We start from the raw sequence: 59,341 nt of genomic DNA, 5'->3' as shown, positions 1-59,341 counted from the left end.
CTTTTGTATTTTTGAGGTGTCGTAATTTCTCCTCTTTCATTTCTGATTTTAGTGATTTGAGCCTTCTCTCCTTTTTTCTTGCTGAGTCTAGCTAAAGGTTTGCCAATTTTGTTTATCTTTTCAAAGAACAAGCTCTTGGTTTCATAGATTTTTTTCTATTGACAATTTAGCCTCTATTTCATTTATTTCTGCTCTCATTTTTATTATTTCCTTCTTTCTACTGATTTTGGGCTTTGTTTGTTCTTCTTTTTCCAGTTCCTTTAGATGCACTGTTAGATTGTTTGAGATTTTTCTTGTTTGTTGAGGTAGGCCAGTGTTGCTATAAACTTCCCTCTTAGAACTCCTTTTGCTGTATCTCATAAATTTTGGCATGTCTTATTTTCATTTTCATTTTTCTCCAGGTGTTTTTTTATTTCTCCTTTGATTTCTTCATTGACCCAATCGTTGTTCAGTAGCATTTTGTTTAATCTCCACATATTTGTGGCTTTTCTGATTTTCTTCCTATAGTTGATTTCTAGTTTCATACCTTTGTGGTCAGAAAAGATGCTTGGGTATTATTTCAATTTTCTTAAATTTTATTGAGACTTCTTTTGTGGCCTATTATGTGATCTATCCTGGAGAATGTTCCATGTGCATTTGAAAAGAATGTGTATTCTATGTTTTTTGGATGGAGTGTTCTGTATATATCTACTAAGTCCATCTGGTCTAAGGTGTCATTTAAGGCCAATGTTTCCTTATTGATCTTCTGTTTGGATGATCTATCTATTGGTGTAATTGGAGTGTTAAAGTCCCCTACTGCTATTGTGTTACTGTCTATTTCTCCTTTTATGTCTGTTAATAATTACTTTATATATTTAGGTGCTCCCATATTGGCTGCATAGATATTTACAAGTGTTATATCCTCTTGTTGGAGTGTTCCCTTTATCATTATGTAGTGCCCTTCTTTGTCTCTTGTTACAGTTTTTGTTTTAAAGTCTATTTTGTCTGATATAAGTATTGCTACTCCAGCTTTCTTTTCATTGCCATTTGCACATAGTTTGTGAGTGTCTTTAGGTCTGAAGTGTGTCTCTTGTATGTAGCATATATATGGGTCTTGTTTTTTATCCATTTGGCCACCCTATGCCTTTTGATTAGAGCATTTAGTCCATTGACATTCAAAGTAGCTATTGATAAGTATGGACTTAGTGCTATTTTGTTATTTTTTTCTGGATGTTTTAGTAGTTCTTCTCTGTTCCTTTCTTCTTCTCTTGCTCTGGTTTGATGGCTTTCTTTAGTATTATGTTGGGTTCCTTTCTCTTAATTTTTTGTGTATTTATTACAAGTTTCTGGTTTGTGATTACCATGCGGTTCATATATAATAACCTATGTATATAGCAAACCTTATTAATTTGACAGTCTCTTTAGTTTGACCTCTTGCTAAAAGCTCTACTCTTTTACTTCCTTCCTCCCACATTTTATGTTTTTGATATCATATCTAACCTCTTTTCTTGTGCATGTGTATCTGTTACCCTCTTATTGTGGAAATAGATAATTTTAGTACTTTTGTCTTTTGACCTTAATATTATCTTCATAGGTGGTTGATCTGATACCTCTACTGTATCTTTGCCTTTACCAGTCATTTTATTGCTTTTTTTTTTTGATAATTTTCTTATTCCTATTTGTGGTCTTACCTTTCCCACTTAAATAAGTCCCTTTAGCATTTCTTGTAAGGCTGATTACTTACTAAACTCCTTTAGTTTTTGGTTGTCTGGAAAATACTTTACCTCTCCTTCCATTCTTAATGACAATCTTGCTGGGCAAAGTATTCTTGGCTGTAGGTTTTTTCCTTTCAGCACTTTAAATGTATCATGTCATTCTCTTATAGCCTGTTAGGTTTCTGCTGAGAAGTAAGCTGATAGCCTTATGGGGCTTCTTTTTATATGTCAGTTGTTGCCTTTCTCTTGCAGCTTTTAGGATTCTGTCTTTATCTTTAATTTTGGACAGTTTAATTACAATGTGTCTTGGTGTGGGCCTCTTTAGGTTTATCTTGTTTGGTGTTCTCTGTGCTTCCTGTACCTGGGTGTCTGTTTTCTTCCTTAGGTTATGAACATTTTCAGCTATTGCTCCTTCAAATAGATTCTCTGTCCCTCTGTCTCTCTCTTCTCTTTCTAGGACACCTATAATATGGATGTCAGTGCACTTGATGTTGTCCCAGAGTTCCATTAGACTGTCCTCATTCTTTTTAATTCTTTTTTCTTTCATCTGTTCAGCTTGGGTGATTTCCTCTAGTCTTTTGTCCAGCTCGCTGATCCACTCTTCTGTATAATCTGCTCTACTATTGAGTCCCTCTAGTGAATTTTTCATTTCAGTATTATATCCTTCATTGCTGATTGGTTCTTTTTTATATTTTCCAATTCTTTATTGAAGTTCTCAATGAGTTCATCCATTCTTCTCCCAAGATCAGTGAGCATTCTTATGACTGTTTGTTTGAACTCTATGTCAGGTAGATTGTTTATTTTTGTTTTGTTTAGTTCTTTTTCTGGGGTTTTTTCCTGTTCTCTTGCTTGGAACGTATTCCTTTGTCTCCTCATTTTGCCTCTTCCTCTGTGCTTATATCTATGCATTAAGTAAGTCATCTATGTCTCCCGATCTTGGAGAGGTGGCCTTATGTAAGAGATGACTTATGAGGCCCAGCAATGTGTTTCCCTCTTATCACCAGTTCCAAGTGTTCCAGGAGTGTTGCCTGTGTGGGCTACACGTGTCCTTCTGTTGTGGCAGGGTTACTCTTGTTGCAGGTGCCCAGGGAGGCTAGGCTGTCCCTCTGGCTGGCTGGTTGCAATGCTCAGCTGCATGTGGCTGCTATGGACCCTTCAGTCACTTTATTGGGTGTGGGGAGCCCCAGCACAGTTGGCTGCAAGGTCTAACAGCACATTCCTGTTGCAGTTTTTCTGTTAAGTGATTAGGCCCCCAGTGTTCCTGGTTGCTAGGTTCAGGGGCTTAAAATTGCTGTAGGCCTCCAGCCTGCAAGACTGTTGTCAGCTCTCTCAGGACTGCAGCTGAGTGTGGCAGGCCCCAGACATGGGAGCACCTAATTGTTCAGGCTTTGGAAGGTAGGGCCTATCCCCTATGTAGCTGTTTGTCAAGCACCAGTCTGCTGCAGCTGACAAGCCCCACTACCCACAGGGCTGCACACCCCATCAAGACAGTCTTGCCCCATGTGCATGCCCCGACCCTCTGAAGCAGGTCCAGTCACACCACTGTGGAGGCTCCACACACTCAAGCAAATCCCCACACACTCCACCTGCTCCTCATGCATGCCCTGCCCTGCAGAGGTGGACCCACTTGCCCAGCTTCAGAGGTTCCAGGCACCCTGCCTTTGTGGGCCCACAAGTTGCCTGAGGGCTGGCTGTTGGGTGGAGCTAGTCCCTAGGGTAGGCTGCCTGTCCTGGTTGAACTGGATTAAGTAAGTGCTCTAGTGGGTGGGGCTGACTCTGGGCTAACAGGCTAGAGGGAGAACTCCAATGGTGTCTGTCAGCATCTGTGTCAGCATGCCTGTACTAGATCAGTGGCTGCCACCAATGTCTCATTCCCTGGAGAGGTTTCACCTCTCACTGAGATGCTCCCAGAGCCTATCAAGTGAGTCTCTTTTTACCAAAGGACTGTGTGCCTTTCTTTCTGGTGATTTTAGTTTGCTTTCCAAAATGGGTGAATTTTTATGTGGACCCTTCAAGAGCAGCCCTTTTTCCCCTTATGTCTCATAGCTCTTCCAGGGGTATTCCCCATTGTTGCTAGTAGCCAGCAAAGCCAGATATTACGACACTCGTCCCAGTTGTGCTGAGTCCAAAAGCTTCTTATAGCAGTGATGCTCCCCCACTGAAATCCTGTGCTCCTCCAGGGAGGGCTTCGTACCTTAGGATTGCTCCCAGCTGGCCATGAAGTGCCACAGCTCTCAAAAGTGGCTGTTTTTCTCTCTAAAAAGGGATTTCTGCCTCTTCCACCTCAGTCAGCACTATCCCTTGTTGCACGGGTTCTTTTTTCCAGTTTTCAGTTTTCTCTCAGGGGTAATTGTTCCAAGAGTAGTTGCAAATTTGTTGTGTCCATGGGAGGAGGTGAGTTCAGAGTCTGCCTATGCCACCATCTTGACACTGTCCCCCTATATTCATCAGGGATATTGGCCTGTAGTTCTCTTTTCTATTAGTGTCCTTTTCTGGTTCTGGTATCAGGATAATACTGACCTCATAAAATGAGTTTGGGAGTGTTCCCTCATTTTTGATATTTTGGAAGAGTTTGAGAAGGATTGGTGTTAATTCTTTAAACAGTCGATAGAATTCACCAGTGAAGCCATCTGGTCCTGGGCTTTTCTTCACTGGGAGATTTTTGATTACTGATTCTCCTTACTAGTAATTGCTGTGTTCACATTTTTTATTTCTTCATTATTCAGTCTTAGTAAGTTGCATGTTTCTAAGAATTTTTCCATTTTTTATACACTGTCCAGTTTTTTTGGCATATAGTTGTTCATACCCTCTTATGATCCTTTGTATTTCTGTGGTATCAGTTGTAATGTTTCCTTTTTCATTTATAATTTTGTTGCTTTAGGTCCTTTCTCTTTTTTTCCTTGGTTAGTGTAGCTAACGGTTTGTCAATTTTGTTTATCTTTTCAAAGAACCAACTCTTAGTTTGATTAACCTATTATTCTTCTGTTCTCTATTTCACTTATTTCTACCCTAATCTATATTATTTCCTTCCTTCTGTTAACTTTGGGCTCAGTTTGTTCTTTTTCTAGTTCCTTAAGGTGTAAAGTTAGGTTGGTTATTTTGGAATCTTTCTTGCTTCTTAATTTAAGTGTTTATTGTTATGAACCTCCCTCTGAGAACTGCTTTTGCTTTAACTCATAAGTTCTATCATGTTGTGTTTCTATTTTCTTTTGTCTCAAGAAACATCTTTATTTCCCATTTACTTCCTTCTTTGATCCATGAATTGTTCAGGAGAGTGTTTAATTTCCACGTGCTCATGAATTTTCCAGTTTTTTTCTTGTTATTAATTTCTCATTTCATGCCATTGTGTTCAGAGAAGATACTCGGTATGATTTCAATCTTCTTCAATTTGTTAAAACTTGTTTTGTGGCCTAACATATAGTCTGTCCTAGAAAATGTTCCATGTGTGCTTGAGAAGAATGTGTATTCTGCAGTTGTTGGATATAATGTTCTGTACATGTCTGTTAGGTCCATTTGGTCTGCAGTGTTGTTCAAATCCAGTTTCTTTATTGATTTGCTTTCAGGATGATCTATCCAATGTTGAGAGTGGAGTATTAAAGCCCTCAAACTATTCTTGTGTTACTGTTTATTTCTCCTTTTAGCTCTGTTAGTTTTTGCTTTATATATTTAGGTGCTCTAATGTTGGAAGCTTAAATATTTACAATTTTCATATCTTAGTGATGGATTGACCTGGAATATTATTTATTTTATATGAGATATAGATATAGATATATAATGATAGCTAAAAAGAAATGAGCTATCAAGCCATGAAAAAAACTTGGAGGAAACTTAAATGCATATTACTAAGTGAAGGAAGCCAATCTGAAAAGGCTATATACAGTCTGATTCCAACTATATGACATTCTGGAAAAGACAAAACTATGGAGACAGTAAAAAGATTAGTGGTTGCCAGGGGTTAAGGGGGAGGGAAGGATGAATAGGCCGAGCATGGAGGAGTTTTAAGGCAGTGAAACTATTCTATATGATACTACAATGGTAGATAAATGTCATTATACATTTGTCAAAGCCCATAGAATGCCCAACACCAAGAGTGAACCCTAATATACACTATGGACTTTGGGTGATAATCATGTGTCCAGGTAGGTTCATAATAAATGTCCCATTTTGGTGCAGGATGTTGACAGAGGGGGAGGTTGTACATGTGTGGGGACAGGGGGTATATGGGAACTCTGTACTTTCTGCTCAGTTTTCCTGTGAACCTTAAACTTCCCTAAAAAATAAAGTTTATTAGGTAAAAAAAGATTTAAAATTTTTCCTATGGCAATGGACATGATAGGCAAAGTTAAAAGGACAAATAAATGAAAGGAAAGAAATTTGCAGTGACATGGCATTTAAATATTTAGAATATATAAAGATTCATAAAGTTTTTTAAAAGCATACTAATTAGGATGGAAGAAATTAAACTATGTAGAAAATCCCAAAGAATCTACAAAAACTCCAGGAACTAATAAGTGAGTTTAATGAGATCACAGGATATAAGGTCAATATACAAAAGTCAATAGCTGGCATTCTGTTTCTGGGAAGATGGAGGAGACATACTTTTCCCAGGTACTTCTACTAAATACAACTAAAAACTCTGGACATAAACAAACCTAAGAAGCTCTGAAAGGTGGAGACAAGAAGGCAGATAGGCTACGAAACTCAGGACCCAAGGAACTACACGGTGGTGAGTTCTGCGGGTTTTCTTTTTGCCTCATATATCCTAGATTTGGAGCTGAAGAAGCTGGTAACTTAAAAACACCAATAGGCATAGATCAAAAAAAGCTCCCACAAATGTCTGCTGTCTTTAGCCAATAGACTAGGAAAGGGCCAGCCTAGCAAGACAGAAAACTTTTAGACAATGACTACTCTATTCCAGCCAAACATCACAGAAAAGACTGTAGTCCCTCCCACCCCCGCCAGCAACAGCTGAGTGGTAACCTAGACTTCCACCATCACCAGATTGTAACAAGGCACCATGAATGAATGAATGAATGAGAGAGAGAAGAAAAGAAGTGAGGGAGTGGGGAGGGTTGGAAGTTGTATTAGATGATAGCCCAAAGTATAAAAAAATCCATGATGCAAATAAATGATCGAATAAATAAATAGCTGAGAATAGGCAAATCTCCCATACAGAAAAATTCCAAATAATTTATGTAAATACTGCCTCCTTAAGAAGGTGGAACTTAACTGCCCAAGCCTTGAGTGTGGGTTGCTCTTAGTGACCTGCTTCCAAAGATTAGAGCATGGAATGGGGGAGGGGAAGTAATATTACAGCAGAGAAACCTGGCAAACACTACCTCAGCCAGGTGATCAAGGTTAACATCATTAGTGATAAGTCATATTGATAGTATGTGTCCTTGATATAATGTAATGAGAAGAGCACTTTACCTCTGTGGTCTTTCTCCCAAGAACCCATAACCCCAGTCTAATCATGGGGAAAATATTATACAAACTTCAGTTGAGGGACATTCTACAAAATACCTGACCAGTTCTTCTCAGAACTGTCTAGGTCATCAAAAACAAAGAAAGTCTGGGAAATTGTCACAGACCAGAGGAGCCTAAGGAAACATGACAGTTAAAGGGAATGTGGTATCCTGGATGGATCCTGGAACAGAAAAGGGGCATTAGGGAAAAGCTAGTGAAATCTGAATTAACTACAGAGTTTAGTTAATAACAATGTATCAATACTAGTTTCTTAATTGTGACAAATGTACCATAGTAATGGAAGATGTTAAGAATAGGGGAAACTGAGTGAGGGGTATATGAGAACTCTCTGTATCATCTTTGTAACTTTTCTGTAAATCTAAAACTAGTCTAAAATAAAATGTTTATTAAATAAAGAATAGGGACTATTGGATTGAAGCACATCAAACATAAAAATATACAAATTCATAATGATGCTGAAAGCAGAAAACCTTTGTTGATCACCTTTGGAGATTGCTAAGGCATCAACTTATTACTCAGAAAACTGATAGAGAGAAAGAAAATGAAGCAATTATCCTACCTTTCCTTGTATAAATTGTGTCCCAGAGTAAGCAAATAGCTGATGAGGGAAAGTTCTTATTTATAGAAGAATTCCAGCTAATAAATGCAGAAGAAATGTTAGCATTAGAAAAATCACCATTTTGCAATTCCATAATGAAATAATGGATCTAGGCAACAACTATGAGGCAAAAGGTTAATGGGGATCTTTATAATAGGGGGATAAGCTGGCAGCATCTGAACCCACTGACCAATCTTAGCATCATTCAAAATGAGATATGCAGACATAATGCATCTCATAACGTGATGCAGTAGGAAGCACATCACGTACCCTTGATGAAAAATTGACACTGAATCTAATCAAGCCTCTAGATCTAACTAACTGTTCATAGGAAATATAGGTGACAGAAGAGCAAGTTAAACAATATCATAAGGAAGCAATTGGGCAAATCCAAAGAGTGCACAACAACCTACAGAAAAAATGACCCAGTTTCTTCAACAAACCAGTGACATCAAAAAGGGAGGATGGACCATTATAAAACAAAAGAGACTTAAGAAACTTATTAACCAAGTGCAGTGGGTGGATCTTGTTTGGATCCTGATCTAAACAAAACAACTGTGAAAAGACATCCTGAAAACAACTGGGAAAATTATATGGACTGAGAATTAAGGAATTATTGTTAATTTTGTTGAATGTGATAGTAGTTATGTGTATTTCTTAATGTACTTATCAGTTATAGGTTGTGTGCCAAAGTAATTATTGTGAAATTTTCTTTAGGGGCTGGCCCCGTGGCTGAATGATTAAGTTCACAAGCTCCGCTTGGGCGGCCCAGGGTTTTGAGGTTCGGATCCTTGGTGCGGACCTAGCACTGCTTGTCAAGCCATGCTGAGGCGGCATCCCACATAGCAGAGCCAGAAGGACCTACAACTAGAATATACAACTATGTACTGGGGGGCTTTGGGGTGAAGAAGAAAAAAAAAGAAGATTGGCAACAGATGTTAGCTCAGGGCCAATCTAAAAAAAAGAAAGAAATTTTCTCTAAAATCCTCCAGCCAGATGAAAAGAAAAAATGATTGGAGACTAGATGAAATAAGAATGGCAAAATGATAATTGTTGAAGCTGGATGATAACACATGGGAATACATTATGTTATTTTCTTTGATGTATGTTTGAAAATTTTTATAATAAAAAGTTTTTTAAAAAAGACATCTGGACTAGGGACTAGCCCTGGATTCCATTCTGATTTGCCCTTAATTAACTGTGTGATCCTGGCCAAGTCACTTCATTACAGTACCTCAACTCCCTCTTCATAACACAGAAATAAAAATGGACTAAAATTTATCATGTCTACTCTATGCCTAGAATTATATCAAGTAGTACAAAGGAACAAAAGAACTGTACATATCCTACCTATTCTCCAGGCTTCAAGGAGGGGGAAGGGGAGCAGGAGAAGAGGAAACAGGGCTTTTGGAAATGTAGAATATTATAAAGAAGAAAATGATCTCCTCTAATCCCACCACACAGAAATAATAAATTAGGATCTTAGTGTATATTACGCACCTTCCAGACATTTTTCTATGAATATGTCTTTTTCAAAAAATAAAATCTGGACTATACTGTACATGTTCTTCTGTAGCCTGGTTTTTTGTTTTTTGTTTTATCTGAGTGTGTACTATTAGATCCTTTGGGTAATTATGCTAAAGTATATCAAAACATTATGGAGATGTAAATGCGACCTAGTTTACGTTATATTCTTCCCACAGCCGTTTCATTAACTATAATCAGCCTCTTAATAAATCTCTACCACGTGTGCCAAAGGAATGGTCATCTCTGGTTTGAACTCTTGCGGCTGGTCTCCTGGTTTCTAGTTTTACCCTCATCTAATCCATCCTTCACACAAACACCAAAGTGATCTTCCTGAAAGAGCCCTATGTCACGCCTCTGCTCAAAAACCTTCAATGCAAGAGGTTATGTACTATATGATTCTATTTATATGACATTCTTAAAAAGACAAAACTATAGGGACAGAGAACAGGTCAGTGGTTGCCAGGGGTTATTGGGAGGTGTGACTATAAAGGGTAGTATGAGGGAATTCTTTGTGGGTATTGGAACTGTTCTGTATCCTGATTGTAGTGGTGGTTACGCGAATCTCTACATGTGTTACAATGTACATTACCCCAGAATGCCAATTTTTCTGTATGACAATTTCATAAAGCCTTCAATGATTCTCCATTGCTTACAGATTCAAATTCAGGATTTTTAGCCAATATATGTAAGGCCCTCTACAGTTCCCCCATCTCCCAGACTATCTTTCTAACCTCATCTCACACTGAGCCTCACCCCTAATGCACAGCATATTCCAGCCACACTGCTAACTACTTGCTGTTCAGGGAACATATATGTCATGGACCTTAATACCTCTGTGTCTTTGCTTGTAATATTCCCTCTGCTAAAACACATGCCCACTCACTACCAATGGCAACCCTACGTATCCTTCAAAGCTTAGTTCAAATCTCACATCCTCCGCAGACCTCTCCTCAGCTCCTCAGTCAGAATTGAATCTCTCTTGCCTCGGTGCTCCTATAGCAATTTGCTTATATCTCATGGCCTGACACTGCCAGATATTATAGGGAAAGCCCAAGCGGAAGCAGGCTCCAATGATTAAGTAATCAAACCTCACCGTGAAGCATTCACTTAGTGCCAAGTATTTGCATTCCTTCTCTCGTTCCTGTCTCAGTACCCAACACCCCACTGGTTTCCAGGCCAGGCTACACCTAGACTTTAGATTTGCCCTGTTATTTACCTCCCTACCCTTCAAAGCCCAGCTTCAATTTCACTCTCAAATAAGTTCCTGCTTTTCTATTCTGGCGCTGAATTCCTGACTTGGCCCCCTAAGCACATGATTTTTCTATGCCACTCCCAGAGACGTTCTAATTTTCTGACCTGGCTATGCCTGTTCAATCCCACTCTCCTGGCTGGAAGACAAGGGAGCTTGCCTAGCAGGTGTGGGTACCCAAGGCTGAGGCTGGCAGGAGGAATGTCTCTTTGGCAAGTGAGCCAATCCAATGGGAAGGAGCAAATTGGAGAGTCAAGTGAGGCAGGCAGAGGTTGGTAAGTCAGAGAAGCAGGACCAAAGAGGTCAGGAAAGCAAGGAGGGACTGGAGCCCAAAGCCAAGAATCTGAGCACAAGGAGGGCAGGGAACCATACAGAGCAGGCTACACCATAGGCTAGTTTGGGTAAATATTAGAGATAGGGGTCCTCTGACTGTCCCCTCTGTGTTATGTGTGAAAGCACCTGCCCCATTTAAAGAGCCCCATTTAAAGAGCATAAGATACTCACTGCCTTCCCTCCTGCCCAGTCCAGATCATGGGACATGACATTGATGGGTGGCAGTGTGGCAGAACTGAAAGAATATGAGCTTTGGAATCAGAAAGACCAGGATTTAAATTTGGCCCTTTCCCTTAGTAGGTGTGTGACCTTGGGCAAGTCACTCTCAGCTTCAGCTTCTTCATCTGAAAAACGGAGACAGATAAGATCTACCTCAGAGGATTGTTGTGATGATGAAATGACATTATGGAACTGATCCAACATGGACCTTGGTATCTAATAAGCTTCCGTCATGGGCACCTGGCAAAATTTGCCTTGTATTTCTAGTTAGTTGCATGCGGTACATGTCTCTCTTTCCAACCAGATCTTAAACTTGTTGAGGGAAGACACTATGTGTGAATATTTTTTTACATATATTTACTTTCTAAAGTAATATATTTTTCTGATTACAAATAATCATGTTAAGTTATACAAACTTCAAATATTGCAAACTACTTAACACAGAAGAAATCCACAATAACCTCCCCCGCTCCTCAACCAGAGAACGGCTATGAAGAGTTCAGAGTATTTTTCTCCAGTTCCCCGTACTATCATAGTGTTGTTTTTGTTTTGTTTTTACAAAAATGGGATCATTGTTGGGGGCGCCCAGTGGCATTGTGGTTAAGCTTGCACATTCTGCTTTGGTGGCCTGGGGTTCGCTGGTTCAGATCCTGGGCGTAGACGTACACACCACTTATCAAGCCATGCTGTGGCAGGCATCCCACATAGACAGTAGAGGAAGATGGGCACGGATGTTAGCTCAGGGCCAGTCTTCCTCAGCAAAGAGAGCAGAATTTGTGGTGGATGTTAGCTCAGGGCTAATCTTCCTCAAAAAAAATAAAAGGGGATCATTGTTAAAGTATGATTCTCAAAATGTTAAAAAAAAAAAGTTTTACACAAATAGAGAGTGAGCATGTGTCAAAGTTTAATTTTAAATCATGAAGGAGGAAGCCAGGAGTATGGCAGTTAACTCAAAAGAGGATATGAGAACTGGCATTTTATATATAGTCAGTTAAAAAAACAAAAGAATGCTGGGGGCCGGCCCCATGGCCTAGTGGTTAATTTCTGTGCACCCTGCTTTGGAGGACCGGGCCCAGTTTCTGAGTGGGGACCTACACCACTCGTTGGCGGTCATGCTGTGGCAGCAACCCACATACAAAATAGAGGAAGATTGGCACAGATGTTAGCTCAGGGTGAATCCTTCTCAGGTAAAAAGAGGAAGATTGGCAACAGATGTTAGCTCAGGGTGAATCTTCCTCAGCAAAAAAACTAAAAAAACAAAGAAATGCTAAAATAAGATTGCTAAGTTAGAATCAAAGCTGATTAATGTCCTACAGGGCAATAACTGAAATCATGGTGTCTTCTTCAGGTGGACAGAAAATAATTACCATTGCATCTTAGCAGTTTTACAGAATTGCAAAAGGATTGGACCCCAATCAATTGTGTTAAATTATAATTCGTTAGACCAGAAGAATCAGATGACACCCAGGCCTGTTAGAAAATGCTCTTAACGTGACATTAAAGCCTCAAATAATCATCTTTCCCTTTTGTATTAGTTTCCTAGTGCTGCTATAATAAACTACCACAAACTAGGTGGTTTAAAAAAAAAAACGAAAAAAAGAACACCTCTTCTTACAGTTCTGGAGGTCAGAAGTCCAACACCAGTTTCACCGGGCAGAGATCAAGGTGTCAGCAGGGCCCTGCTCCCTCTGGAGCCTCTGGGGGAGAGCCTACCTCCCTGCTTTTTATAGCTTCTAGAGCTGCATTTCTCAGTCTGTGGCCGCTTCCTCCCTCTTTGAAGCCAACAGTGTAACATCTTCAAATATCCCTGCCTTCATCTTCACATCACCCTCTCTCTTATACGGACCTTTATGATTACATCGAGCACACCCAGATGATCAAGGAGAATTCCCCATTTCAAGGTCAACTGATTAGCAACGTCGATTCTCCCCTTGCTTCCCCCTTGCCACGTCACCTCACATATTCACAGTTCCGAGGACTGGGATGTGGAGATCTTTCGGGGAGAGGGGCCTAATTCTTCTGATCACACCCTTGCTTTCAAATTCTGAGTAATTCTTCATAACCTCATCCTACACATTTTGTTCTACAGCTTCCTTTTTCCACTCAGCAATGCTGCACACATCTACCCCACTCTTCTGAATGGTTGCACAGTATTCTAATTATGGAATTGCCAGAATTTAATTGTTTCCCTCTAGAGGGAAACTTAAGTTGTTACCAGTTTTTCACTGTTATAAACAGTGCTGCAATGAACATTCCTATACGTATCTCTTTGCACAATTGTGTCTATGTTTTCATAGGAAAAATTCCTAGAGGTTAAAATTCTGAGACAAAAAGTATGCTCATTTAATTCTGACAAGTACTGACAAACTGCCTTCTAAAAATTTGTGCCAATACATTACTCTCATAGCAGTAATGTATGAGAGCGCTGTTTATCTCCAATGTCACTTATACTCCATATTTGGGATTCGCTTTTGAGTCTTTCAACATCTCCATAGCTTTAAGATATCCACATAGGTTTTCCTGGTACAAAACAAGAGTTTAATAATTGTTTGATGAATTGAAGGTTAGAACAATGCAAATCCACATGTACAACTCAGAGGGCTTGTCCTAACAATGATACATCGGTAACACAGCTAAGGCGTGCAAATGTGCCTTGAATATTATAAAGTGCTATTCAGATGGTAGTTATTATTTCCACATGTGGAAATGTGTTCTTTTCACACTTAGTTCTCACATTCCCCCACAGGTAGGCCTTGCTACTTCTGTTTCACATGGTATATGCGTTGTTGCCCAGGCTCATAACACATACTTTCCCTGTGTACTCCACAGGCTCTAAGGTCTAAAGCATGTGACTGATGGTGCCAGTCCTTCGGGAGGAAAGGCACGATACGATTATGGGCATATATGTCTCCTGAAGATAGGAATAAAGCCCAATAACAAAAGCTTCAGAGTATGAGGATCCCCATTCTTGGGTAGATAAATATTCTGGAGGGTCCAGAGTCAACTGATCTTATTCAAGTGACCTGAGGACTCCTCAGAGACAGAGCCCCATGGGTTTAGATGGAATGTCCTGGTGAGTACCCTATCCTACAGCCTCCCACCCAACCCTCACTCTTGGAAGTAGCAACCAACTCTGTAATGCTAAGAACCATGATCCTGTGAGGGACAGGTATTGAGGGGGCTAGCTGAAAGAGAGCCTAGGTCAACCTAGGCTCTCAGGACTGTGACAGCTGGGAGAGGGGCATTATTGCTGACCATCCACATCCCCTGGTCTGCTCTAGAACTAGGAGTCAGCTTCTCAGAGGGAGTAAGAGCAGTGCTGGCAAGAGGAAGTATAAGGGAACGAGCTTTGGCACGCCCCTGCCCCGCTCTGATAGTTGTGTCTGAGGAGGGAATTCACGCAAACCTGAGTGGGCATTGCTCCCTTCAGTTTTATTCCCACAACCAGGGTCTGGAAGGTATATGTTTAAGAACAGTCAGGAGACGAAATCCTGAAACTAGAAAGGAAATGGGTTCCTCTACCATCCTCCCCACACACAAACTTCCCAACCCTCCCACCCTCTCAATACCAACCTACAAGTACATGTGAGCACACACTCAGTTTTCATCTCAGGCTTTTTAGGACTTCACCCTTCTCTGAGTGAACTGAGTGGTGTCCCCTGATAAGGAGTGTTTGTGGGAAGGAATGCTTGATATGAACTCAGCCATAGCCCAAAAAATATTCCAGAAACTAGTAACATTAAAATAATTTCACAGAGGACCTAAGAGGACTTAGAGGTTTGTGTCACGATTAAGAATGTAAGCTCTGGAGCTAGAGCGCCTGAGACTGAATCCTGGCTCTGACACTAGCTGTGACCTTGGGCAGCTCACTTCACTTTTCTATGCCTTAGAATCTTCATCTGTAGAATTGGGAATAAAAGTACCTACCCTTATGAGAGTTGTTTTGAAGACTGAATGAAATAATGCATATAAAGCACCATGCCAGACATGTAGTGAGTGTTCATAAATATTAGCTATTGTTCAATTCTCCTACAGTGTCTCACTGTATGTATGTTCTATGTCCATAGTCTTCAAAGCACTTATGGAGCAAATAAAATTGACAGCTAATAGTTTATTTAATACATTTCCTTAACAATATCTATTGTTACAATGGCCTCTTTCCTCCAAACTTCATGTTTCTGCCTTCCTTTCTCCAAACCCACTTGCTGGCCCCATCTCTGCCTCCTCTCCCACTCAGTAAGACATGCCCCTATACAAATACCCTATGTTGCTTTAAGATTTCAAAGAGTAAAAAGAAAGTAGTCAGTTAAAGAAGTGTTCGCAGATGGAAGGGGGCACTTTCTCTGCCCTACCACCATATTCCACAATTCCTTCTCCTTTGTATCTAGAAGCTTGCTGTGGAACAGAAAGGCCACCACCTATAGGAGGTTCTGAGGGTTCATTTGCATAATGTGTCACTAGCGTCTCTTCTCCTTGGGCAAGGGCAGCAGGTTTTTCCGGTCAGAAGCTGCTCCACACCCTCGCCCTAAACTTCCTGCGTTCCTGGGATACTAAGTCACCGAGGCTGGGGAGGATAAGTGGGCAAAAATATGCCTGGTCCAGGACCAAGGCACACTTTTCTGCCCTGCATATCTCCACTCCAGCTCTAATTGGCTTGCCTCTCTCAGTGTGTGTCTCTATGTTCCCAAAGCACCCACCCCTTAAGTAGCTGATTCACATGGCTTTTATGGACCAAATTATAGTTCTACACTGCTCTTGCTCTTAATGGAGGGCATATTAACCACTGGGGAGAAACTCCTGCTTGAATTCCAAAGAGGTGGTGTGTTCTTCTGGAGGTCTGATAGATCATTTCTTTCAAATTCTGAAATACACAGTCAGAAGACGGCAGTGTGAGCTTTTCATGACAACAACCTAAGTCTCTTCTTCAACATGAAAGATGGAATGAGGGAGTTGGGTTAATAAAGGAAATCTCCACCGTTCCAAAGCAAGTCAATTTACTCTCCCACAAATTAAATATCCAATCTTTTTAGCCCCAAACAGTGGCTGAGGATGGGAAAGCCACACTTGACCTGCCAGGAAATAGGACAATCCTAGCTAATATCCCTGCTACTTAGAAGAGGGAGCTCCCCCAACATAATATCCTGACACTGGATAAGAGGAAGGGAAATGGCTAAGGATAAATTCTTAGCAGGACCCCAAGAGTAAAACTGGATGAGGATGAGAAGCCTTAGGGCAGATTGTTCACACTTCCTTGCAGCATTGTGGCGGTCACAACTGGCACATGCTACCAGGAGTTCTTCTCACTTTCCTGGTTTCTGAGGAGCAAGCAGTAGGTAAATGCTGGGATACTTGGTCCCAATAGGCAGTGGCCATAGTATCTTCAATTCCTTGGTTACCTCAGAAGTATCCAGCTGACATCCCCATCAAAATGCCCAACTTATATGAGACGTAAATATGGAGATACTTGAGAAAGGGAGAACTGCATTCACCCGCTGGGGGTGTGGGAATGAGCAGAAGGTTTATAAACATACGCTCCTTATTAGAAAATAAAATCCTGTGGGCAGAAACCAGTACAGACAATGCTTTAATGAGATCTGGTTTCCTTCCTCTGCTTTCACTCTGCCTTGGAGTATTAGCCACCGTCCCAACCCCAAACAGCATGAAGTTGATGTCCCAGCTTCTCTCTCCCCTAAAAAACCAAAACAACAAAATACTCAGGACAGGAGCAGACACAGAGCAATCTTCACTTCTTCTACACATTAGAAACATTTTTGACTACAGTTCAGCTTCTCTGAGGTCCACATCAAGTAGTAAAATGCCAAGAGAATAGAAAAGCTGGGTTGGAGGGAATCCCTGATAATGAGACACAAAGTGAGAGAGTTTACTCAAGCACTCCACTCAACAAGCTGGAGGCCCATGCAGGTCCCTGAGAAGGAGAGTCATTCTGGCTTAGGCCCTGAAGGAATCCCACTCTGCAGCCCCTCCTCAGAGTGAAAAGAGAGGCCCCTGATGAATGATCACTAGTAATACCCTAATGGAGAGCTAACTCGTTTGGGGAGCAGCTCTTTTAATAGTTGGAGTTTTCTTCTTAACCAGAGTTTCCCATTGGAATTAAAAGACCTCAGCCATGCTTATAGTTACAGGTTCCACATTAATCAGACTGTTCCTGGCAAGGTCCCACAGCCAGTTAGTGGTCACATCCTCTGATCAGTCAGGATATATTCTGGTGGGATTCCAGGCCTTCAGCTTAGCCCTGGGAAAGCTCAGTAACGCCTCAAGCAAATAAGCAGAGCTAGAAGGTCAGAGGAGTCTTAGGTACATGGAGGTAAGTTATCCCACAGGGCAGCCAGATAGCTGCCCTGGGTGGGAGGAGGATGAACCTGACCCTTCCAGGTATATAGTGGCTATACCTGGTGTCCAAACATAGCAGTCAATCTTAAGGAAATAAAACTTATTTGGGGGCTGCTCTTTCTTCTGACAGGCTTTACCAGAATACCCGGTGGGTATTCACCCATGAGCCTTGCCCTCTCCTTCAATTTTGCAGTTGCACTTGGCAACCCCCAACCGATCCCAAAATACCCAGGAGACAGAATCAGACAATGCTTTGCCTTGTTTCAGCATCCACGGATGGCTCCAAGTCCTCAACCCTGCCCCGAGGATGCCGGCGGCAGCAGACACAGTGGAGGTAGTCCACTACATTGTGGGTGAAGAGCGAGCGCAATGGATGCAAGTACTGGAAGAAGAGGAGCATGAAGCCAATGGAAATTAGATAAGCAATAATGAGCTGCAAGGCAATCAAGGAATGACAGTAATTCAGTAACACTTTCACTCCAAAGAACTTAAAAACCAAGACCATGATCACATTCTCTACCAATCTCACACTATAGTGCAGGCCCATATGTCCCCAGTTCTGACTTTTGTCAACAAGGTCCCTGTCTGCCAACTTCAACTGTAAGGCTGACCAGCAAGAGAAGTTGATGCCAGCATAGAGGACAGTAATGGAAATCAGCACCACTAGGGTGCCGACCCTGCTGAAATTCTTCTCAATATTATTGGGCATCTGGGCACCGCTCCTCCAGAACTTAACCCAAGGCTCAAAGAGGATGATCAGGAAGTTGAGCAATAAGAAGGGCAGAGCCTTCAGTTTCAAGGTGGCTGAGAAGAGCACCAGAATCATGAGGCGGGATGTGATCTCCAAAGTCCGCCAGATGGTGATGCAGAGGACTTCTAGCGGCCCAAGGCGAATCTTGTATTCATCGTACTTGATCTGGATAGCCAACATATTGCAGAGGGTAGCCCCATAGGTGACAGATATCAGGGAAAAGACCATTAGCACAGCTGTAAGGAAAAAAAAAAAAAAACAGAAAAAAATAGGCAATCAGTCAATGTTGGTGGTGAAACTTGGACTCTGACCCAGAGGTCCAGAGAGATGATAGGAGAGATTTGAGGGCCCCAGTTAAGAGCAAACTCATGTGTGATCACAGCTGTGTAAACAAAAAGCATGCACAGAGAGAAATAAACTAAAATATATTTTTTATGATAGGGATTATACCAGTTTTTTCAATCTTTTTTCCACATTTCTCTAATTTTCCAAATTTCCCATGATGAACATACACTGTAATACTTTAATAATCAGATAAATGTACAAAATGAGTTTTTTTTTAAAAGAGTGGGTCTCAGAACTAGCATTGAGAGGTCACTAACATAAAGGGAGAGGGCAGCATCTACCTGATGAAACAAGCTTCTAAGTGAACAATGGAGGCAGAAAGAACTCAATCTGAAAAACTCCAGTCTCAGAGAACGCCTCTGGTAATATAAGTCCCTTCTTTGATGTATATCTTCCTCAAGGAACTAATCTTGTTTGTGTGTGCTTCTAGAATGTGTCAAGATGTGCACTGGGAATTCTATGGGAGCAGAAGGGCTCATGTCTATTTTGCTCACTGCTGTGTCCCCAGAGCACAGCACACTGCCTGGAATATAGTACGTGCTCAATAAGTGTTTGTGGCCTTACTGGAGAATCCTGGGTTTAGAAAGGCAGCATAAAATACCTATGATTAGAAGCCCTTGGTTCAGCTGCATGGGAGCTTGTGCAAGTCACTGAATATCTGTGTGCCTCAATTTCCCAATTCAGTGAGATACTCTAGAGTTGCTTGTATTAATACCAGCAACGTCAGTTCAGCACCCCAATGCTTTGGTATACCTTAGGAATCCTCAAATTTCAGCAGAGTGGTTTAAAAGCTTAAAAGCTCTGTTTCCTAGCCCATGATCTCCATAACATTCTATGTTAGAGCAGAGGCCTTGAAGGGTCAGGATGCTCCCTAATCTGCTATACTAGGTCTCAACTATAGATCACAGTGGCCTTTTCGTTTTCTTCCTTTGTATCGAAGGATACCGATCACTAAGAAAAATCTAGTGCTCTCAAGGAAAGTGGGAGGCCCGAGAGGTACTCATCCAAAAGGAAAGCTGGAGCTTTCTGTTCCCATAAAAATGCTGAATCCAGGGAACTAGAGCCGTGGAGATGTCAAAGCAATGTGCAAGAAAAGCAAAGACCCTCCCATGGAAACCCAAAAGGAAGCACGGCTTTGTTTTTTGAGATCTTTTTCCGCTCTAAGTAGAGTGTTGGAATCTCAGGGACTGGAATGGGAGACTTCTTTTTTAAGAGTTTTTTAAAAAATTATTTTATTGAGGGCATATTGGCCTCAATATGTACATATGTACATGTCACATTGTGTAAATTCCAAGTGTACATTATTATACATCATCAGTTTCTGTATAGTCTGCATTGTGTTCACCATCAAGTCTAGTTTTTACCTGTCACCAAACATGTGTGCTCTTTGATGTCTTTTGCCCTCCCCTCACCCCCTTCCTCTCTGGTACCCAATAATCTGTTCTCCTTATCTATGTGTTTGTTAGGGAGACTCTGTTAAAGTGGCTACTCTTAGCTTTATTTTTATTTTTTTCTAGTTTTATTGAGATACAATTGACATATAATGTTGTATTAGTTTAAGGTGTACAACATAATGATTTGATAAACTCTTAGCTTTATAAACCACTCTCAATCTCAAGCCTCACGAGCTGATGCTCCTTGTGGAGTTGGCAATGTCAGAACATACGTACATCTAGCCAAGTGTCGTGATGCTTTCCCTTAAATTAGAACTCATTTATTGATGGTAGTGTAATAAAAGGAAGAAAGCCTGATGCTTCCAATAAATGTAAAAACACCTTCCATCTGTCTCCCTACAAATAGACTCATGTCATAAGAGATCATAATGCTGCTAGTGAATATGCTCATCTATGCTGATCCAGATGGTCTCCAAGAGAAAAAGGGACTAGAAAAAGGGTAGTAAGGAGAAGACAAGAGAGTGGGTGAAATGAAGAAAACTAAATCAAAAAGTTATTGACAAAATCTTAAAAGAGACAGTATTGTCAGAAAGTTTTTAATAGGAAAAATTACTGAAGAATTGAAAACGAGGTCTTTGAGAAAACTTCCCTTACATCCTTTGTATAGTGATATTGTTAGAAACACGTCTCCGAAGGCAGACATCCTGGACTCCAACTCAATCTTTGCCATCTATTACTTATGGAACCTTGGGGAACTTGCTTAACCTCTCAGTGCCTCTGTTTCCTCATTTGTAAAATGCGGATAATAATAATAATTATCTCATAGGGTTGTTGTGAAATTCAATGAAATAATTACACATAAAGGGCTTAGAGAAACGCCTGGAACATGGCAAATGCTATCTGCTAGCTCCTATCATCATCATCATCATCATTCCCTATTTCCAGAAGCATAGTAGATGTATTTACTTTATTTAGGCACTACCTTGACACTTAGGAAATCAGGTGATTTTAAAACTGATAGAACTAAGAAATAAGCCTTACGAAAATGTGCAAGACCTCTAGCAAGAAAACTATACAACTTTAGTGAGTATATTAAAAAATATTTAATGAAGTACACTTCAGTAAAGTTGTATAGTTTTCTTGCTAGAGGTCTTGCACATTTATGCCATAGATTGTGGTGATGTTCCATGGATATATATTTATCTCCAAACACATCAAGCTGTATACATTAAATAGGTATAGCTTTTTGTATAGCAATCATACTTCAAGAAAGTGGTTTAAAAATATTTAATCAAGTGGAAAAGTTTATTATCTTCTAATATGAAATTGATTGATCCTGTAAAAATATAAATTCCCTCCAAAATAACCTAAATAATTTAATGCAATCCCAATCAGAGTCTCAATGCAATGTTTTTTCCTTTGTTGTTGTTATTGTTTTGCTTTGTTTTATTTTTTGGTGGGAGAATTGACAAATTGATTGTGGAAATTAACCTATCTGGAAGATCAGGCTAAACCACTCTACCAGATATGAGTTGTGAAAGGCCTTTGCAAGAAAGGTACAAGATCTAAAAGCAATAAAGAATTTGAATACACAAAAGTTTAATACTTTAGAATGCCAGAAGATACCACAAGTATATTTTATATATTCATATACTGTGTTGCACATGTGTGTTGGACCTGTGTTACATGTATGACATGTACATACACATCTAAAATATGTGAGTATGTACACACACACACAACATTATACAAATGTATACATTTACACTTATCCACAGCAGGGAAAAGATTAATAGCCAAAATAAGTAAATAGCTTCTACAAATTAATGAGAAAAAGACATCACTAGAAAAAGTGAGTAAAATATATAAATAAGCAATATAAAGAACACACAGAATGACCAAACATGAAAAGATGCTCAGCTTCATTCATAATTCAAGGGAGCAAATTATTAAAACAATCAGTCATTTTATAATTATACAACTAAAAAATATTTAGTTTACGATATGAAGAAATAGGCATATTCATACACCGTTGATGGGAATATAAAGTCATACAACCTTTGGGAGGGTTACTTGGAGTGCAGATAAAATTCTAAACATGCAGATCCTTTCACCCAGCAATTCTGCTGCTAAGAGTTTTATCCTACAGAGTCTCATTCCAGCCCACAGATACGGATAAAGATGTTCACTAGAGCATACTTTGCAATTAGAAAAAAACTTTTCTGCATGGAAAAATTAGAAACAAACTGAAATCCTACCAATAGAAGACTAGGGAAATAAGAAAGAAGGTCCAATTCATAGGAGGGAAATATATACTATATAGCATGATTATTACTATATGTATATATAAATAACCGTTGAAGAAAGATATATTGGCATACTTTTGGAAAAGGCATGATGCTGAACAGAAAGTTTAATACAGTTCTTTTTTGACAAAAATATACATACATATATGTTGTACGTATGTTTATATTTGCATAGTAAAAAGAAGTCTGGAAGGATAGATACTGAATGGTCAATAGAGATTACCTTTGGGGAGTGAGATTACATCTCCTATTTTATATATATTCTGTATGGTTTTGAATCTTTACCATAGCCATATCTGATTTTTATAACTAAAAAATAAGGACCAAAAATACTAATACATGATCATGGTAAAAATTTCTTTTTTTTTTTTTTTGAGGAAGATTAGCCCTGAGCTAACATCTGCCACCAATCCTCCTCTTTTTGCTGAGGAAGACTGATGCTGAGTGAACATCCATGCCCATCTTCCTTTACTTTATATGTGGGATGCCTACCACAGCATGGCTTGCCAAGCCATGCCTTGTCCGCACCCGGAATCCGAACCAGCGAACCCCGAGCCACCAAAGCGGAACGTGCACACTTAACCACTGCACCACCAGGCTGGCCCCCAATCATGGTAAAAATTTCAAACCACATAGAAGGGTATAAAGCAAAAAGCAAAAGTCAGCTGACTCCTCATTTTTCTTGCATATCTTTCTAGAAATTTTCTGTGCATATACAATTAGCTGTAGGGCAATCAGTTTGTGCATGTATTACCTTTATAATGTATACATATTTTAATTATGTGATTTGATGATCCTCAAAATTCTCAAGAGGAAAAGCATCATCATTTCCAGAGATTTTTCTCCTTTCACTACTGTCAATTCTAGGTATGTGAAAAGTTTCAAAACCAACTTCATGAACAATTCTTAATGGAGAAAAAGAGAAAAGAGGGCAAATTTCCTCTTTACAATTATGTGAGAGATGGGCCTTTGCCAAGCAGAGTCAGCACCTAATAATAAGGAAATGGTCCAAAGCTGGACCCACAGCTGTACCAGCTCCAGCCCAAGCAGATGAAGTTAATCTCAGGCTGTTAAAACTCATGAACACTAGCTCATCTCGACTTTGAGGAGACATTTCATCCTCTGCTAGAGGTCTTACTCACCTCAGGGTCCCTCTTTTACAACATCCTTCCTAATTTGGGGGGAAATTAAGACAGGCACCTCTTTGGTAACTTCCTCCAAAGATCATAGAGAAGGTCGGAACTGGGACCAGGCCTGAGTCTCATCAGTACTCATTCCACACCCCTTTTCTTTCTCCCCACTGGAGTTGGGAGGAGTGATTAAATCAGTGGTTCCCAAATGTGGCTGATCAGAATCAACTGGGGTACTTTCAAAAAATACAGATTCCTGGCCTCCCTACAATCAGATTGCTGCAGGTCCAAGGAAAAAATGTAATTTTAAAAAGAGGCTTTCACCCAGTAATATATTTTCTCATGATCAGTAATATTTGTGAGCCTCTTATTTAAAGATAGCCATCCCCAAACCAAAACAAACAAAGAAACAACCTCAGTACAATTTAAACTCTCTGGACTAGGGAAAATGTCCTACTGATTGCTGGTTTTACTAGCTGCTTCTGGACCCAGAGAGGGTTTATCTGTGGCAATTTTAGTCTATATAGCTTACCCCAGTTTACGAAATCTGGCAGGCGTGAGATGTCTGGCTCTCTAAGTTTTTTGATTATCTACCCATACTGTCCAACAGAACTTTCTGCAATGATGAAAACGTTCCGTAATACCTGTGGTGTCCAACACAGTAACCACCGGCCATATGAGGCTATCGAACACTTGAAACATGGGTAGTATGCCTGAGGAAGTAAACTTTTTATTTTATTTTAATTTAATAGCCACCTGAAGCTAGTGGCCAGTGTATTGGACAGCTCAAGTTCCGATTTCTAAGACCATTGATTTAAGTGGAGCCCTCCCGTCTCCTGACCCAACTCACCTCTACCCAGGGGAACCTCTGCAGAGATCAGGGTCACATAGAGCTGATAGGTCAGCTGGGGCACTGAGCCCAGAAAGGCTTGGATCTGTGACATACGTTTGTAGGCATTGCGGTGCATAGCCAGGGTCCGGATGGAGTGGCCCACCTCCCATTCTATCAGCACCTCCTCGCCATTTATTAGCATCTTCTTTCTGGTGAGGCTGACATAGGGCTCCTCCTGCCCCTCTTTCTTCCACAGTGTGAGGTACTTAATCATGGCCTCCAAACATCTGCAGAAGTAAAGCATCATGGGAACTTAACTAAAGCTGTCTTGGGAGGGGAGGTTGTAGTGAGGGGGAAAAATAGCTCGGGGAGGCTGTGTTATGTTTTGCCATTTCTCTCCCATCCTACTCATTTCACATGAGTCAAAGAGTTGGTTGTGCCTTCTACAAGTTACTTGAGCCCAAATCCTTTTTTGTTTGGTTGGTCATTGACTGACCTAAGAACACCATTTGGGAAGTATTTCTTTGGGTACTTAAGGAATTGCTTTGTCTCCTTAAGAATGAGCCTGTAGTAGACAAGTGCCTTGAACACAAAGATATTAAGTAAATAATGTGTTGAGAAAGATGAAGGTTCCAGAAGGCCCTGGTTTTCATAACACCTCCAGTTTCTGAGGTAAAGCATTCCCTATTCAAGGCATTCTGCTCCATAATTGGGGCTTTTGAGCTCTGTTTTTTCAAGAGAGAGTGACAACTATGACTGTCTCAGCCAAAAAGTCTTGGAGGAGATCTGGAAAAAACTTCTCTTACACAGGAAAGCCATTTAGCAACAAAAGTACTTAAAAGACTTGACAACTCACAACCAAATATGCTATATACCTAGGGAACTGCAAAAGATCTCTCGAAAGGTTTCTTTTGGGGCCTCTTGATCTGTTTAGGAACAACAGCCTTTTAAACTTGATTCTTTCTTTACAAAGAGTAAAACATCCTTATGAGAGCCTATCACCCTTGAAATAGTGTTAAGACCACATTTCCTGCTGTACCCCTCCCATCTCCTCCATATCAATAAGAAGTCGTTAGTAGTTCTGATGTGTTGAACAGAAGAGAAACAACATCTTGTTGAACATCTTGTTTTGGAACATCTGAGTTACTACTTCCCCCATTCATCTTGAATGGAAATTGTGGACTATTTCTTATGACAAGTAACAACATACGTGATGAAAATTAAGACATTTTTCCTGACAGACAGGGGCAGGGGTTGTATTTATCCTGCCCAAAGCTCTTAGCACATAGTGGGAATTTGATAGATATTTGCTGAGTAAATGAAAAGAGTGGGAAGGAAGAAAAGAATATAGGGTGAGAAATGATGGGAGGAGGGGATAATAATAACCGCAACGTAACAGAAAAATAGACCAAAGACAAGCTCAGAGATTTATTTGCTCTCTAGGCCTTTGGCTCCTAAAAGGAAGGTTTAGAACAAGTCCGGTTGCCAACCTCCATACGATCCCTCTGAGATCGTTGCCTGCGTGCCAGCCTGAAGCGTGTAGTTGGAAACATTCACTTTCTAGGGACAAACTCTAAAACCCAGGACAGAAAAAGATGGAAAAAGAGAACCGAGAAGAAAAAAGTGACATTCTCTTCCTGTTCAGGGAAAATGCATAAACGCATTTCCAACAAAAGATTTTAGATTTCAGTCCAAGCCCATCAATGATACTGCGAATAAAATATTGGGGGAAGCAATGGCATGAAGCATTCTTTACGCTTCTATTCTTACGGTCACTTACTGGTTTAAGTAAGGGTGTTTGCCATGCTTATAAACTTCAGTAAATTAGAGTACATTTTCATTTCCAGAAGTATCTTTGCATTTCATAAAAGAGAGCCAGGCCCTCCAAATACTTTCACGTGCTTAATAGCACTCATCAAGTTCCTACCTAGCTAAAATGTAATTTGCCTTGAAAATAAGCCTATCAAGGACATAGTTTATGAGCTTTTAACTATTTTTTCCCTGCTATGGGGTTAGCTGACAGAGATTATAAACGCTTTCCAATCATTTTTTTTTCTTCTTCTCCCCAAAGCTCCCCAGTATACAGTTGTATATTCTAGTTGTGAGTGCCTCTGGTTGTGCTATGTGGGACGCCGCCCCAGCGTGGCCTGATGAGCGGTGCCATGTCCGTGCCCAGGGTCCGAACCAGAAAAACCCTGGGCCACTGAAGCGGAGCGCGCAAACTCAACCACTCGACCACGGGGCCGCCCCCGCCAAATCATTTCTAATGGAAGCTAAATGACAAAAATGAAATACGGTACTCAACACTCCATATGGAGGGTCCAAATCAAGGATGGCTTGGGAGGCCACAAAGCAAATAAGGGAAGTCAAAACTGGGGACTGGGGCGGTTTTTGCTGATATTTGCTTCTTGAGAGTGCTTGATCTGTTAACTCAATATACTGCATTTGAAAAGGGAAAGAAGAATGGTTTCCTTGTTCCTTAGTGACATCTCTAAATTTCCTGGTTCCAAGTGCAAGATGAGGTCTTCCCTTTACAGCTCAACTTCAAAGATTTAGAACTGGAAAGGATCTTTAGATTAACCTAGTCCCAAGGTTGCATATAGGCCAGTTGAGTCACATCTGACCAACAGCTGTGGTTTGTTTGGCCCATACTGTGTTTTAAATTAGTTGCCAAAATTTAAAATCATGATATTTCACATGAAATCCTGTCTTGGAAGACACTCCTGAAAAGTTGGGGGATCTGGCAATACTGGGTCTGACATCCAACAGGGAGACAATGGGCTGGAGCTGCAGAGCAGCTGCCTCCTGTAGGCAGATCATGTGGCCTCCAGACTGCCACTGTACTCACGACTCTCCGTCATTTCTCTAACACTGAGACTTCATTTTCATTTATCATCACACATGAAGCTACTGTTTCTTTCATACTTGGCCTGCTTCACTCATTTATGACACCTGCCTGGCCCTGTAAGCGTCTGAATTTGAGACCCGTGATGTAGCCCAACTCATTTATTTTACAGATGAAGGAACTGAGGTCCAAGGCATCTTCAGAGATTTCACGAAGGTCATGCAACTAGTCAATGACAGAGGGAGGACTAGATTCCAGGACTTCTGAATTCCAGGCCACTGTTTCTGTTGATAGCCCATATTTTCTCTGATGGAGCCTAATCGATTCCTCCCCATTTACACATATATTGATAAAAAAATTCTAAGGGAGAAGTTTCACCCTTAGTTTCAGACTGTGTTTACTTCTCTAAGAATGAACTATCTCCCCATTACAATTACAATATCAACACTCTGACCCACATTCCTCAGCTGACTGCAGGTTTCTGCCTCTCTTGCAATAAAGACAAACTTGGTCCATTCCTTCCTCCTGAACTCATAAATTTTGCAACATCTCCCTATCTTGAAAATGTCATAGCATTCAAATGAGATGGTGACACAAATACCTGTCTCCCTAGGATAAGGCACACCCTTGCCCCTTAAAGGCAATGTGAATGGAAAGACTTGGTACTATTACATTGTGCTACAGCATCCAGATAGAGAGGTGGACTGTCTTTCTTTGCCCCCTTCTAACTGTGTGCCTTTATTGCAGAAAGATACAAAGAGATAAACAGGAGGTGGATGAACTGAAAGACAATAATGAAGTACAATGGGTTGGGGTACCAGATGACCACAGATGGCTTAACATATTTTCTAGATGACAAATAACTCTGGAAAATTTGAAAATGGTGGCAGCACCAGTCCAAGCAGCTCAGGGTAAAGAAACTGAATGTGAGATGGGATGAAGTGGGGAAGGAACTTTCCTCCAATTTACAGAGCATCTAAAAGGCAAAGTCCAAATAACACACGCTGAAGCTCCCGCCTGTGTGCACAGTGACCACATCAGTTGGTCCCATACCAATTTTCAAAACCCAATTCCAGATAGTAAACATTGTCTAATGAGGTCTTACCAATGATACCATACCTAGTTTTGGAACACAGGTACATGCCACATGTTCATTGTGGTGGCATTTAAGATTTCAGATAAGATTTTTTTGGATGGTAAACAGGGAAGCCAAGAGTGGGAAGGAATGGGAGAATTGAGTAGATTAGAGGCACAGTACCAGTCTTGTACATATTAGCTTCATCTTTCTCTGCACAAATCTGGGGGGTGGGGAAGGAAGAGATTAAAAAGTTGCTCACCTGATAACAGGTCCCAAGAGGATTAGATGCATAAACAGTGATAGTGGCTTGTCTTTGGCCAGATCTCTGTGGACAAAAATGAGGGTCAACTGGACCATAATGGATGAAAACATAAAAAAGGAAAAGGTGTATGCCATCCAGTAGGTTTCACTATTCTTTCGATAGATTCTAACCATGTACAAAGCAGACGCAGCCTCCCCACAGTACAAAAAGGTGGAGAAGAGGATGCCAAATGGAAAGGTAAATCGGGGGTTGGCCCCACGGATGACATTTTCCTCCAGAGATGAAATGGGATCCAGGCTTGGCTCCTCAGGAATTTCATAAACGCGGTCCATTGTCGAGGTTCTGAGCGTCGTGGTCTGGTCTTCAGAGCATCCCCCACCCCTACCCCCCAAGAAAACTCTGTAGCCACTGCAGTCCAAGTATTAGCGAAGAGAGCAGTCAAGTCCGATTCCAGAATCTACTAGTTAGAGCAGGGGACTCCTCTCTTCTAGTCTCAAATTAGACTTGGAGTCTGGGATGGAGAGCCCAGCAGTACCACTTTGAACTTGACTCTCGATTGGTCCAGGATTCGTCAATATACGTGATGTGAAACTTGGACAAGACAAAAGCAATCATCTTAGCGCCTAGTCCAGAGTCCAATTCCAGGCTCGTGAAGGGCCATGGGAACAGCTGTTCCCGTGGCGGCTTCTTTTGCAGACCCCAAGGTAGGGGGGTAGCCACGCTGTCCTGGCACCAACACTCAGCAGCAGTGCCCTCTCAAACCAGCCGAGAACTGAGCCAGAGAAGAAGAGGGGGCGCAGCCTGAGCGTCCTTTCGCGGATTCAGTTTAGTGCCTAGCTACCCTAGGTATTGCTAGGCTGTGGCTCTTAGCTCGCCCGCTCGCCGGCGCTCTCAGGATCCGCGCTGCGTCGAGGGTTCTCAGGATGGCTCTTCGGATTCCCCAAGCTCTGCCCCCAAGGCAGCCGGGCCAGGGGCAGAGGAAATGCCACAACCCTGTCCCCGAGCTCAGTCTCGGGGGAGAGGAGCAGAGCGCGTGCGCGCGCGCTCCAGGATCGAGAGAAAGGTGGAGGGGCTTCTTTTCCACGGAGAAACTTTCCTATCTAGATGCACGACGTGCGGGGCGCCAAGCCAGCCGGGCAGATGTCGCCAAACTTTTGGGCGCCCTCTGCTGCCGGGGTCCTGCCTGGCCCGCGGTTCCAGCTGTGAGAGGTCTGCTGCTTCGGGAACTAAGGCACCGACGGCGGGGCGGACGAAATGGGAGAGACAGCTGAGGCCAAACAAAACCAGCCTGCGAGTTGCAGGGCGGGCAGCGAAGGATGCTCGGCGTGGAGAGGCGCGACAAAAAGCGGCTTGGGCCAATCCTCAGAAGCACTTCTCACCACAATCCCTGGAACAGGGGGGGAGCCACAGCTTTCCTCTTCCCCAAGAGCAGCAGAAACGCCCACTTCTACCCCGCCCTCCCTAACTTAGCTTGCTCCCACACTCGCTCAACCCACGCGGTTACGCAGGTGTGTCTCTCTCGGCCTCCGGGTTGAACCTCCCTAGGTCCTATTGCCCTCCAGATAATATCACGGTAAGACAATAGGACGGGGCGGGGGGCGGTGCAGAGACCTGGGAGGCAATTGGGTCAGAGAGTTTCCTATCCAGGCCAAACTGTATGCAGCAGAGGGAAGACAGAAAAGGGGAAGGGGGGGGTGTCAAGACTCAAGGTCAGCCCACAGACACTCAAAGCTCATTCTATGCCTTGATTTCTCTACTTGCAAAATGAGGCCAGGATAGGAACTTTAGAATGAACTTTCAGGTCTCTGGCTGGAAGGTTCTGAAGAAGTGCCAAATCCTAAAGAGACCGGAGAGGAGCCAAGCGAGCTGTTAGTGAAAACTGAGAGGGGTGTCTCAAAGAGCTCTGAAAACTGCCTGGATTCTGAAGAGCAATCCTCCCCCACCTCACTGAGCTTTTGTTTTCATGGCTTCATTTGCATAATTCTAAACCCCAGAGAAAACGAGAAAACATCTGCCTCCTGGTAACATAAATGTAGCAGAGCCTGTGCCAATCTTTTGCTGCGGCAAGTCAGTAAAAAGAATCTATGTGCGGAGTGGCTAAGTGGCGGCCACCAAAATGATGCCCTCAAGAAAGACTCAGTCTTGTCGTTGTGTTGGTTTTTAAGACTCCTGCAATTGCTGCCTCTTTTCTCCAGGGCTAATTCAGGGAGAGATCAACTTCTAAAGGGTGTTACCTTGAAGCAGACACCCCATCTTGGTCTGCACCTGTGCTAGCAGCTGGGTTAGCAGGCTGATCCTTCCCCCTTTCTGTTTCACAAGGCAGTTCAAGACTATCTGAGAACACGTCACACAGAGTGTCGACTGGTTGGGACTTTCCAACTGGCACAAGGTTCTCCACCAACAATATGTGGTGCAGAACTTCTTGCGGGCTTCTAAGAACCTGTTCTCAAGATAGATCTCAAGTAGGGTGAAAAACTCATCTCAGTTTGCTGAGGTGGGATGAGGTGGTCACCCTAGCATGGGAGACTGAAGCTAGGAAGAATGCAGAATCCCAATGTTTTTCTTTTAGCCTTTCCTCCTCCTTCCCTGTACCCTCCTCACTCCCCAAATACACAAATCTACAAGGCCTTCCTATTTTGTTCCAAAACAACTCCTTCTGTCTGCCACTCAAGGCTCTCTCTATCACCACACTACTTGCCTCTCCAACTTCATTGCCCACGGTACACATCCTTTGCTCCAGTCCAGCAGGTTTTCTCATTAAATCATAGTTACCTTGCTCACTCCCACCTCTGTGCCTTGTTGAGGCTATTTAAAGCCCCCTTCACTCTTTTCCCCCTTAGTCCAAACCCTAACCTTCCCTCAAGGGTCAGCTCAAGCACTACCTCCTCTAAGAAACCTTCTCTCACCTCCCTAACCCTCACTTTTCCCAGTCTTTGTGCTACTGGCACATGCTCTCTTGAATTAGTCCTTCAGCTCTTTCTTTTTGCCCCACCTGCTCAACAGAAGTGTAGACTCTGGGAGGGATGTTCAATTAATGTTTATTGTTGTTCTTCCTGAAGATGATAGTGATTGACAAATGGCAATGATGACAAAGCTTCCTCCCCCACACTTCCTCCAGGAAACGATGCAGGACTCAGGCACACTCATCTCTAAAAGCTGTAGCCACTGTAGCTGGGGGCATAAAGTCCTTTGGGACACCCAGTGCCTCAGTCAGACATTCAGCTCACAGAGGATGCCAGCCCACATGATCTATCCCTTCCCAGAGATCCTATGGCACTTTTTTTTGTTAATACCACAGCTTAGTACCAAATTACAAATTATTTCAAGTATATTAATTTTTATTCCACAAGTAAATTACCATAAGCTCCTTGAAGGCTGAGCCCCTACTGTTACAATTTTTTTGGATTCCCCCAAGGCTGGTATAGACCTGTAAATTTCCTGCCATCTGATCCCCCTCACCCACTAGCTTCTCCATTTTCAGCCCTAGGACTCTCTGGCGCTTTAGGTCACTAAATCCTCTGGTCTCTTATTTCCCTGTTCCTTTTGCCCTGCTGGGAGAAACTAACTGAGAATTTACCCTGTTTCCATCCAACACTCTTTCCTCTTTCAGGCAATCTCTAGACTCTGGCCCTTTACTCTTCTTAGGACTAGAGATGCTGGAAACATGATAGTCTGAGACTGCTGAGGCCCTGGGAACCCCTTCCCCATTTAACAGCACTACTGATCTCCCAAGGTCTGGTCATCTGAGGTGATACCTCTAGGCTGCCCTTTGAATGCTAGGTAGTGTTCAGGGTCAGTTTCCTCTTCTTGCAGAACCAAAGTTCTGCAGGAAAAGGAGACCCAAGATTTGACTCCTCACTCCTACCTCTAACCCCTAACTCAGTAGGAACAGAGAATGGGTCTAAAAGCTCTTGGCATCCTTATCAGCATTCAGAACCCCTCTGAACCATATAAGGGTGGGGGGATAAGTTTGAGCTTTCAAAGCCACTACAGCAAGAGCTGACTTGTAAGAGGTGGTGGGCGTACACAAAGGAAGAGGAGAGGAAGGAGAGAGATGTGCAGCAAGTGATGACAGGCCAGAAGCAGAACACTAATTTGTGGAAGGTGATAGGCAAGGCCTGGAGAATCAGTAGCTAGAATGGAAGAATGGCTTCCTTCTATAGAATGCTCAGTTTGGACCATTTGAATCCTTAAAAGACATCTAACGCAAGATCAGTCATATATCCTCTGGGCCTTCTCTTTTCACTTTAAACTCCCTGAAGACAAAGACTTTTGCCTATCCTGTTCTGAGCCACTCCCTCATCGATACCATTCATAGGTGGGATCTGGGCCTGGAGTCAAATCCCAACAAATGAGTTCCCTGCAGCCCTCAGCCCTAGCATTTTTCTTTTAAGAAATCTGGTTTAAATGATCGTCTAAATTAGCAATGAAGGGAAAGAAGTGCTGTCACAAAATGCAACATGAAATTTGGCAATGGTGGGTGTTGCCAGGCAATTGGCAGGCTCACTTACATCGCCTGGTAGAGGGGACAGTGGGGGGGGGGGGGGGGAGGTAATGGATATTATTTATTTTTAAAATAATGGCTGTATTGAGATATAATTCACATACCATACAATTCACCCATTGAAAGTGTACAATTCAGTGGTTTTAGTACAAAGTTGTGTAGCCACCACCACTACCTAGTTCCAGAACATTTTCATCAGCCCAAAAAGAAACCTCATACTCATTAAACCCTCATTCCCCATTCCTTCCCGCCTTTACCCAGCCCCCCCACCCAGCCCTAGTCAACCACTAATCTACTTTCCATCTCTATGGATTTGTCTATTCTGGACATTTCATATAAATGGAATCATACAATATATGCCCTTTTGTGTGTCTGGCCTCTTTCATTAAGCATAGTGTGATCAAAGTTCATCCATGTTGTAGCATGTACCAGTACTTCATTTCTTTTTATGGTGAATAATATTCCATTGTATGGATAGACCACATTTTGTTTATCCAGTCATCAGTTAATGGACATAAGGGTTTGTATTAGACAAGGTTCTCCAGAGAAATAGAACGAGGAGTGGTGGGGAGGGGAGGGAGATATTTTAAGGGATTGGTTCACACAAGTATGGGGGCTGGTTTGCAGGGCAGGCGAGCAGGCCGCAAATTCAGGAAAGAGTTGTTGTTTCAGTCTTGAGTACAAATGCTAGAGACTCAGGCAGAATTTCTACATTGCAGTCTGGAGGCAGAATTCCTTCTTTATCAAGGGACCTCAGTGTTTGCTTCTAAGATCTTCTACTGATTGGGTGAGGACTACCCATATTATGGAGAGTAATCTGTTTTACTCAATATCTACTGATTTAAATATTAATCACATCTAAAACACACCTTCAGAACACATCTAGACTGGTGTTTGACCAAACAACTGGGCACCACAGCCTAGCCAAGTTGACACATAAAATTAACCATTACACAGTTGTTTCCACTTGTGGCTATTATGAATAATGCAGCTAGCAATATTTGTGTACACATTTTTGCATAAACATGTTTTCAAATCACTTGGCTATATACATACAAGTAAAATACTGGATCACATGGTAACTACATGTAAACTTTTGAGAGACTGCCAGACTTTTCCAAAGTGACAGTACCATTTCACACTTCCATCAGCAGTGTGTTTCCCCACATCCTCAGCAACACTTGTTGTCTTTTTCATTATAGCCATCCTAGTGGTTTTTGATTTGCATTTCCATGATGACTAAATTGACTGTGTGTGCGTGCGTGTGTGTAAGGTCATTTAAACACCAGCTGGCCACATTCATTCAATTATTTCAATAAACATTTATTTGTAAATATTTGTAATAGCAATGAGCAAGACAAAGATCCTCCTCTTAAGGAGTTCACATGGTATAGTAGACATTTGTCTTTTTGGGGGGTGTTGCTGTCCAGCATTTGAACCCCTTTATTTGGGGGAGAGAGCATAGGAATCTCGGTGGGAAGCAGGTCCCCCTTGCAGTCAGGGCACAGGCATATGACAGGCTCACTCAATCCAAAAATCCACCCCTTGATTTGGTAGCCAGTGACCCAAAGAAGTGGAAAATCTTCAATTGAGATAGTCATTAAAATGTGCCTTTCAGTTCTTCCAATGTGGGGAGTGTAACTGACCTTTGCCCCAGGTGCTGTGCTATGAATTCACTCCAATATTTGCTACTTTGCTCTGAGGCCACACTGATCCCAGCCAATGACTGAACACAGTAGGGATACTAAGTCAAGCTCATTTCTGGGAGACACAGGACTATGTGACCTGCAACTTTGGCAACAGGGCTCCCCATCAGCCTGGCCAAACTGTTAGCACTGCACTTCAGTCTGTGACTCTTCCTACCTCACCTTCTTCTTTCCTTCTCTCATCCTTAATGGTCAGATTTACACTGCAATCTGACAGCTCTCTCAGCTTCCTCTGGCTCTCTCCCTATTTTCTCTCACAGGCATTTTCCCCAATAAATCTCTTCCATGTCTAAACCCAGCTTGGTATCTGCTTCTCTGAGGATCTGAGCTAACACACTATTCCTGCTGGCAGTGGCAGTAGTGGTAACTGTGGCAGCTGTGACGTTGGCTATGGAGTTCTGGGTCTGGTTCTCCAGTCCACCCTGTGATTCTGTGAGCTATTCAATATGCTTTCAAGATAAACATTTTCTTCTCAAATTACAGTCAATTTCTGTTGCTTGTAACTAAGAACCCTCTGGATTATATGGGGAAGGGACAAAAACATTCAGTTACCATACAGCATGATAAGGGTTACGATAGCAGCGGAGAGTCTGTGGAACATGTGGGGGGCCACCTAACTCAATCTTTGTCTTCTCAAGTGAAAGAATTGTATGCTACCTGGAATTGCTAGTCCGCTCTTGTCACAAATTTTATAGGCCACCCCAAATTCAAAGGCTCATGACCATCTTCCCAGTGTACCATTCCTTCAACAGTACTTCTCATAGTTACATTTACATAAGAATCTCTTGGAGAGGAGGACTATTTATAGACTCCACTGCCCCTTCCTTCGAGCAATGCAGGTGCTCAGAGGATCATACTTTGAGAAAAACTGTCCTAGGCACAGCTCTACAATCTGTTCTAACATGATGTTTATCAACATCGTGATGTTTATCATGATGATGTTTATCCGACATCACCATCGTGTGCATTTCATAAATATTGGCAGCAGTTGACCTCTCTATGGCCTAAGACAGAGTTAAGACAGTCATTCCACACACAAAGGTCTGTTCCTGTACCAAAGCCCTTGATTTCGTCAGGCTGCTCACAAAGAATATCACCTGCAGTTTGCTCCCTAGTACAATTCAGTAAGAATTAAACTATCTGCACACACTTTCGTATTCTTTCTTATTGGGCACATTATGCGCTTGTTGGATCTTGAGGTGCTCTACCTTATGGCCAAAGGAAAGAGATATTCCAGCAGGGCCACAAGAAGAAAGGGACTCCTCCTAGACTGCATGATGACTCAATGGACGAGCTAAGAGTAGCAAGCAACAGGTAAGATCATGAATCTTGTGCCATTACCAGATCACCTCCCCAGCACTCCTGCCTCTTCTCCTTGGCTCTACTACTAAAGGGTCCCCAAACCGTAAAGGACTTCAGCTCTAATTTAAAAAAAAAAAAAAAAGATGGGGTTATTATTAGTGGGAGAAGTTAGAGCAGCAGGGAAGACAGGGTACATTAGGTTGGCAAAGTCAGAGCCTGGAAAGAGAAATCTGGCAAAGACAGGGTAATGAGATCACAGTGAGCCAGATAATGCGCAGTCCTGCCCGTCAGGACAGAAGTCAGGCAGTGCCAAATCCCTCTGAGAGACAGCAGTGTGATGTAGTAAAAAGAGCTACATTATGGGCTGGAGTAAATCCTGGATCTGCCTCTAAATCTCTATGTGACCTTGGCCCTCTCTGGGATCTCTAAGACTGCTTCTAGTTTAACACCCTGTGACATCCATGTAGTTAGGCATGGCTAGGCCTCCTAGAAGCTTTGATTCCACACGTGGTTTTATATCCATCAAACAACTGAACAAGCCAATGACCAACGTGCCCTAATCAATTTCTCCTAGAGATATACTCCCACACATGAAATATAATATTTATAAGCATATTTACAATAGCAAAAGATTGGACGCAACCTAAACATCCACCAACAGACTGCTTAAAGAAATTCTGGTACATCTACAATAATCATGGAATACTGTGCAGTCATGCAGCCATCAAGCCCTTTATGCACTGATATAAAACAATATTCTACATATTAAGTAAAAAAAAAGCAAGGTGCAGAATAGCATTGATGGTATGCTACAATTTGTATAAAAAATAAGGGTGTACATATACAAATACGTAGAGGATATCTCTGGGAGGACACACAAGAAACTGGTAACAGTGACTGACTCCAAGGAAGGGAAATGGACATCTAGGGAGATGGTAGGGAAAATATGTATTCATCTGTTCAAAACATTAAAAAAAAAAGAACCTTAATCAACCATGTCACAGACTCATCTTTTTCAACCACCTAACAGAACCTAAGTGAACAAAGTTAGGAGCGACTTGGTTTCTGAGAGCAGAAAGAAGAGTCTAAGGCAATTTCCTGGCTCAGCCTGTCTCGGAAGTGGATAGGTGGCTCTCATGGGTCCTTAGCTGTTTCCTTGCCTCTCTGCCCTCAAGACTTGAAGGTACATCTTGAGAGGTGCTTCAGGCAGCTGACTGTCAAAGGAAACTGGAAAGGCTACGAGAAGCTTCTGTACAGGCGATGCGGAAGAAGAATGAAGCAGCAGCCAGAAGTTTACAAACTACCAAGTCAGGCACCTAAGGAGACTTTCTCATTCCTTGAAAAAGCTGTTGCCGCACCCTACGGTACATCGTGGGGTCACTGACGCCAGGCCACGTGCCCAGACGAGAACTTGAATTTTATTTTCATTATCAGTCCCCCAGAAGAACAAAGAGTCCATTCTTTTTTCTGAAATAAATATCATAAACAGCATTCATTGAAAGCTAGTAGCAATATAAAAAGTGGGAAGTTTAAAAATAAATATAATTTATGTCCAAGAGCTAACCATAGGTTAATACATTCAGTGGGTAGAGCAATTTTTCCTCTATTTAGACTTATTTTTTTTTTCCTTTTTCTCCCCAAAGCCCCCCGGTACATAGTTGTATATTCTTCGTTGTGGGTCCTTCTAGTTGTGGCATGTGGGACGCTGCCTCAGCGTGGCTTGATGAGCAGTGCCATGTCCACGCCCAGGATTCGAACCAACGAAACACTGGGCCACCTGCAGTGGAGCGCGCGAACCCAACCACTCGGCCACGGGGCCAGCACCTCTATTTAGACTTATTTTATGAAGGATAATCATATGTTAAATTAAGTGAAGAATTATGCTTTGAAATACAATAAGTAAGCAAAAAGTCTAGGGCTTGGTTTTAATGTTCAGAATGGGCATATTTAACACTTTTTTTGTGAAAAGTGACTGATTAGCTTTAACTATTATACGAATTGGAATAAACTAAAGGAGCTCCTTATATTAATTAATACCAACATTAATTGAGTGCTTACTATGTGCCAGGTACTGTTGTAAGCCATTTATGATCTCATTTAATACTCACAATGCCCTTATGAGATAGGAGCTATCATCGTCTCTACCTTATAGATAAGGACATTGAAGCACAGAAAAGTTAAGTGGCTTGTCTAAGCTAAAACAGCTTCGATAGTAGAGCTGGGATTTGAATCTAGGAAGTCAGGCTCTGGTACCTGGGCCCTAGCCATTTAAAACAGCAAACAAATTATGTGGAAAATTAAAATATAGGCTGCAGGGAAATATTAGGAATCAATTTGACAATGCCAAGGATATGAGCCAAAGAGAAGATCTGGATTTGTGAAGTTTATATCTGAACCACTTTAACAGTCACCTAACTGGTTTCCTTAACCCAGTTTCTATATCCTACACCTTCCCACCTTATGAAGCTTCCTATGATACCTCTATCATCATGTCACTCCTTTGACCAAAAGCTTCCAGGGCTCCCTTCTGCATATCTAATAGATCTCAAACTGGAATGTGCATCCTACACACCTGGGGAGCTTGCTTAAAATCCTGATTTCCTAAGTAGGGCAGGGTGGGGCCTTGGAATCTGTATTTTAAGCAAGCTTTGCAAAACATTGGCCTACATGGACAAAGCCCAAACACTTTGTTCTGGCATTCAAGGCTGTCTATGACTCGGCCCTAACCCACCTCACTTCTAATATGAATGCTCTATTCTAGAATGGCCATTGTCCTCAAACTTCTCATAAAAGAGGCATTTCTAACTCTAAAACTTTGCCCACCTCTTCCAACCCACCTGGGATGACCTCCTACCTTCTTTCCTCCCATCCGAACACTATACATCCTTCAAGGTCAAGCGCAAGTTTCACCTGCTCTACAAGACTCTCCTTAAATTCTCCATCACAGAAGCCATCACTCTTTTTCTGAACAATTAAGTCTCTATTGTCTGACCCCAATCCTTTCGGTATTTAACTGGTTTCAAGAGTACAGCCCTGCTTCCCCAATTAGACTGATAGCTGCCACTACCCATATGTGGCTATATAAATTTAAACTAAGTTTAAATAAAATTAAAATTTCAGTTCCTCAGTCACACTAGCCACATTTCAAGTGCTCAACAGCCGCATGTGTATTAGCACAGATAAAGAACAGTTCCATCTTACAGAAAGTTCTAATGGACAGCTTGGCAAGAGTCTGCTATGGCTGTCACAGCTGCAGCTACCTTCTTACCTAGTCGCCCCATAAACATTGCTTGCTCTGAAGTTCAAGTAAATATGCATCCTGACCACAGAAAGTGATGGGTTTTCTTTTTAAACTCTGATTCCCATTTCGAGAACAATAAGGAGCTCAGAAGATAAGTCTCAAATGTAAATATCACTCAGTGTTTCTAATCAAGTCTCTAAACCCTTGCCTTTCTCAATTCTCATTCTCCTTGACCTCGCTGCTGCATTTGGCATTATGTAGATTTCCCTCTCCTGCTCCAAATGCTCTCCTCCTTTGCTTCCATTGACAAATAAAAATGGCAAGCAATAGGATATATTGGAGTATATGAGGAAGCCATTTGGTATAAACCTAATTCCGCCTGACTTCTTTTTGTCCTCCAAAAGGGCCTGACTGGCTATTGAGCACGCATTGCATATCTGCTTAGACATTTCCTATGGCCAGAACAAAGGCCCTTGAGATAAAGATGCAACTTTTTTTCCTTAGGCTAGGAACTGATTGCTGCACTCACCTCCCAGCTCACCTGTGACCACCCAGCTGGAGACAACAGACTGCCACCCTGCTGTGTTCACTGAGACAGAAGACCTACCTGCTATTTCCATCAATCGCTGTGCCGACAGAGCAGTCTCACGACTATTGTAAAAGGGACATTCCAATCATATGTGAAACATCCTCTTTGAGGGTATATAACGACCCTGTATACCCCCCCCCCCACCTCTTGGGAGTGCTCTGTTCCTTTGTGGAAAGACTCTCCCGGGTTATAATCCTCAGATTTAAGCTCAGAATAAACTCACCCAAATTTTCATTTATAGATTGGATATGGATTATTTTCGTCGACACCATGATGCTGTAACAAGAAGAATGATCATCCTTAATTTACTGAGCTCTTACCATGTGCCAGGCACTGTGCTAAGCACTTTACGTACCTCAACAACCGCACTAGGTAAATACTATGATTATCACCATTTTATAGATGAGGTATCTGAAGTTCAGAGAGGTTAACTGATTTTCTTAAGGTCACAGAGGTAGTAAGAAGAGGTGGTTCTGGGACCAGAAGCCAGACCTCTTTAAGGCTCTTCTCAGGACTAGATCAAATGCCCAAAATAGGTGGGCAGACCATCAATTCCAACATCAAAGAATGGAAAGAACTCATTCAAAAGAGTCTCCTCTTTTCTTCTTTTGCTCACTGCCCTTCTAAAACTCTCTTATTCTCTCTGTCTCACATACCCCTCTGGCAGATTTTCAAGGTCTTAACAGCCCGGGGAATTTAAAGCCAATTACTAAATAACTGAGACAAAAAGTAACCACAGTAGGTCAGGGAGAGCAGGGACCATGTACCGCCCTTCGTTTTCAAGAATTCCTAAATGCCCTGCAGATCCTTAACGTTAAAACCTGTGTCATTCAGGACTTAGAATTTCGCTTCAAGCGCTCTGCCAGAAGTCCATTTTAGTTACACCAGAGACCATTTACAGCTTTTCTGTTCTCTGAGCTGGGCTGTGCGTCCAGCTGCCAGAGCTAGTCCAACATGACGGAGAAGTGCTGAGGAGTTCGGCGTAGGCTGGAACAGTCACCTGTTTACTAGTGTTTCATGTTACCCTGTTTACTGATATCCTTAGAAAGGTCAAACTCAGCATTCCTGGCCAGTAGTCATAGGGTGAGGATGTAGAAAAAAAAAACTTGTAGCAACTTTGCCCCCTGCCTTCATGTAAAAGAGACCGTTAACCCCATTGACCCCCCATACTCCCCAGGCTCCCCTCACGTGTTCTGAGCTACACAGGCCTAGCTACTGGAGACAGGGAGCTAAGTCATGATTGTGCAGACCCTTTGGAGTCTGAAGCCTCCATTACTTAGGTTAAAGAAGAATAAGGAATATGGGAAATCTCTGTACCTTCCCCTCAATTTTGCTGTCAACTTTAAACTGCTCTAAAAAATAAACTCTCGATTAAAAAAAAAGAGAAGCAGCAGCAGCAGGAATAGTGGCTTCTCATCCTAGCTCTGCAACTAGAGCTAGGCTGTGTGTGTGTGTGTGTGTGTGTGTACACAAATATTTAATGAGAACTTTTGTCCTTTTATTATCTGTGCATGTACCATAAACATTATATTTTTTGTGTTCTTCTGTCTTACATAAATGTAATTGTATACAGACTTTTATGTAACTTTTTGGTTTTGATACATTTTGCTCTAGTTTTATGTTGCTACATGTAGTTATAATTCATTTTAAGTACTTTATGGAATTCCATCAGATGAATACACCAAAATTTATGTATTCATTCTGTTGATGGTCATTTAGGTTGTGTCCATTTTTAACTATCACAAACAAAATTCTTCAATAGACATCTGTCTATGCATGTGTGGCCTTGCGCACACATAGGGGAGTTTCTCTTGCTTAAAAGTCCAACAGTGAGGGGCCAGCCCCGTGGCCGAGTGGTTAAGTTTGTCGCTGGTTTGGACCCTGGGCGCGGACATGGCACCGCTCATCAAACTATGCTGAGGCGGCATCCCACATGCCACAACTAGAAAGACCCACAATTAAAAATACACAACTAGGGGTCGGCCCCATGGCTGAGTGGTTAAGTTCGCGCGCTCCGCTGCAGGCGGCCCAGTGTTTCGTCGGTTCGAATCCTGGGCGTGGACATGGCACTGCTCATCAAACCACGCTGAGGAGGCATCCCACATGCCACAACTAGAAGGACCCACAACTAAAAATACACAACTATGTACCAGGGGGCTTTGGAGAGAAAAAGGAAAAAAAAATAAAATCTTTAAAAAAAACACACACACAACTATGTACCAGGGGGCTGTGGGGAGAAAAAAAGTCCACCAGTGAAATTACTTGGTCATAGGGTATGCATAAGTTCAGCTTTAGTAGATATTACCATATAGTTTTCCAAAGTAGATGTACCAATATACGCTACCACCAAGGGTGGACGAAAATTCCAACTGACCCACAGCTTCATCAATACATAGTATTGTCAGTCCTTTTTCATTTTAGCCACTCTGATGATGCATAGTGGTATCTTGTGGTTTTAGTTTGAATTTCCCTGATGACTAATGAGATGGAGCACATTTCATAGGTTTAACATCTGATATGCTTTCTTAAAACAGATATCGACAGGGACAAGAAAAGGGTGAGAGGAAGGACATGGGGACATGGTGGGTAGTGACTAAGGGTACTGACTAAGGGATGGGGGTGGGAAACAAACATTATAGAAAGGAGAGCCTAAGGGCCTTAAATTCAACATTCTGAGCAGACCAGTTTTACTGAGGACTAGCCAAGTCTACACAGATTCCAGATTCTCTTAAATGCAGCAGCTATAGGTGCTGTAAAGGTGCATGTAAAAGTGTATGTAAGATATGTTTGACATCCAACCATGAAATACTCCTGGCTGCAACCTATGTCTAAGCTCTCCTTTCCCCAACAGTGGCAGCTCCAGCTGCTTCCTGGCATGTCTCACCAGGTTAGATTCTCAACTGGCTCTCAATGGCCTTGTCTCAAAAATGATAGCACTGGTTTTGCAGATTCCAGCTAGAAGCCATATGATGCCGAGGTTAAAGAGCACAGAAAGGTAAATATCCTTTTTCGCCCAGCTTTACTGAAGTATGGATGACAAAATAAAATTGTATATATTTAAGGTGTACAACATGATATTGTGATATACACATACATTGTGAAATGATTACTATCACCTCACATAATCATTTTTTCTTTTTTTGGTAAATGTTCTTTTTACCCAGCACCAATCAAACGGAACTTTCTACAGTAGTTAGGCTGCAGGACAATACGGTTTAGAGCACGGCTTCTCAAACGTTCATGTGAATTCCCCGGGAATCTTGTTAAAATGCAGACCCTGACTGAGGAGGTGTGAGGTGAAGCCTGAGATTCTGCATTTCTAACAAGCTCCTGGATGCTGCCGATCTGAGGACCACACTTTGAACTTAGAACATGAGCTATGGAGTCAAACAGACCTGAGTTTATAGCCCAGCTCTGCTTTCTTAGCTGTGAAATCTCCGACAAGCTACTTAATCTCTCTAAGCCTTAGTTTCCTCACCCATGAAAAGATAAAAAAACATTACTTACTTCATAGGGTTGTTGTGGAGGTTAAGTGAATTAATGCATGTAAAACGTGTTTAGCCCAGCGCATGGAAAGAGTAAGTAATTAATAAATGCTAGCTATTGTTAATATTCCATGAACTGGCACTTCTCCACATCTGTGATACTCTGAAGACTGCGGTTCAGAATGATTATCTGGAAGCACTGCAAGAGCCTAGATTAATCAGAGAGAGACAGATTGAATCATTTTTAGTCATATTTTGTTAGGCTTATTTTATTGTATTCTAAGTCTTTGAAAATTAAGACTTCATCTGTATTAGTCAGGGTCCCAGCAGGAAACAGATGGCACACTCAAATTAGCATAATTAGTGGAAAGTTTAACAAAAGGACTATCTACCAAGGTATGGGCAGGATATAGGAAAACCAAGAAGGATACATAGTGCAGTAACTTGGGGCTGTTACCACCCCTACACCCAAAGGATCAGGGAAGGGAATAGATACCAGAAAAAGAAGAACGTGGTACAGAAAGGGTCCCCTTGAGAGGAGCTGTGACCTTTAGTTAAGGGACAGCCTGAGGTGATCCTGCAATGAGGAAGCCAGGAATAAACTCCCTGACCTCAGTTTCTTCCCTCCTTTTGCTTTCTGGCCAGGGATCTCCACTGCCCAAACCCTACCCAGAAGCCAAGAAGGGAAGGGAGCTCACTGATGTAATCCATAGAGGTTAGCCTCCTAGGGCACAGAGCAGGCTATAAAAGGATGGAGAGTGGATCCAGAAGGGTAAATAGAAGATATCTGGTATACCACCTATGACACATATACTCAACCAAAATACTATCCAAACCAGAGCACTGTATTCCTCTGACCAAGCCAAGAGAGAACAGACTACTAGCTTATCACTAAATGAGGATAAATAACTTCCAGGGTATCTCCCTCTTGGATGTCCTATAATCATCCAAAACTCAACACAGCTAAAACTGAATTCATCTTCCTCTCCCACCACAACTCAACTTTCCCATTTCCACCAATGGTAGCCTTTGATATGCCAACCTCTCAGCCTGAAACATTCTTCCATTTCCTCTCTGCATATTTAAATCTTATCTATCTTTTAAGGTCTAATTCAAATACTTCTCCCTCCTCCAAGAGGTTTTCCCCCAACTACTTTAGCCTTCACTGATTTCCCTTTTCTCTCAACCGCCATTGCTAGTAATTTAGTCACTACTGCCAGGAATTGCTATTTAACTGGTTTGGGTATACACACCATCACCCCAACTAGATACTATACTTCTTAAAGGCAGGAACTATGCCTTAACTTTTTTTTTTCTCCTTGTCAAGACCAAGCATCTTGAGACTTATTAAATATAAGCACACAATAAACACCTTAAGAATAAGGAACAGGAAAAGAATAGCAGAGGACCAAATTTCTAATCTCACTTTTCTATGAGAGCTTCTCAGAAAAAGCCTAACTCTCTGAGGACCTGCCTGGCCTTAACGTAGAAATATGCAGGCATGAAAGACAGTTCTGCCTCCCATCTATCCACTTGGCATTTTAAATACCACTCTTCTAAATAACTCTTGTGTTAAATGGAGAATCAAAACAGAAATTTAAACTGTTCAGAAATGATCAGGAAGGACATCAACACCCATCAAAACTCATGATATGTAGCTAAAGTGGTACTCATAAGAAAGTTGTAACATTAAATTTATTTATTTATTCCAATATATTCAAATATACTTCAACTGATAATACATGAACTATTTCGACTGATAATAAATGAACAGTCAACTCAAGAATACAGATAAAAAAAAGCAACAAAATATATCCAAAGAAAGTAGAAGGAAAGAACTAATACATGTTTTTTCAAAATTAATGGCTTATTTCTCACTAGACTTCCCTCTTACAACAAAAAAAAAAACCCTGGATAAAATAATAATCAAGCATAGGAAGACTGTGAAAAGTGGAAAGGAGAAACTAGACTGCCTAGGGACTTTAGGATGTGAGGAACACTACAGAGGTGAGTTGCCTGAGGTTTCTTATTGCCTCTCATATATTGCAGATAGGGTCCTGGAGAAGCCTGCAACCTGAAACTGCCAAGAGGCCCAGACTAAAAAAAAAAGCCCCTAAGAAAAACCTGTTCCCTTTAGTTAAATAATCGAACAAAAGGTGGCGTAGCAGAACAGAAAACTTTTTTGATAATACCCACTCTACTCTAGCTATATATCAAAGGAAAAACTACCCCTTTCCTGTGGTGTCGGTGGTGCCAAATACAGACACCCACGTTTGGCTCATATGGCAGCAGTTAGGCAGGTTGAGTTGGCCCTCTGTCTTCCCCCACAGGCGTAGTGTCGGCAGGATCAAACAGGGAGCTGAACCTCCACCCTACTCCCTGGTGGCAAAAAGGTGGTGCTAGTTGGCACTCCATTTTCCTCACTGAAGTAATGTCAGTGGGGCCATCCTCACCTGGCATCAATGAGGTGGTGAGAGTCAACCCTTCATTCCCCATTTTTCCATCTCATGTTGGTGGGACCTAGCAGGGAGCTGAACTTGCACCCCCTCCCAGCAGTAACCGGAAAGAAATGAACAGAGCCTCTGGGACATGTGGGAAAATGAAAAAAGGATAGATCATTTATATCACTGGAGTCTCAGGAAAAAAGAAGAAAGACTGTGGGGCTGAAAAAGTATTTGAATGAATAATGGCTGAAAACTTCCCAAAGGTTAAAATGTTGACATTAGTAGACTGTGATAAGTTACCTATGTATAATGTAATAATTAGAGCAACCACTAAAAAATCTATACAAAAATACTTAAAACTTGTGTAAATAAACCAAAATGGAATTCTTTAAAAAGATTCAAGTAACATACAGCAAGGCAGGAATAATGAATAAAAAGAAAAAACAGAGGAAACAAACAGAAAACAAAAAATAAAACAGCAAACTTAAACCTTAATATATCAACAATTACATTAAATGTAAATGGCCTAAATAAACCAATTTAAAAGCAAGATTGGTGGAGTGGTTTTTAAAAAACCATAAATGACCCAAACACGCTGTCTACAAGAAATCCACTTCCAACATAATGACATAGGTAGGTTGAAAATAAAAGGACGTAAAAAGATATCTCATGCAAACAGAGACAAAAGATAAGATAGATTTTGTAACAAAGAAAATTATCAGAGACAGAGAAGGACATTACATAATGATAGAAGGGTCAATTCCCCAAGAAGACATGGAAAATCTAAATGTATATGCAGCAAACAACAGAGATACAAAATATAGGAAGCAAAAACTATTAGAAGTAAAAAGACAAACAAATCCAAAATTATACTTAGAAACTTCAATATTCCTCTCTCAACAACTGATACAACTATTAGAAAATCAGTAAGGATATAGAACTGAACAACGCCATCGATGAACATTTGCAAAACATTTCATCCACCAATAGCAGAACAGACATTCTTTTCAAGAGCCCATGGGACATTCACCATGACAGACCATCTCCTGGGCCATAAAATAAACCTGCAAAATTTAAAAGAACCCAAACCATAAAACATGTGTTCTCTGACCACAGTGAAATAAAACTAAAAATCAATAACAGAAAAACAAGAGGAAAATCTCCAAACATTTGGAAATTAAGCAACTCATGTATAAACATACCATGGGTCAAAGAAGAAGTCTCAAGTAAAATAAAAAAAAAATACATTGAACTGAATGAAAATAAAGATACAACACAGGCATACCTCACAGATATTGCAGGTTCAGTTCCAGACCACCACAATAAAGCAAATATCACAATAAAGTGAGTCACACGAATTTTTGGTTTCCCAGTGCATATAAAAGTTATGTTTACACTATACTGCAGACTATTAAATGTGCAATAGCATTATGTCCAAAAAATGTACATACCTTAATTAAAAATATTTTATTGTTAAAAAGTGCTAAGCATCATCTGAGCCTTCAGTGAATTGTAATCCTTTTGTTGGTGGAGGGTCTTGTAAAAAACACCATATCTGTGAAGTGTGATGAAGTGAAGTGCAATAAAATGAGGTATGCATCTATGCCTCAAAATTTGCAGGATGGAGCCAAAAGCAGTGCTGAGAGGGAAACTCACAGCACTAAATACTTACTGCAGAAAAGAAGAAAACTCTCAAACAAATAATCTAAGCTCCCATCCTACCTTAAAAAATTAGAAGGGGCTGGCCCAGTGGTGTAGTGGTTAAGTCTGTGTGCTCTGCTTTGGCGGCCTGGGATTCATGGATTTGATCCCAGCGCAGACCTACACATGGCTCATCAAGCCATGCCGTTGCAGCATCCCACATATAAAAAATAGAGAAAGATTGGCATAGATGTTAGCTCAGGGGCAGTCTTCCTCAAGCAAAAAGAAGAAGAGTGGCAACAGATGTTAGCATTGGGCCAATCTTCCTCACCAAAAAAAAAAAAATTAGGAAAACAACAGCAAAATACACTCAAAGCAAACAGAAGGAAGGAAGTCATAATGATAAGAGCAGAAGTCAATGAAACTGAAAAAGGGAAAACCATACAGAAAATGAATGAAACAAAAAGCTGGTTCTTTGGGGAAAAAATCAATAAAACTGATAAACCTCTAGAAAGACTGACAAAGAGAAAAGAGATAAGATACAACTTATCAACACCAGGAATGAAAGAGGAGATATCGCCACAGAACTTGCATACATCAAAAGGATAAGGAAATACTATGAACAACTCTGCACAGATAGATTTGTCAACTTAGATGAAGTGAACTAATTCCTTGAAAAGCACGAATTACCACAACTCATCTAATAAGAAATAAATAATTTGAATCGTTCTATAACTACTACTATTAAACTCAAAGTTCAAAAAGTGCTGAAAAAGGAATCTCCAGGCCCAGATGGTTTCACTAGAGAATTCTACCAAACGAAAGAATTAACACCAATTCTACACAATCTCTCTCAAAAAAGAGGAGGGAATTCCAACTCATTTTATGAGGCCAATATTATCTTGAGACCAAAATCAGACGAAGCCAGTAGAAAAAAGAAAACTACAGTCCAATATCCCTCATGAATATAGATACAAAAATCTTGAACAAAATATTAACAAATAGTATCCAGCAATGTATAAAAATAATTATACAGCCCAACTAAGTGGGGTTTATTCCAGGGATACAAGGCTGGTTCAATATTTGAAAATCAATGTAATCCAACTATCAACAGATTAAAAAAGAAAAACCACATGATCATATCAAAGGATGTAGAAAAAGCATTTGACTAAATTCAACATCCATTCATGATAAAAGCTCTCAGCAAACTAGGAATACAAGAAAGCTTCATTAACCTAGTAAAGAATATCCACATAAAACTAGAGCTAACCTCATACTTAAGGTTCAAAGATTGAGTGCTTTCAGGAAGAAGGCAAAGATGTCTTTTCCTATCATTGCTATTCAACATAGTACTGGACATTCATACCAGCTTAATAAGGCAAGAAAAATGAAATAAAAGGAAGAAAGATTGGAAAGGAATAAATAAAGCTATCCTTATTTACAGATGGCATGATTGTCTATAGGGAAATGCTCAAGGAATCCACGCACAAAAAAAACTATTGATACGACACATAACAAACTGGATGGATCTAAAGGGAATTGTGTTGAGTGAAAAAACCAATCTCAAAAGGTTACATACTGTATGTTTCCATTTATGTAACATTCTCAATGATAAAATTATAGAGATGGAGAACAGATAAGTGGTAGACAAGATTTGGAGACATGGGAGGAAAGATGATTGTGACTATAAAGGTGTAGCAGGAAGGATCGTTGTGATTACAGAACAGTCCTATATCTTTGTTATCATGATGGTTACACAAATCCAGGCATGTGTTAAAATTGCACAGAATTTTGAGAAAATTGGATATCCACCTGCAAAAGAATAAAGTTGGATGACTACCTCATACTATATGTAAAAATCAGTTAAAAATTGATGAAAAACCTAAGAGCAAGGGACAAAATTATAAAACTCTTAGAAGAAAACAGGCAAAAATCTTCAGAAACTTGGATTAGGCAGTGGTTTCTTAGATATGATACCAAAAGCACAAGAAACGAAAGGAAAAACAGATAAGCTAGACTTCATCAAATTAAAACATTTGTGCTGCAAAGGACACCACCAAGAAAGTGAAAACAACCCACACAATGAGAGAAAATTTCTGCAAATCATATAGTTGATAATATAGCTTGAATCCAGAATATATAAATAACTCTTATAACTCAATAATAAAAAGACAACCAAATTTTTTAAATGAACAAAAGATTTGAATAGATATTTCTCCAAAGAAGATACACAAATGGCCAATAAGCACATTAAAAGATGACCAACGTCATCACACATCAAGGAAATGCAAATCAAAACCACAATGAATACCCCTTCACACCCAGTAGGATGGCTATAATCAGAAGGAAGGATCATAAAAAATGTTGGCAAGGATGCGGCAAAATTTTAACCCTCATCCTCATATACTAATGGTGGGATTATTGTAAAGTGCTGCAGCTACTCAGAAAAACAGTCTGGCAGTTCCTCAAAAAGTTAAGCATGAAGTTACCATTTGACCCAGCAATTCCACTCCTAGGTATATGATCAAGAGAAATGAAAAGATATACTCACAGAAAAATTTGGTACACAGATGTCCATCACAACATTATTCCTAGTAGCTAAAAAATAAAAACAACCCAAATGTCCATCAGCACAAAATGTGCTATATGCAATACAATGCAATATTATTTAGCAACAAAAAGGAAGTACTGATACATACTACGACATGGATGAATCTTCAAAATAATATGCTAGGCAAAAGAAGCCTGTTCCAAAGATTACAGATTTGTATGATTCCACTTATATAAAATGAACAGAACAGGTAACTAATAGAGACAGAAAGTAAATTAGTGGTTGCCTAAGGCTGGCGGTGGGAAGAAAAGCCTAGTGGCTTCCAACCAAGAGTACCCTACCCGGCAAAGTTATTTTTCAGAAGGAAGGAGAGAGAAAGAGTTTTCCAGACGAAAGCTAAAGGAGTTCATCACCACTAGACCAGCTTTACAAGAAACGGCAAACGGACGTCTAGAAGCTGAAACACATGGTGCTAATTAGTAACAGGAAAACATATGAAAGCACAAATCTCACTGGCAAAGGTAAATATACAGTAAAATTCAGAATAATCTAATGCTGTAAAGGTGATGGGTTAATCACTTATAAAGCTAGTATGAAGGTTAAAAGACAAAAGTAGTAAAAATAACTACAATAATTTGTTAACGGATACACAAGATAAAAAGATGTAAATTGTGACGTCAAAAACATAAATCTTGGGGGAGGTAAAAATGTAGAGCTTTAGAACGCATTCAAACTTAAGTCATTATCAACTTTAAATAGACTGTTATAAATTGTTTCATCTAAGTGTTGGTGCCCAGGGCAGGCTACCCCAAAATATCCCACAATAGCACATTGGTTATTTCGAATTAAAGTTACTTGAGAAGAAAAAGGGCTTTCTGACCCTCCTGTCTCTGTTCCCCCTGAAAGCAGGAAATACATCTCCCCTGTGAAAGGGGCTCTCCCTGCATCCTCATCTCCAGAGCGAGGGAACTCCGGGCGGAGAAGCCTGCGTCAACAAACTTTGCAATTTACTACATAAAGCCTAAACTCTGCTGAAATTCCTCACTATTTATGTATCCCAAACATAAGTTTCTTTGTCCTGTTAATTCCTCACAAATTTATGTTTCTTTGTGTAAAAGATATATATACTGCCTGCTTTGTTCACTCTCTGAGCAACATTTCTTTATGGTCTCCAATACGAATGTATTAAACTAGGTTTTTCTCCTGTTAATCTGGTCTTGTGTCAAATTTACTATTAGTCTAGCCATAGGAACGCAAGAAGAGAAGAAAGGGGATTTTTCTCCAGGCTAACAGTTTTGGTGAGCCAGCCAGGAGACCCTCCTGGCTGGGAAACTGCTTTCTCCCTAAGGCTGCTGCAACTAAGAGATCCTGGGACATCTGAGACACAAGCGGGCAAAAAGGTAAGTCTTCTTAACATGTCAGCCTTCCAGATCTCTGTCTGTAGAGTTCAATGGGAACGAAAGTGGTGAGAGTTTCTTTTTCTCTCTCTAAATGTAGATTAGCAGGAGATAATATTTGTGAAACTGGTTTCTTGGACTTTAGCGACTTTGGCATTTGGTAAACAAGTACTCTTGGTTTTCTTGGTCCTTTCCTCCCAGAGAAGGTCTTTGCTTTCCATTGTCTCTGTCTGTTGTGCCATTTGTCATAGGAGGAAGAACCATAGGGTGGAACAGCAAGTATATACCCTTGATAAGCCTGCCATTTGAGCTGGCCTCACTGACTGGTGAGGTTTACAGTTCTCATCAGACCAGCGCCCCTTTAGACAAACTTTGCTGTGGGTCCCCTATGCAAAATCTGGATGAGACTTTTCCTTCCATCTTGTTCTATGTCCTGAGAACTTGGCTTTGTGACCAGTGAAAATATTTCTTTTGTCTCTGCCATCCAGAGGGTACATTTACTGGGGTGTACCTGGTGGCCAGTCGAAAGACTAGGATTCCAAGTCATGCAGTCACAAGCCACACTCTCTTTGTCTGCCCACGCCAGATCTCAGGAGAGTTTGTCATAAAGGGTCCAGTCTATGACAAGAGCCTTTGTCATCTCAACCTTCATTGCTTGATAGTGCTGGAAAAATCCTATTCCAGTAGCACCTGCCCGGTGTCACAGTTTAACAGGTCTGTTACTGGAGGCGTCCCACACTCTTGTGGGCGACCGGAGACACCATTTTTACATACCATCCTTACCACCTGTGCAATGAAGGTCTTTCCTTTCTAGACTATTTTTGGGAGCGAACTTTTGGATCTGGTGAGGGCTGCTTCTTTTGTACTCTCTTTTGGGGATTCCTCTTGCATCCATGGTTAAGCCATAAAAAGGCTTATTGGTTTGAGTCACTATTAAGATTCTACTTTTCAATGGCCAGACAATGGATCCTTTACATTGGAAAAGCTTCTAAGATAAAAAAAAATTTAGAAAACTCTCATATTGATATAACAGCTAACGATTAAGACTTCCTTAATAAGATAGAAAAACAGAAATTATAACAAAAATTAAGTCCACTCAGACCCCCTTCTTATTTGCATTTAGACATCTGCAGATATTGTATTAAAAAAAAAATCAGGACTTTGGAAGTACCATTGTCTGGCACTTAAAAAAGAAAAGGAAAAAGAATAATATAACAGTTAGACCTAGGGACTTCTGAACAAGATGAGAGAATAAAAATTTAGACTTAACACAAAAATCTAACATAAAACCCACTTTTAAAAATCTGGCTCCATCTGCCTGTTTTAGCTTCCTTTTCCTACAAGACTTACATAGAGCACACCAGCCTAATCTCTAAGAGTAACAGGTTATTCATATAAATGCTGAAAGCCAGAAAAGGAATTCAGCAGTAACACCTAGGACAGGCAATAAAGCTTGCTTTGCTGGTAATCAGGCTCTGCCAACTTCAGGCCTCCCTATGAAATACCCTTTGCAAATTTATCCTAGAAGCCCCTCCCAGGGAATTTATGTCCCCTGGACAATAGCTCTTTTACCTCCACTCAAGGGCCAGTCTGTAAGGCCTGGTCAAGAAAAAAAAAGTTACGTTGTCTCTTCCTTTCCAAATCCAGACCCATCATTATTAACCCTTTCCCTTCCAGGGACAGCTGTTACCTTCTTGCTTGCCTCGCTTTGTGTCCTAAGGTCTTGGCTTTACTTTCTGCCTTCCTGGGACACGCAAGTAGGCTCTCAGTGCTTTCTTTTGGCTATCTTTGGGAATAACTCTGGATGTTGGGAAGGTAACAACCTGTCGACGAAAATAATCCATAACCAATCTATAAATGAAAATTTGGGTGAGTTTATTCTGAGCTTAAATCTTAGGATTATAACCCGGGAGAGTCTTTCCACAAAGGAACAGAGCACTCCAAAGAAGTGGGGGTATAAAGGTGGTTATATACCGTCAAAGAGTATGTTTCACATATGATTGAAATGTCCCTTTTACAATAGTCACGAGGCTGCTCTGTCAGCACAGCGATTGATGGAAACGGCAGATAGGTCTGCTGTCTCAGTGAACGCCGCAGGGTAGCAGGTGTGTTGCCTCGGGCTGGGGGGGTCATAGATGAGCACTGCAATCGGTTCCCAGCCTAAAGAAAGATGCTTAATCTTTAAGGAGATGCCAACATTGGGAGGGAGAGAGAAGTTGCACCTTTATCTCAAGGGCCTTTGCTCTTGCCATAGGGAATCTCTAAAGCAGATATACAATGCATGCTCAACGGCCTGGGTCAGGCCCTTTTGGAAAGACAGGGTCAGGTCGAATTAGGTTTATACCAAGTGCCTTCCTCATATATTCCAATATATCCTATTACTTGCCTTTTTTATTTTTCAAACCTTTGAAGACACCTCTTGGGTCCATGGAGTTGTTTAATACTGTCAGAAATATTTACTGTTTGTCTCAGCTGAAAACTTACAAAGATATTTAAAAGGATTTTTTTTAGTAGCTCTACAGTCAAAAATTGGCCAAACTGAAATCTGATATTCAGAGACTGAGAGGAATTGTTTTTAGGCCATCCTCCCTAAGTTAAAATAAAGCTATGTGCCCAGAGGAAAAAAGAAAATTAGGAATAATATGATTGGACAGGTAGGTCAACCTATAACGTCATTTAAGTTACAATCCAATTCCTGAGGAATTGAGAGCAACTGTCCTTATCTTACAGATCTTTACAAACCTAAAAATGCAGCTCTAAAGGCTGTTCAGATTCTACCCCTTCCCTTTCACCAATCCCCAAACCTCCCCTATTTATCTCAGAAAGCTTGTAACCACTCCCAGAACTTACATTTAGACCATCCCCAATTCCTAAGACTGAAGGAAAATTTTAAATCAAAATTATCCTGAAACTCCTATTTAAAAAATTACACTTTTTCTCCCTGTCCTTTAAAGTTATAAACTTTACCATCTTTAAAATAGAAACACTCCAAAAGATAACAGCCCACAACTGTCTCAGATTAAACCTGGCTAGCTCAATCAGCAAAGCCTAAGGTTAGAGAAAAAAAGGTTTTGTTTTAAATACAGGCTGCTGGATAGGTTCTTTTGCCCCAAATCTAATTCACAGCCTCCCTGTCTAAGGCAAATATACATCTTAAAAGCCTTCCACACAAATATTAAAATAAAAACTTTTAAACAGGTAATTTTAACTTGTTCCATCTGTTAGAGACACAATTATTTATACATTAGTGAGTTTTGTATTGTACCAGATTCATGGCTGAAGTTTTTAAAAGAAAAGCTATAAGATCTCTGTTTCTGTCTATATACATTTATGTATGTTATAGATATGGTATTTTTCTGCCTCTGGATGGTATTAGCAAAATTAACTTCTAAAGAGCTCTATTTAATTAACTTAAAGTGAATGCTTATATAAATTATTCTTAAATATAATAAAAACTAACTTAAATGTTTTTCAAGTTAGCATAATATAAAATAATCTTTGGTAAATAAAACCTTGCTTAAGTTTGTTGGTTTAATTAAAATAGACATGCCATCAGAGTTATCAGTATTGGATATAAAGCAAACATGCAACTTTTATTCTACCTGGGTTATTAATCAAACAAGCTCATGTTATCTCTGTTATAAAATTTATCAGCAAAAATAATAATTTAAGATGATGGCTAACTACTTTAATGTCTTATAAAATTTTCATGAATAACCTAAGTATGATTGTTAGGAGCAAAGGAACTATATAGATGTTAATAAAATAAAGATTTTTAGGCACAATAATTATGTTATATGGTATATGTACTTAAAAATAACTTCCCCAAGTCTTTTTGATGGCTTAAAACTTTGAAGCTTTACTAGGTAAGGTTAAATGATAAAAAGTTCATTAAATATCCATATCATCTCCAGATAAGATTAAATAATGAAACATTAATTACCGTACAGGGATTTATCTACTTTTGGCTTATCACAGAAAAACTGAAAGATGAATTTGAGTCTTTTGATAAACATGTTTTTTGATTTATTAAAAGATTACACTATAAAAATGATTATAAAAAATTATAAAACATAAATTTGCCAATCTGAAGAATATGGATACGACATACAGTTCACAATTGCTTACTTTTTAGTTTTCACTAAAAATTAAGGTTTCTAAGTGTTAAAAATTCTAATTAATGTATGTAATTAAAACTACTAAAAATAAGAAGGGAAAATTTTCTGTAAACAATAAAAATAAGATGTCTGTTTAAAAAAAGGGGGATATGAGAAATGGAGATACATTTTTTGTTGAAAAAAATAATAATTTTGTCCCAAAATAAATCTGATCATTTTTAAATGTAAAAGAAAAAAGTCTTTGGAAAAGGATATTATGTATGGTAAGAGCTGGCTAAAATTAAAATAAATTTAATTCAGTAAATAAGTTTTAATGCCAAAAGATCAAAAGTAAGCTGGTACAAAATTAAAATTTGATTTTCTCTCTCTGTTAAAAAAAAAAAGAGAAAGAGAGAGAAGAGAGAATCTTACCTTGTGTCATCACATTAGCTAAAGGTGTTATTTTAAGAACTTTAAAAATAAGCTTTATTTTTTGTGTGTGTTGTCCTTGTCTGGTTTTGGTATCAGGATAATGTTTGCTTCATAGAAGGAGTTAGGAAGCCTCCCCTCCTCTTCAATTTTTTGGAAGAGTTTGACAAGGATAGGTATTAAGTCTTCTTTGAATGTTTGGTAGAATTCACCAGGGAAGCCATCTGGTCCTGGACTTTTATTTTTTGGGAGGTTTTTAATTGCTGTTTCGATCTCCTTACTGGTGATTGGTCTATTCAAATTTTCTTCATATTCTTGGTCCAGTTTTGGAAGGTTGTATGTTTCTAAGAATTTATCCATTTCTTCTAGATTATCCAATTTGTTGGCATATAGCTTTTCATAGTATTCTCTTATTATCTTTTGTATTTCTGAGGTGTCCGTTGTAATCTCTCCTCTTTCGTTTCTGATTTTATTTATTTGAGCCTTCTCTCTTTCTTTCTTAGTGAGTCTAGCTAAGGGTTTGTCAATTTTGTTTATCTTTTCGAAGAACCAGCTTTTGGTTTCATTAATTTTTTCTATTTTTTTTTAGTCTCTATTTCATTTATTTCTGCTCTGATTTTTATTATTTCCTTCCTTCTGCTGATTTTGGGATTTGTTTGTTGTTCTTTTTCCAGTACCTTTAGGTGCACTTTTAGATTGTCTATTTGGGATTTTTCTTCTTTGTTGAGGTAGGCCTGAATTGCTATAAACTTCCCTCGTAGAACCGCTGTTGCTGTATCCCACAGATTTTGGCATGTCGTGTTTTCATTTTCATTTGTCTCCAGGAATTTTTTAATTTCTTCTTTGATTTCTTCATTGACCCAATCATTGTTCAGTAGCATTTTGTTCAATCTCCACATTTTTGTGGCTTTTCTGGTTTTCTTTCTGTAGTTGATTTCCAGTTTCATACCTTTGTGGTCAGAAAAGATGCATGGTATTATTTTGATCTTCTTAAATTTATTGAGATTTGTTTTGTGGCCTAATATGTGATCAATCTGGCAGAATGTTCCATGGGCATTTGAAAAGAATGTGTATTCTGTGGTTTTTGGATGGAATGTTCTGTAGATATCTACTAAGTCCATCTGGTCTAATGTGTCCTTTAAGGTGAGTGTTTCCTTATTGGTCTTCTGTTTGGATGATCTATCCATTGGTGTAAGTGGAGTGTTAAAGTCCCCTACTATTATTGTGTTACTGTCTATTTCTCCTCTTATGTCTGTTAATAATTGCTTTATATATTTAGGTGCTCCTATGTTGGGTGCGTAGATATTTACAAGTGTTACAGGCCAATATCACTGATGGACATCAATGCAAAAATCCTCAACAAAATACTAGCAAATCGAATACAACAATACATTAAAAAGATCATACATCATGATCAAGTGGATTTCATTCCAGGGATGCAGGGATGGTTCAACATCTGCAAATCTATCAACGTGATACACCACATTAACAAAATGAAGAATAAAAATCACATGATCATCTCAATAGATGCAGAGAAAGCATTTGACAAGATACAGCATCCATTTATGATAAAAACTCTAAATAAATTGGGTATAGAAGGAAAATACCTCAACATAATAAAGGCCATATATGACAAACCCACAGCAAATATCATTCTCAATGGAGAAAAACTGAAAGCTATCCCTCTAAGAACAGGAACCAGACAAGGATGCCTACTGTCACCACTCTTATTTAACATAGTATTGGAAGTCCTAGCCAGAGCAATCAGGCAAGAAAAAGAAATAAAAGGGATCCACATTGGAAAAGAAGAAGTGAAACTGTCACTCTTTGCAGATGACATGATTTTATATCTAGAAAACCCTAAAGAGTCCACTAAAAAACATTTAGAAATAATAAAGGAATACAGTCAAGTTGCAGGATACAAAATCAATGTACAAAAATCCATTGCATTTCTATACACTAACAACGAAGTAGCAGAAAGAGAAATTAAGAATACAATCCCATTTACAATTGCAACAAAAAGAGTAAAATACCTAGGAATAAACTTAATGAAAGAGGTGAAAGATCTGTACACCAAAAACTATAAAACATTGTTGAAAGAAATCGAAGAAGACACAAAGAAATGGAAAGATATTCTGTGCTCTTGGATTGGAAGAATTAACATTGTTAAAATGTCCATACTTCCTAAAGCAATCTATAGATTCAACACAATCCTGATCAAAGTTCCAACAACATTTTTTACAGAAATAGAACAAAGAATCCTAAAATTTATATGGAACAACAAAAGACCCCAAATAGCCAAAGGATTCCTGAGAAAAAAGAACAAAGCTGGAGGTATCACACTCCTCAATTTCAAATTATACTACAAAGCCATAGTAACCAAAACAGCATGGCACTGGCACAAAAACAGACACACAGATCAATGGAACAAAATTGAGAGCCCAGAAGTAAAGCCACACGTTTGTGGACAGCTAATATTCCACAAGGGAGCCAAGAGCATACGATGGAGAAAGGAGAGTCTCTTTAATAAATGGTGTTGGGAAAACTGGACAGCCACATGCAAAAGAATGAAAGTAGACCATTCCCTTACATCATGCACAAAAATCAACTCAAAATGGATTAAAGACTTGAATGTAAGACCCGAAACCATGAGACTTCTAGAAGAAAACATAGGCAGTACGCTCTATGACATTGGTCTGAGCAGTATATTTTCAAGTCCCATGTCTGACCAGGCAAGGGAAACAGAAAAAATGAACAAACGGGACTACATCAAACTAAAAAGTTTCTGCACAGCAAAGGAAACCATCAACAAAACGAAAAGACAACCTAACAGATGGGAGAAGATATTTGCAAACCACATATCAGATAAGGGGTTAATATCCAAAATATACAAAGAACTCATACAGCTCAACAACAAAAAAACCAACAATTCAACTAGAAAATGGGCAAAAGATCTGAACAGAGATTTCTCCAAAGAAGAAATACAGATGGCCAACAGGCATATGAAAAGATGCTCAACATCATTAGCTATCAGGGAAATGCAAATCAAAACTACAATGAGGTATCACCTCACTCCGGTCAGAATGGCTATAATTAACAAGACAGGAAACAACAAATGTTGGAGAGGGTGTGGAGAGAAGGGAACTCTTGTTCACTGCTGGTGGCAGTGCAAACTGGTGCAGCCACTATGGAAATCAGTTTGGAGTATCCTCAGAAAATTAAGGATAGATCTACCATATGATCCAGCTATTCCACTGCTGGGTATTTATCCAAAGAACTTGAAAACACAAAGGCATAAAGATACTTGCACCCCTATGTTCATTGCGACATTATACACAATAGCCAACACTTGGAAGCAACCTAGGTGCCCATGAAGGGATGAATGGATAAAGAAGATGTGGTATTTATACACGATGGACTACCATTCAGCCATAAGAAATGACGAAATCCAGCCATTTGTGACAACATGGATGGACCTTGAGGGTATTATGCTGAGTGAAATAAGTCAGAGGGAGAAACTCAAATACCATATGATCTCACTCATAAGTAGAAGA

General features: G+C 40.4%; 1 protein-coding gene across 1 annotated transcript; it reads right to left on the bottom strand.

Annotated features, from left to right (window-relative positions):
• Positions 1–16,678: 16,678 nt before the first annotated feature.
• Positions 16,679–29,827, bottom strand: XKRX (XK related X-linked). The gene is made up of 3 exons (XM_046673163.1): positions 28,399–29,827; positions 24,235–24,503; positions 16,679–18,445 (listed from the first exon to the last, which is right to left on the bottom strand). Exons 1-3 carry the CDS (start codon positions 28,731–28,733, stop codon positions 17,700–17,702), a joined length of 1,350 nt encoding a protein of 449 aa, XP_046529119.1. The 5' UTR covers positions 28,734–29,827; the 3' UTR covers positions 16,679–17,699.
• Between the last annotated feature and the right edge of the window lie 29,514 nt (positions 29,828–59,341).

Source organism: Equus quagga, chromosome 10 (genome assembly GCF_021613505.1).
Source record: "Equus quagga isolate Etosha38 chromosome 10, UCLA_HA_Equagga_1.0, whole genome shotgun sequence".
In the NCBI taxonomy this organism is placed as follows: Eukaryota; Metazoa; Chordata; class Mammalia; order Perissodactyla; family Equidae; genus Equus; species Equus quagga.
The sequence above is the reverse complement of the archived record's forward strand: the minus strand, read 5'-3'. Positions and strand labels throughout refer to the sequence as shown.

Coding starts and splice junctions, on each gene's coding strand:
- XKRX (XM_046673163.1), bottom strand. CDS start 28,733: ATGGACCGCGTTTATGAAATTCCTGAGGAGCCAAGCCTGGATCCCATT. Junction 24,504..28,398: donor CTCTTGGGACCTGTTATCAG/GTGAGCAACTTT, acceptor TTACTTCTGCAG/ATGTTTGGAGGCCATGATTA. Junction 18,446..24,234: donor AGAGGTTCCCCTGGGTAGAG/GTGAGTTGGGTC, acceptor TTTTCCTTACAG/CTGTGCTAATGGTCTTTTCC.